Source organism: Triticum urartu, chromosome 3A (genome assembly GCF_056163025.1).
Source record: "Triticum urartu cultivar PI428250 chromosome 3A, HENAU_Tu73, whole genome shotgun sequence".
NCBI classification, from domain to species: Eukaryota; Viridiplantae; Streptophyta; class Magnoliopsida; order Poales; family Poaceae; genus Triticum; species Triticum urartu.
The window spans coordinates 700,583,524-700,655,612 of NC_141875.1; the positions used below are offsets into that span (position 1 = coordinate 700,583,524).

Consider the following 72,089-nt stretch of genomic DNA (forward strand, 5'->3'; position numbering starts at 1 on the left):
CCCCTTGTGCTTCCTCCTCCATGGCCTCCACCCTAGATGGGGAGAGGTTCTCCCTCTGGTCCTTGGCCTTCATGGTGATGATGGCTCCTCCGGGATCCTCCTCCATGCCCTCCGGTGGTGACGGCCCCCTCCGGTAGGGTGCCAGAGAGGGCCTAGATTGGTTTTCGGTGGCTACGGAGGCTTCTAGCGGCAGAACTCCCGATCTAGGTTAATTTTCCGAGGTTTCTGTATATATATGAATTTTTCGCGTCGGTCTAACGTCAAGGAGGTGCCCGAGGCGTCCAGGAGGCAGGACCACACGCCTGGGGGGGGGGGGCGCCCCCACCCTCGTGGACGCCCCGGGACTCTCCTGGCCCAACTCTTTTACTCCGGGGTCTTCTTTTGGTCCATAAAAAATCGTCAAAAATTGGCACGTCAATTGGACTCCGTTTGATATTCCTTTTCTGTTAAACTCAAAAACAAGGAAGAAACAGAAACTGGCACTGGGCACTAGGTTAATAGGTTAGTCCCAAAAATCATATAAAATAGCATATAAATGCATATAAAACATCCAAGTTTGCTAATATAATAGCATGAATACTCCATAAATTTTAGATACGTTGGAGACGTATCAGGAATCTTCTGGCCCAACTCTTTTACTCCGGGGGCTTCTTTTGGTCCATAAAAAATCATCAAAAATTGGCACGTCAATTGGACTCTGTTTGGTATTCCTTTTATGTAAAACTCAAAAACAAGGAAAAAACATAAACTGGCACTGGGCTCTAGGTTAATAGGTAGTCCCAAAAATCATATAAAATAGCATATAAATGCATATAAAACATCTAAGATAGATAATATAATAGCATGAATACTTCATAAATTATAGATACGTTGGAGACGTATCGGTGTGGTTGAATTGGCTACTCGGCTGCTAATACTTGAGAATATTCTTTGGCTCTCCTTGTGTCGAATCAATAAATTTGGGTTGAATGCTCTACCCTCAAAAACTATTGTGATCCCCTATACATGTGGGTTATGAGGGGGCACCTGAGCTCGTGGGTCCTATGCTGCACTTTTGATCTAATTCGACCTCCATAAATTCACAAATATTCCAAGCCAATAGAGAACCACCCGAAACACTTTTTCCGCTTGCCACAAGTTTCTGTTTTTCCGCGATCCCATCTAGAGGCCTTTTCCGATACACTGCTGGAGATGGAATCGATCACGGAGGGCATCTGCATCATCCTTGCTGCACCTCCAGTGATGTGCGAGTAGTATATTTACATGCGAGGGTTCACAATCAAAAAATATGTCCAAGGTATGTTCAAGATATTATATTTTCATGTGAAATTTCTCTTCCTTGTACTAATCATTCATTAATTGTTCAAATGACCAATGTTGTATTTGTTAAATTTCAATATATTTTACTTCCTAAACCCATTGTGAAGACATTAAATCCCATTAGATCAGCATATGAAATTGAATTGCAATGCTAGGATACACAAATAAAGATAAAACAAATAAAATACTCGTGCTATTCTTTATTATAGATACTCTTAGCATAGGACACAACGAAAACATGAAGGAACAATTGGGCACATTCAATCTATTTCATACTACAAATTTTACTAAACCACGATAATAGATAATAAGAATGACAAAGGTTGTGATACGATACTAGGGCATCTACCCAAAGCTTGAAACAATCCAAGGGTGGCGCCCATACCCAACTACTCAAGTTTCCTTCTATGGTGATGGCGGTGGTGATGGAACACGCTTGTCACCCTTCTTCCAAGGCATAGGTTCTCCATCAAGAAAATAGGAGGTGGACTCCGGGATCTTGAAATTTGCAGCCAAACCCATCATCTTGAACTTGGTTTCATACTCATAGTTTTGATAATGCGGATCATAAATTTGAGCTTGGAGATCTTCAACTTTGATGTGGAGGCGATCAATTGCCTCCCATGTCTTGGTACTCTCCTACTTCTGTTCAAGGAGCAATTATGTGATCATGGTGTGGTTTGCATCTAGTCAACCCTCCACCATCCTCTGGCATTTGAAGAGTTATTGCTCCACATCCCTGAGCCTAGCCTTCTTGTCTCCCTCCTTCTTGGGCCCTTCAAGATCCTTGATGTGCAACACCCCATCCCTATACTCCAAGGTTATGGGACCTAGGGAGATAAGGGTTGATGACCTTCTCAATGAAAAGATCCTTGGAGGAGCTTGACGATGACATAGCCATCTAGCTCTCAAAACCCTGACAGAAACAAGATTGTAATGAAAACAGGAGGAAAGCTTCTCATCCATATATCAAAACATCTGGGGGGATTTATAAGAATTTTTCTGTTCCATGCAAGCATACGGGAAAGAGACGAAGTCACGAAGGTGTACGGGGGCCCCACACGGCCAAACAGAGTGCCCTAGGGGTGCCACCAGGGCACGTCGGCCCCTGCTGCACCCTAGGCTCCTTATTTTCCCCAAAAAATATTAAATATTCCAGAATTGACAAATATATTATTATTTTATGAATTTTTATAATAAGTCTACTTACCGTACCACATACCTATTCCTTTTTCTGGGTTCTGGAGGCTTCTCGAACAGTTTCTTCTATGCAATTCCGGTCTAATTATTTGAAAAATGTCTGAATCTATGTTAATGGGATTACCTATAGTATATTGTATTAGTCTTTTCCCATTAACTACCTTTGGTTTATCTCCTTTTGCGCTATTGATCTTGATAGCTCTAGAAAGGGAAACTTCTTTGATGATATATGGACCTTCTCACTTGGAAATAAGTTTGCCTTCAAAATATCTGAAATGAGACTTGTACAAAAGAATTTAAAAGCAATGTTTAAATGCTATTTCTAAATTCTTTTATCATGCCATCTTTAATCTTTTTCTTTGAAACACTTGACATTTTCATAAGCTTATGTTCTCCACTCATCAAGAGAACTCATATTAAATAACCTCTTTTCTCAAGTAAGTTTGAAATCATAGTTAAGCTATTTAATTGCCCAATAGGATTTATGTTCTAGCTCAAACAGGTAAATGACATGCTTTTCCATAAACCTTTTTAAAAGGGGACATTCCTATATGATTTTTATAAGCAGTTCTATATGCCCATAGTGCATCATCTTGTTTCTTAGACCAATTCTTTCTAGATTTATTAACAACCTTTTGCAAAATCAATTTAATTTCTCTATTAATTAATGCAACTTTTGCAAGTTTAGCCCATAAACAAGCACAATCTTCTATTATATAAATAAAACAGAAGTCAAACGAGCCATCACGTTCGTCCACATATGCTAAAATTATTTCAGCCGGTTGATTAGGACAATGACGGTTGAGATTTAAAAGTTTTACGTAACATACTAACGAAAAAAGATGCCAAAGGTACGCAAGACTATTGTTACGTGTCATGACACATAAAAACATATGTGTAACAGAGAAAGACCGAACCAAATAGGAAAAAAGTAGTACTTGGAAAAATATGAGTTTTCTTCATAGTTGGACCATCATATTTGGCACACGTGTGGTGGATAGCAAAACTACCACAGCACCAATCCTTATAGATAACTGACGCATATAGAAGGCCTCATTCCGCTCGATCGAACGAGCGTTTGAACTCGGCTCGATCGTAGGAGGCTTCCATCGATTTTTTTCCTCCCGATTTTTATTTTCAAAGCATTTTTTTTCTCTCCCGGTTTTATGCTAGATAATTTAGGTGGGAGGAAAAAGAAATAATAAAGTGCTTAAAAGAGGACTTGAACTCAGGTCTAATGCGTGCCCACTATGACTAATAACCAACTCACCCATCTTAAGTTGTTGTCCATAGTATGCAAACAACGAAATTTGAACCCTTCTTCTTTCTACCATGTCAACAAAAAGCTTAATTTTAGGCTTGATAACTTTGGCCGAGCAGCATGATAACTATGACATGTGCATGCTGATAACTACAAACATTAACAGCCCTGGTTAAAAAATGACATGATAAAGCTGGTAACTATATCATGAGAAGGTCGGTAACTACAGCGTGAAAATCACAGTAACTTTAACATGTTCAACATCATAATTTTGCACAAAATTTAAAGTGCGCGCCGGGGGGGGGGGGGTATGTTTGAACAACACCCTTCCCCTTCGTGAAAGTTACCACGGTGTTTTGAGTGTACGTTATGGTTTTCAGAAGAAGCCTGATAGCATACAAAAAGAGGACAAAAAAATGAAGTTTTGACATACTACATCCCATGTTTCAAATTACCGCGATGTTTATATAGTAATCAAGTTTCACTATGTCTATTATCATGCAATTTTCACATAAGTTACTAGGGTAAATTTTCCAATAATTTTTTCTCATAGGTCAAAAATTAATGCGGTGTTTCCCCGAAAAAATTACCACGGTGTTTGTACATAAGTTATCAGTTCTTCGGTTTGTGTATTAACATGTTATTTGCACACAATTTACCAAGGGTATGTTTTTCAACCACCTTTCACCCTTTTGGTCAATGTTATCGTCGTGTTTATACCCAAGTTATCAAATCTGTAGTTCCTATATTATCATGGCACTTACACACAAAGTTATCGAGTGTATTTTTTTCAACAACTTTTGCCCTTCGCAAAAAAATGTTACCGCGGTGCTTATTCATATATCACCATGCTATTTTCACATAAGTTACCAAGGGTGTGTTTTTAAACAACTTTTTCCTGTTTGGTCAATGGAACCACGGTGTTCTGTACGTAAATTATCGGGTATGTGACACATATATTGCCGTAGTATTTACACATAAATTAGCGAGCATATGTTTTTCAACAAAAAGTTTTCCGAGTCAGAAAGTTATCATCATGTTTTGTATGTAAGTTATCAGTTAAGTGGTGCTTATATTACCACGTTATTTACATAGAGATTATCAGTGGCACATTTGTAATACACCCTTTGGGGGTCAAAGTTATTGTGGTGTTTGTATGTATGTTATCAAGTCCGCGGAGCGTAAATTATCATCTTATTTACACATAAGTTAACGTGGTTATGTTTTTCAACCTCTTTTTTCCTCGGGTCAAAATTACCATGATGTTTGCGGGTAAAATTATCAGGTCTGCGGGGTATGTTTCTAATAACTTTTTTCCCTGGTTCAAAATTACCGCGGTGTTTTTGCGCAAGTTATCATCTCTGCAGTGCGTATTATTACCGTGCTATTTGCATAGAGTTACCGGGGTTTGTTTTCAATAATAATTTTCTATGTCAAATTTATCATGGTGTTTGTACGTAAATTATCAGATCAATTGTATATAAATTATCATGATAGTTACCGGGGTTTGTTTTCAATAATAATTTTCTATGTCAAATTTATCATGGTGTTTGTACGTAAATTATCAGATCAATTGTATATAAATTATCATGATATTTACATAGAAGTTACCGAGGGTATATTTCTACATCAATCTTTCTTCAGTCAAAGTGAGCATGATATTTATACGTAAGTCGTTAGGTCTTAAAATGTAGTACAAATGATGCACCAGTGAAGCTAAAAAACCCACAGAACATGTTTTCTTTAGCCAACATTAAGTTTTCCTAACAGGGTCTCTACCCAGCATTGGGCCCAGCCCAACTCTTTTCTCTCTCTGAAGCCCACAGAAAATGTTGTCTTCAACCTTCAACCAACCAAACCTGTATCTAAAAACTGAAAACTGAAAACAGACACAAAGGATTTAGGCTACGAATCGCGTGGACTTCAACATGAAAGTTGTAGATCTCTTCATTGCGAATCCATTTTAGTTGAGCACACAACTTATTGTTCAAAGATGAAGGTGATCAATGCAAAGTGTCCTATCTTGAAGTCGGCGCTCGCCGGAGCCTATGGCGAGTGTTGGCCGTGGAAGGAGCAGTCGCTGGAGCAGCAGGCTATGGCGGCGACTTGAGGAGGCGCTGGTGCTCGAGGGCTGCGTGCTCGCGGCGCCATGCCTGGGCGCTCGGGCGAAGGAGTCGCGAACGGAGATGCAGATCGAGCGGTTGCCAGATCTGACGGTGCTGGATGCGGTAGATCGTTTTGCAATCTGCCACACGGTTGCCAAATACATATTTCACTGGTAGAAAAAGGGCCTATAGTCCCGGTTCGTAAGGGCCTTTAGTCCCGGTTCCTGAACCGGGACTAAAGTGTCGGTACTAATGCCCTGTACCTTTAGTCCTGGTTCAATCCAGAACCGGGACTGATGGGCCTCCATGTGGGCAGTGCGCAGAGCCCAGGCAGGAGACCCTTTGGTCCCGGTTGGTGGCACCAACCGGGACCAGTAGGCATCCACGCATCAGTATTTCTGTGGCTAGGGTTTTTGTTTTTTTTGAAGGGGGGGGGGTTTGGGTGTTTTGGGGGGTTAATTTAGGTGTTTCATATATTGTGTTAGCTAGCTATAATTAATAGAGAGAAGTGCCTGTTGGGGAACGTAGCATAAATTCAAAATTTTCCTACGTGTCACCAAGATCTATCTATGGAGAGACTAGCAACGAGGGGAAGGAGAGTGCATCTACATACCCTTGTAGATCGCTAAGCGGAAGCGTTCAAGTGAACGGGGTTGATGGAGTCGTACTCGTCGTGATTCAAATCACCGATGATCCTAGTGCCGAACGGACAGCACCTCCGCGTTCAACACACGTACGGAAGGGAGACGTCTCCCATGCCTTGATCCAGCAAGGAGGAGGGAGAGGTTGATGGAGATCCAGCAGCACGACGGCGTGGTGGAAGTAGCGGGATTCCAACAGGGCTTCGCTAAGCGCTGCGGGAGGAGGAATATGTGTCACGGGAGGGAGAGGGAGGCGCCAGGCCTTAGATTGGTTTGCTCCTCCTTTTTCCCCACTATATATAGGGCCAAGGGAGAGGGGGAGGCGCAGCCCTTGCCCCTTCCTCCAAGGAAGGGTGCGGCCAGGGGTGGGGAGGAGTCCATCCTCCCCAAGGCACCTCGGAGGTGCCTTCCCCTTTTAGGACTCTCCTCTTTTTCCCATCTCTTGGCGCATGGGCCTCTTGGGGCTGGTGCCCTTGGCCCATATAGGCCAAGGCAAACCCCCTACAGCCCATGTGGCCCCCCGGGGCAGGTGGCCCCACCCGGTGGGCCCCCGGGACCCTTCCGGTGGTCCCGGTACAATACCGATGACCCCGAAACTTGTCCCGATGGCCAAAATAGCACTTCCTATATATAATTCTTTACCTCCGGACCATTCCGGAACTCCTCGTGATGTCCGGGATCTCATCCGGGACTCCGAACAACATTCGGGTTACCGCATACTAATATCTTCATAACCCTAGCATCACCGAACCTTAAGTGTGTAGACCCTACGGGTTCGGGAGACATGCAGACATGACCGAGACGTTCTCCGGTCAATAACCAACAGCGGGATCTGGATACCCATGATGGCTCCCACATGTTCCACGATGATCTCATCGGATGAACCACGATGTCAAGGACTTAATCAATCCCGTATACAATTCCCTTTGTCTAGCGGTATGTTACTTGCCCGAGATTCGATTGTCGGTATCCTTATACCTTGTTCAATCTCGTTACCGGCAAGTCTCTTTACTCGTTCCGTAACACATCATCCCGTGATCAACTCCTTGGTCACATTGCGCATATGATGATGTCCTACTGAGTGGGCCCAGAGATACCTCTCCGTTTACACGGAGTGACAAATCCCAGTCTCGATTCGTGCCAACCCAACAGACACTTTCGGAGATACCTGTAATGCACCTTTATAGTCACCCAGTTACGTTGTGACGTTTGATACACCCAAAGCACTCCTACGGTATCCGGGAGTTGCACAATCTCATGGTCTAAGGAAATGATACTTGACATTAGAAAAGCTTTAGCATACGAACTGTACGATCTTTGTGCTAGGCTTAGGATTGGGTCTTGTCCATCACATCATTCTCCTAATGATGTGATCCCGTTATCAACGACATCCAATGTCCATGGTTAGGAAACCGTAACCACCTATTGATCAACGAGCTAGTCAACTAGAGGCTTACTAGGGACATATTATGGTCTATGTATTCACACGTGTATTACGATTTCCGGATAATACAGTTATAGCATGAATAAAGACAATTATCATGAACAAGGAAATATAATAATAACTAATTTATTATTGCCTCTAGGGCATATTTCCAACAGTCTCCCACTTGCACTAGAGTCAATAATCTAGTTCACATCGCCATGTGATTAACACTCACAGGTCACATCGCCATGTGACTAACACCCAAGAGTTTACTAGAGTTAGTAGTCTAGTTCACATCACTATGTGATTAACACTCGATGAGTTTTAGGTTTGATCATGTTGCTTGTGAGAGAGGTTTTATTCAACGGGTCCGAACCTTTCAGATCCGTGTGTGCTTTACAAATCCCTATGTCATCTCCTAGATGCAGCTACCACGTTCTATTTGTAGCTATTCCAAATAACTGTTCTACTTGGAGCTATTCTAAATTGTTGCTCCATTATATGCATCCGGTATCTCTACTCAGAGCTATCCGGATAGGTGTTAAGCTTGCATCAACGTAACTCTTTACGACGGACTCTTTTACCACCTCCATAATCGAGAAAATTCCTTAGTCCACCAGTTACTAAGGATAACTTTGACCGCTGTTCCGTGATCCATTCTTGGATCACTCTTGTACCCCTTGACTGACTCATGGCAAGGCACACTTCAGGTGCGGTACACAGCATAGCATACTGTAGAGCCTATGTCTTAAGCATAGGGGACGACCTTCGTCCTTTCTCTCTATTCTGCCGCGGTCGAGCTTTAAGTCTTAACTTCATACCTTACAACTCAGGCAAGAACTCCTTCTTTGACTGATCCATCTTGAACACCTTCAAGATCACGTCAAGGCATGTGCTCATTTGAAAGTACTATTAAGCGTTTTGATCTATCCTTATAGATCTTGATGCTCAATGCTCAAGTAGCTTAATCCAGGCTTTCCATTGAAAAACACTTTCCAAATAACCCTATATGCTTTCCAGAAATTCTATGTCATTTCTGATCAACAATATGTCAACAACATATACTAATCAGAAATTCTACAGTGCTCCCACTCACTTCTTTGGAAATACAAATTTCTCATAAACTTTGTATACACCCAAAATCTTTGATCATCTCATCAAAGCATACATTCCAACTCCGAGATGCTTACTCCAGTCCTCAGAAGGATTGTTGGGGCTTTGCATACTTATTAGCAACTTTCAGGATTGACAAAACCTTTCGGTTGTATCACATACAACCTTTCCTCAAGAAAATCGTAGAGGAAACAGTGTTTTTTGACAACCTATCTGCAAGATTTCATAAATAATGTAGTAATCGCTAATATAATTCCAACAGACTCTTAGCATCGCTACGAGTGAGAAAATCTCACCGTAGTCAACTCCTTGAACTTGTCAGAAAACATCTTAACGACAAGTCGAGCTTTCTTAATGGTGACATTTACCATCATTGTCCGTCTTCCTTTTAAAATCCATCTACACTCAACAGCCTTACGACCATCAAGTAGTTCTTCCAAAGTCTACACTTTGTTTTCATATATGGATCCTCTCTCGGATTATATGGCCTCGAGCCATTTATCGGAATCTGGGCCCACCATCGCTTCTCCATAGCTCATAGGTTCATTGTTGCCTAGCAACATGACTTCCAAGACAGGGTTACGTACCACTCTGAAGTAGTACGCATCCTTGTTATCCTACGAGGTTTGGGAGTGACTTCATCCGAAGTCTCATGATCAATATCATAAGCTTCCACTTCAATTGGTGTAGGTGCCACAGGAACAACTCTTTGTGCCCTGCTATACACTAGTTGAAGTAAAGGTTAATAACCTCATCAAGTCTCCACCATCCTCCCACTCAATTCTTTCGAGAGAAACTTTTCCTCGAGAAAGGACCCGATTCTAGAAACAATCCTTTATTGCTTTCGGATCTGAGATAGGAGGTATACCCAACTGTTTTGGGTTGTCCTATGAAGATGCATTTATCCGCTTTGGGTTCGAGCTTATCGGCCTGAAACTTTTTCACATAAGCGTCGCAGTCCCAAACTTTTAAGAAATGACAGCTTAGGTTTCTCTAAACCATAGTTCATACGGTGTCATCTCATCGGAATTACATGGTGCCCCCTTTTAAAGTGAATGTGGTTGTCTCTAATGCCTAACCCATAAACTATTGTGGTAATTTGATAAGAGACATCATGGTATGCATCATATCCAATAGGGTGCAGTTATGATGTTCGGACACACCATCACACTATGGTGTTCCAGGCTGTATCAGTTGTGAAACAATTTCCACAATGTCTTAATTCTGTGCCAAACTCGTAATTCAGATATTCATCTCTATGATCATATCATAGATATTTTATCCTCTTGTCACGACGATCTTTCAACTTCACCCTGAACTTACTTGAACCTTTCAATAATTCAGACTCGTGATTCATCAAGTAAATATACTCAACATCTACTCAAGTCATCTGTGAAGTAAGAACATAACGATATCCGCTACATGCCTCAGCACTCATTGGACTGCACACATCAAAATGTATTACTTCCAGCAAGTTGCTTTCTAGTTCCATTTTACTGAAAAACGAGGCTTTCAGTCATCTTGCCCATGTGGTATGATTTGCATGTCTCAAGTGATTTAAAATCAAGTGAGTCCAAACGGTCCATTTGCATGGAGTTTATTCATGCATATACACCAATAGACATGGTTCGCATGTCTCAAACTTTTCAAAAATGAGTGAGTCCAAAGATCCATCAACATGGAGCTTCTTCATGCGTTTTATACCGATATGACTTAAGTGGCAGTGCCACAAGTAGGTGGTACTATCATTACTATCTTTTGGCATGAACATGTGTATCACTACGATCGAGATTCAATAAACCATTCATTTTAGGTGTAAGACCATTGAAGGTATTATTCAAATAAACAGAGTAACCATTATTCTCCTTAAATGAATAACCGTATTGCGATAGACATAATCCAATCATGTCTATGCTCAACGCAAACACCAAATAACAATTATTTAGGTTTAACACCAATATCGATGGTAGAGGGAGCGTGCGTTTGATCATATCAACATTGGAAACACTTCCAACACATATCGTCAGCTCACCTTTAGCTAGTCTCCGTTTATTTCGTAGCTTTTATTTCGAGTTACTAACACTTAGCAACCGAACCGGTATCTAATACCCTGGTGCTACTAGGAGTACTAGTAAAGTACACATCAACACAATGTATATCCAATATACTTCTATCGACCTTGCCAGCCTTCTAATCTACCAAGTATCTAGGGTAATTCTGCTCCAGTGGTTGTTCCCCTTATTACAGAAGCACTTAGTCTCGGGTTTGGGTTCAACCTTGGGTTTCTTCACTAGAGCAGCAGCTGAATTGCCGTTTCATGAAGTATCCCTTCTTGCCCTTACCCTTCTTGAAACTAGCGGTTTCACTAACCATCAACAATTGATGCTCCTTCTTGATTTCTACTTTCGCGGTGTCATACATCACGAACAACTCAAGGATCATCATATATGTCCCTGATATATTATAGTTCATCACAAAGCTCTAGCAGCTTGGTGGTAATGACTTCGGAGAAACATCACTATCTTATCTGGAAGATCAACTCCCACTTGATTCAAATGATTGTTGTACTCAGACAATCCGAGCACAAGCTCAACAATTGAGCTTTTCTCCTTAGTTTGCAGGTTAAGAAAATCGTCGGAGGTCTTATACCTCTTGACGTGGGCACGAGCCTGAAATTCCAATTTCAGCCCTCAAAACATCTCATATGTTTCGTGACATTTCAAAACGTCTTTGGTGCCTCAACCCTAAACCGTTTAACTGAACTATCACGTAGTTATCAAAATGTGTATGTCAGATGTTCGCAACATCCACAGACAACGTTCGAGGTTCAACACACCAAGCGGTGCATTAAGGACATAAGCCTTCTAAGAAGCAATGAGGACAATCCTCAGTTTACGGACCTAGTCTGCATAATTGCTACTATCAACTTTCAACTAATTTTTCTCTAGGAACATATCTAAACAGTAGAACTGAAACGCGAGCTACGACATAATTTGCAAAAATCTTTTGACTATGTTCAGGATAATTAAGTTCATCTTATGAACTCCCACTCAGATAGACATCCCTCTAGTCATCTAAGTGATTACATGATCCGAGTGAACTAGGCCGTGTCCGATCAACACGTGAGACGGACTAGTCTATGTCGGTGAACATCTTCATGTTGATCGTATCTTCTATACGACTCATGCTCGACCTTTCGGTCTCTGTGTTCCGAGGCCATGTCTTCACATGCTAGGCTCGTCAAGTTAACCCTAAGTGTTTTTGCATGTGTAAAACTTCTTACACCCGTTGTATGTGAACGAAAGAATCTATCACACCCGATTAACACGTGATGCTTCGAAACGACGAACTGTAGCAATGGTGCACAGTTAGGGGAGAACACTTCTTGAAATTTTAATGAGGGATCATCTTATTTACTACCGTCGTTCTAAGCAAATAAGATGTATAAACATGATAAACATCACATGCAATCAAATAGTGACATGATATGGCCAATATCATATAGCTCCTTTGATCTTCATCTTGGGGCTCCATGATCATCTTGTCACCGGCATACTCATCGACATGTAAGTTGTGATTCCTTTGACAAGAACATGATCAATCTCATACATCACATATATCATTCATCACATCCTTTTGGCCATATCACATCACATAGCATACCCTGCAAAAACAAGTTAGACGTCCTCTAATTGTTGTTTGCATGTTTTACGTGGCTGCTATGGGTTTCTAGCAAGAATGTTTCTTACCTACGCAAACCACAACATGATATGCCAATTGCTATTTACCCTTCATAAGGACCCTTTTCATCGAATCCGATCCGACTAAAGTAGGAGAGACAGACACCCGCTAGCCACCTTATGCAACTAGTGCATGTTTGTCGGTGGAACCGGTCTCACGTAAGAGTACGTGTAAGGTTGGTCCGGGCCGCTTCATCCCACGATGCCGCTGAATCAAGGTAAGACTAGTAACGGCAAGCATATTGAACAAAATCAACGCCCACAACTACTTTGTGTTCTACTCGTGCATAGAAACTACGCATAGACCTAGCTCATCATGCCACTGTTGGGGAACGTAGCATAAATTCAAAATTTTCCTACGTGTCACCAAGATCTATCTATGGAGAGACTAGCAAGGAGGGCAAGGAGAGTGCATCTATATACCCTTGTAGATCGCTAAGCGGAAGCGTTCAAGTGAACGGGGTTGATGGAGTCGTACTCGTCGTGATTCAAATCACCGATGATCCTAGTGCCGAACGGACAGCACCTCCGCGTTCAACACACGTACGGAAGGGAGACGTCTCCCATGCCTTGATCCAGCAAGGAGGAGGGAGAGGTTGATGGAGATCCAGCAGCACGACGGCGTGGTGGAAGTAGCGGGATTCCAACAGGGCTTCGCTAAGCGCTGCGGGAGGAGGAATATGTGTCACGGGAGGGAGAGGGAGGCACCAGGCCTTAGATTGGTTTGCTCCTCCTTTTTCCCCACTATATATAGGGCCAAGGGAGAGGGGGAGGCGCAGCCCTTGCCCCTTCCTCCAAGGAAGGGTGCGGCCAGGGGTGGGGAGGAGTCCATCCTCCCCATGGCACCTCGGAGGTGCCTTCCCCTTTTAGGACTCTCCTCTTTTTCCCATCTCTTGGCGCATGGGCCTCTTGGGGCTAGTGCCCTTGGCCCATATAGGCCAAGGCAAACCCCCTACAGCCCATGTGGCCCCCCGGGGCAGGTAGCCCCACCCGGTGGGCCCCCGGGACCCTTCCGGTGGTCCCGGTACAATACCGATGACCCCGAAACTTGTCCCAATGGCCAAAATAGCACTTCCTATATATAATTCTTTACCTCCGTACCATTCTGGAACTCCTCGTGACGTCCGGGATCTCAGCCGGGACTCCGAACAACATTCGGGTTACCGCATACTAATATCTTCATAACCCTAGCGTCACCGAACCTTAAGTGTGTAGACCCTACGGGTTCGGGAGACATGCAGACATGACCGAGACGTTCTCCGGTCAATAACCAACAGTGGGATCTGGATACCCATGATGGCTCCCACATGTTCCACGATGATCTCATTGGATGAACCACGATGTCAAGGACTTAATCAATCCCGTATACAATTCCCTTTGTCTAGCGGTATGTTACTTGCCCGAGATTCGATCGTCGGTATCCTTATACCTTGTTCAATCTCGTTACCGGCAAGTCTCTTTACTCGTTCCGTAACACATCATCCCGTGATCAACTCCTTGGTCACATTGCGCATATGATGATGTCCTACCGAGTGGGCCCAGAGATACCTCTCCGTTTACACGGAGTGACAAGTCCCAGTCTCGATTCATGCCAACCCAACAGACACTTTCGGAGATACCTGTAATGCACCTTTATAGTCACCCAGTTACGTTGTGACGTTTGATACACCCAAAGCACTCCTACGGTATCCGGGAGTTGCACAATCTCATGGTCTAAGGAAATGATACTTGACATTAGAAAAGCTTTAGCATACGAACTGTACGATCTTTGTGCTAGGCTTAGGATTGGGTCTTGTCCATCACATCATTCTCCTAATGATGTGATCCCATTATCAACGACATCCAATGTCCATGGTTAGGAAACCGTAACCATCTATTGATCAACGAGCTAGTCAACTAGAGGCTTACTAGGGACATATTATGGTCTATGTATTCACACGTGTATTACGATTTCCGGATAATACAGTTATAGCATGAATAAAGACAATTATCATGAACAAGGAAATATAATAATAACTAATTTATTATTGCCTCTAGGGCATATTTCCAACAGTGCCCTCTCTTACGTCCGTGCTTGGTCGACGCTACGTACTATACATACGTATAGAGAGGACTAGACACGCTAGTTAGCTAGTAAGCAAACGAAGGAAACAGAAGATCGTCATGAATATATATGCATATAGAGAGAAGTGATATCGACCACCTCTCCTTCTCTGAGAGATTGGTCGAACAACAAGTTCTCGTATATCTATCCGACACTACCGGCTACATATATACAATAATTATCTCTTACAAATATAATCATACGGACTCATGGTCCGCATAGTATTCTCCGTCTTCAGCGATCACTTGGTCAAGAAAGAATGCCGCCAATTCCTCTTGAATTGCTCGCATGCGAGCTGGTGCTAGGAGTTCATCCCGCTTCCGAAACATCTAATTTGAAGAAGGGGGTCAATACATATATATATGAATGAATGAAACTCAATACAAATGATGGTAATAAAATAAAATTATGAATGTTCTTATTTACGTACTTCATATTGTTCGTCAGAGTACCCGCCCCGCTCACAGGTCGTGTGGCGGATGGACTCGCAGACGTAGTATCCACAGAAATCATTCCCTTTTTCCTGCCACAACCACTTTACAAGAAATAGAGGTCAATCAAATTGATAAGCAAGAATGCTAAATGGTATTGATGAAACTAGCGCTTGAATCACTAGGAGATGCGCGGAACATGCTACTATAGTACTTACTTTCGGGTGTCTAAATTCCAGCTCCTTCGGCAGTCCCGGAACTGTTCTGGTGAATTTTCTCCAAACCCTGCCGGACAAAGAAAACAATTACTTGATACCAGGAAATGAGCAAAGTTGTTGATATGCTGGATAATGATCGATTTAACTTACTTCTTGAGGATTTCAGTCATGTCCGCATGCTCCTGGGGATCTTTTCGTTTAGAGTCCAAGACGGTTACTACTCCCTGCTCAAGCCTAATCTCTAGGAGAATATAGTGGAAACTGCACACGCATGCATAACTCATCAATTACATTACTATAACCTGGACTAATATATAAGGGAAACCGAATATGCACAAGACAGTAACACTCACTTGAAGTTGTAAGGAAAGAGTATTATATCTTTGTTTTCATTTTTTTTGAATGTTGAACCTCAGTTGCATCTATGAGATATGTGTTAACAAACCCAATATCACCGATTTGTCTTTTCTTCAATTCGGCGATCTTCATTCTGCATAATATAGTGAGGATAATTATAAATACATGCAATGAAAGAGATGAGCTATATAGAGAGACTTAATGACAGAAGTAGTAGTACTTACAGACAGTAGTAGGTGATCGTTGTTTTATTGAGGGCCAATTGATTGAAAAACTGATAGAACTCCTCAAATGGAATAGGCAACAGTTCAATTCCAACGAGGTCATGCTCCGGTTTAACTCTCGCATACGAAGTACTCCTCCCCCAGACTCTCTGCAGATTTTCAAGTACCAATCATGTAATCTTCGCATCATCGTTGTTAAAGATTTTTCATCTTTGACGAGAGGCTTCCCGTACTCGTATCTGTGTATCTGCACCTCCATGGTATCACAATGTACATCGTCGAGCAAGTAATCGTCAACATTGCCATAACCGGGCACCATCCTCGGATCGACGATGTCGCTAGGCACCTTGAGGGGGGGCACGATTGCTTCGCTTGTTCGCCGAGCTGGGCAATTTGTTTCCCGGCTGCTCCTCGTTCTTTCAGCCTTTGATCACTGACTGTACTTCCCGACCGCTCCGCTTCGGCCCATGTCTTTGCAATAATGCGCTCATAGTTGCCTTTCGGCGGAGACTTGGGTGGTTTTGTCAGGGCAGCCAGAGTGCGCTTCACTTTCACCGGATCTACCTTCTCCTCCGGAGGTGGATGTCTCTTTGCTCTCAACCCTTGAAACCAGTCATCCACTCTATTCTTTCTTCTCCTCTTTTTTTTTCTTCTTCCTCTTCTTTTTTATCCTCTTCATTAGGTCGCCGAGGGGTCGGGAGGTTGCCTAGTTTCAAAGGATTCAACAAAACCATGTCTTCATCATTAGGCGAAAGTAACATGTGCATGATGGTACGAAGCTCTCCAAAGTTATTTTGGAACGGAGTCCTAGATAGGATAATTCGCTTTTTGGTACAAAGTTCAGCAAGAACCTTCCAAATATCGTTATTTGGAAGGCCTTTGCTGAAATTCATACAAAAAGGCAAATTATCCTATCCGGGACACCATTCCAAAATAATTTTGGAGGACTTCGTCATGCCCTGGTTACTTCCGGCTAATGATGAAGCCATGGATTTCTTCAATACTTTGACACTAGGAAACCTCTCTCGACCCCTTGACGATCCTCGACCCCTCGAACCCTCGACGACCCTGGAACCCTCGACCCCTAGACGACCCTGGAACCCTCGACCCTCGACCCTATAGAACCCTCGACCCTGAAACCCTCGACCCTTGACCCCTTAACGACCCTCGACCCCTCGGTGATCCTCGACACCCTCGTTCCCGATAAAAATTAAGAAGAAGAAGAAGAAGAAGAAGAAGAAGAAGAAGAAGAAGAAGAAGAAGAAAGAGGAGAAGAAGAAAGGAATAGCTAGAGGAGAAGATCGAAGAAAAAAAGAAGAAAAAAAGAGGAGAACAAGAAAGGAATAGTGGAGAAGAAGAAAAAATAGAATATATTCTATTTTCTCTTCTCCACTATTCCTTTCTTCTTCTCCTCTTCTTTTTCTTCTTTTTTCTTCTTCTTATTTATTTCTCCTCTTCTTCCTCTCCTCTTCTTCTTCTTATTTAGTTCTCTCGACCCCTCGTCCCTCTCTCGACCCCTCGACGACCATCGTCCCTGATAACATTTTTTTTCTCCCCTCGCCACCTCTCGACCTCTCGTCCCACTCTCGACCCCTCATCATCATCTATCACCCCCCTCATTTTCTTTAGCATATATCCATGAACAAAATAATAATTCATATATAGAAAAAATGCTATATGAACATACATACATATGAGCATATACAAAGAGCATATACATAGCCAAATCCATATACAGAGAGCATATACATACATACATACATACATACATACATACATATGAGCATATACATACATACATAGCCATACATACATACATACATGCATACATACATACATAGCCATACATACATACATACATGCATACATACATACATAGCCATACATATGAGCCTCTCGGCGGCGATGGTCAGAGCGACAGGGATCGATGGGAAGGGGGGATCTCACTGGGGGCGCGACGGGGAGGAGGCCGGGGACGGGGAGGAGGCCGGCGATGGCGCGGGGGAGGCCGGCGACGCAGCGCGGGGCGACGGGGAGGGGGGCGGAGATGGCGCATGCAGCGACGAGGAGGAGGCCGGCGACGGCGCAAGCAGCGACGGGGACAAGGCCTGCGGCGGCGCGGGGCGACGGCGACGGGGAGTGGGCGATGACGACGACGAATGGCCTGGGGGCGTCGGGGGCGAATGGGAGCGGTTGGCGAAATTTTCACAAGTGCTACCTTATATACCCAGAGCAATGGTCCCGGTTGGTGGCACCAACCGGGACTAAATGCCAATTTTCAGCAGCCCAAAGGGCGGGAAGCGGCGGCCTTTGGTCCCGGTTGGTGGCACCAACCGGGACTAAAGGGAGGCACTGGTCACGGTTCGTGCCACGAACCGGACCAATTCCCCCTTTAGTCCCGGTTGGTGCCACCAACCGGGACCAATGGCCTTGTGCTGCCCCGCGCCCAAAAGTTTAGTCCCACCTCGCTAGTTGAGAGTGCTCGGGAGTGGTTTATAAGCGCTGTTGCGCCCACCCTCCCGAGCTCCTCTCAACTGCAGGCTTTTGGGCCTAATCTCTCACTGCAATGCCTGTGGGCCTACTGGGCCCCCTGCGGGCTTGAATCCTGGCCCATGGTAGGGTTTCTAGTTGTATTCAGGCTGTGGTGGGCCAGTAGGTGGCATTTTTTTTGTTTTTTTGTTGCTTTATTTATTTCTTTTGTTTTTTGGTTTATTTTTTAATTCTTTATGCTTTTAGTTTTAGAGAAAATTATAAACTTTTTATTAATGCCATTAGTTTTCAAATTTGAAAATAATTTTTTAGTTTTTTTGTTTTCTTTGTTGCTTTATTTATTTTATTTTGTGATTAACTTTACTATAAAAATAGTTTTTTCCTGTTTTTTTGATTTGTTTTTTGCATTATTTATTTTATTTTGTTTTTTGCTTTAATTTTTAATTCTGTTTGCTTTTAGGTTAGCAAAATTATAAACTTTTTGTTAGTGCCATTAGTTTTACAAAAATTATAAACTTTCTGTTAGTGCCATTAGTTTTCAAATTTGAAAACACTTTTTTAGTTTTTTTGTTTTCTTTGTTGCTTTATTTATTTTATTTTGTGATTAACTTTACTATAAAAATAGTTTTTTCCTGTGTTTTGATTTGTTTTTTGCATTATTTATTTTCTTTTGTTTTTTGCTTCAATTTTTAATTCTGTTTGCTTTTAGGTTAGCAAAATTATAAACTTTCTGTTAGTGCCATTAGTTTTAGAAAAATTATAAACTTTCTGTTACTGCCATTAGTTTTCAAATTTGAAAGCACTTTTTTAGTTTTTTTTGTTTTCTTTGTTGCTTTATTTATTTTATTTTGTGATTAACTTTACTATAAAAATAGTTTTTTCCTGTTTTTTTGATTTGTTTTTTGCATTATTTATTTTCTTTTGTTTTTTGCTTTAATTTTTAATTCTGTTTGCTTTTAGGTTAGCAAAATTATAAACTTTCTGTTAGTGCCATTAGTTTTAGAAAAATTATAAACTTTCTGTTAGTGCCATTAGTTTTCAAATTTGAATAGTTAAAATTTGAATTCTTTGAAAATTGTTTGAATCACAAGTTTGTGATTAACTTACTAAAAATGAGAATAGATGAAAGTTGAAAGTTTCTGTTAGTGCCATTAGTTTTAGAAAGTTGAAAGTTGAAAGTTGGCATGGGCCAGGCACTAATGGTCACGGTATTACGAGGGTCGAACCATAAGACATGAAAGCATTTCAAATGAACTCTGAAAAAGTTGAAAGTTGGGATGGTATCATTATTTCACCCACATAGCATGTGCATGTACAAAACGGACAATGGTAGCATGTTCGTGTGTTACAAAGTTGCGGGAGAAAGTCTTCACTTTTTCTTCGCTTGTGTCATTTGCTTATTGCGCCATAACCATGGATAATCTTCATTGTTTATCAGGATGCTTGGGTCAGCCTTAACATTGAAGGGAGGAATTTCATGAAACATTTCATAATCTTCAGACATGTCTGTCTTGCCGTCCACTCCCAGGATGTCCCTTTTTCCTGAAAGAACTATGTGGCGCTTTGGCTCATCGTATGATGTATTCGCTTCCTTATCTTTTCTTTTTCTCGGTTTGGTAGACATGTCCTTCACATAGATAACCTGTGCCACATCATTGGCTAGGACGAACGGTTCGTCAGTGTACCCAAGATTTTTCAGATCCACTGTTGTCATTCCGTACTATGGGTCTACCTGTACCCCGCCGCCTAACAGATTGACCCATTTGCACTTAAACAAAGGGACCTTAAAATCAGGTCCGTAGTCAAGTTCCCATATGTCCACTATGTAACCATAATATGTATCCTTTCCGCTCTCGGTTGCTGCATCAAAGCGGACACCGCTGTTTTGGTTGGTGCTCTTTTGATCTTGGGCAATCGTGTAAAATGTATTCCCATTTATCTCGTATCCTTTGTAATTCAATACAGTCAAAGATGGTCCCCTGGACAACAAGTACAACTCATCACAAACAGTGTTGTCACCTCTGAGACGTGTTTCCAGCCAACTGCTGAAAGTCCTGATGTGTTCACATGTAATCCAGTCGTCGCACTGCTCCGGGTGTTTGGAGCGCAGACTGTTCTTGTGTTCATCGACATACGGGGTCACCAAGGTAGAGTTCTGTAGAACTGTGTAGTGTGCTTGAGACCAAGAATATCCATCCCTGCATATTATTGAGTCTCTTCCAAGAGTGCCTTTTCCAGTCAGTCTCCCCTTATACCGCGATTTAGGAAGACCTATCTTGTTAAGGCCAGGAATGAAGTCAACACAAAACCCGATAACATCCTCTGTTTGATGGCCCATGGAGATGCTTCCTTCTGGCCTAGCGCGATTACGGACATATTTCTTTAGGACTCCCATGAACCTCTCAAAGGGGAACATATTGTGTAGAAATACGGGCCCCAGGATGACAATCTCGTCGACTAGATGAACTAGGACGTGCGTCATGATATTGAAGAAGGATGGTGGGAACACCAGCTCGAAACTGACAAGACATTGCGCCACATCACTCCTTAGCCTTGGTACGATTTCTGGAATGATCACCTTCTGAGAGATTGCATTGAAGCATGCACATAGCTTCACAATGGCTAATCAGACGTTTTCCGGTAGAAGCCCCCTCAATGCAACCGGAAGCAGTTGCGTCATAATCACGTGGCAGTCATGAGACTTTAGGTTCTGAAACTTTTTCTCTGGCATATTTATTATTCCCTTTATATTCGACGAGAAGCCAGTCGTGACCTTCATACTGAGCAGGCATTCAAAGAAGATTTCTTTCTCTTCTTTCGTAAGAGCGTAGCTGGTAGGACCTTTATACTGCTTCGGAGGCATGCCGTCTTTTTCGTGCAAACATTGCAGGTCCTCCCGTGCCTCAGGTGTATCTTTTGTCTTCCCATACACGCCCAAGAAGCCTAGCAGGTTCACGCAAAGGTTCTTCGTCACGTGCATCACGTCGATTGAGGAGCGGACCTCTAGGTCTTTCCAGTAGGGTAGGTCCCAAAATATAGATTTCTTCTTCCACATGGGTGCGTGTCCCTCAGCGTCATTCGGAATAGCTAGTCCACCGGGACCCTTTCCAAAGATTACGTAGTGTAAATCATTGACCATAGCAAGCACATGATCACCGGTGCGCATGGCGGGCTTCTTCCGGTGATCTGCCTCGCCTTTGAAATGCTTGCCTTTCTTTCGACATTGATGGTTGGTCGGAAGAAATCGACGATGGCCCAGGTACACATTCTTCCTGCATTTGTCCAGGTATATACTTTCAGTGTCATCTAAACAGTGCGTGCATGCGTGGTATCCTTTGTTTGTCTGTCCTGAAAGGTTACTAAGAGCGGGCCAATCGTTGATGGTCACGAACAGCAACGCCTTAAGGTTAGATTCCTCCTGTCTGTGCTCATCCCACGTACGTACACCGTTTTCATTCCACAGCTGTAAAAGTTCTTCAACTAATGGCCTTAGGTACACATCAATTTCGTTGCCGGGTTGCTTAGGGCCTTGGATGAGAACTGGCATCATAATGAACTTCCGCCTCATGCACATCCAAGGAGGAAGGTTATACATACATAGAGTCACGGGCCAGGTGCTGTGATTGCTGCTCTGCTCCGCGAAAGGATTAATGCCATCCGCGCTTAAAGCAAACCATACATTCCTTGGGTCCTTTGCAAACTCATCCCAGTACTTTCTCTTGATTTTTCTCCACTGCGACCCGTCAGCGGGTGCTCTCAACTTCCCATCTTTCTTTCGGTTCTCACTGTGCCATCGCATCAACTTGGCATGCTCTTCGTTTTTGAACAGACGTTTCAACCGTGGTATTATAGGAGCATACCACATCACCTTCGTAGGAACCCTCTTCCTGGGGGGCTCGCCGTCAACATCACCAGGGTCATCTCGTCTGATCTTATACCGCAATGCACCGCATACCGGGCATGCGTTCAGATCCTTGTATGCACCGCGGTAGAGGATGCAGTCATTAGGGCATGCATGTATCTTCTCCACCTCCAATCCTAGAGGACATACGACCTTCTTTGCTGCGTATGTACTGTCGGGCAATTCGTTATCCTTTGGAAGCTTCTTCTTCAATATTTTCAGTAGCTTCTCAAATCCTTTGTCAGCCACAACATTCTCTGCCTTCCACTGGAGCAATTCCAGTACGGTACCGAGCTTTGTGTTGCCATCTTCGCAATTGGGGTATAACCCTTTTTTGTGATCCTCTAACATGCGATCGAACTTCAGCTTCTCCTTTTGACTAATGCATTGCGTCCTTGCATCGACAATGACCCGGCGGAGATCATCATCATCGGGCACATCGTCTGGTTCTTCTTGATCTTCAACAGCTTCACCCATTGCAGCATCATTGGGCACATCGTCTGGTTCCTCTTGATCTTCACCAGCTCCCCCCGTTGCAGCATCATCGTATTCAGGGGGCACATAGTTGTCATCGTAGTCTTCTTCTTCGCCGTCTTCCATCATAACCCCTATTTCTCCGTGCCTCGTCCAAACATTATAGTGTGGCATGAAACCCTTGTAAAGAAGGTGGGAGTGAAGGATTTTCCTGTTAGAGTAAGACCTCATATTCCCACATTCAGTGCATGGACAACACATAAAACCATTCTGCTTGTTTGCCTCAGCCGCATCGAGAAACTCATGCACGCCCTTAATGTACTCGCGGGTGTGTCTGTCACCGTACATCCATTGCCGTTCATCTGCGTGCATAATATATAATTAAGTGTCCAAATTAATAGAAGTTCATCATCACATTAAAACCAAAGTGCATACATAGTTCTCATCTAACAACATATAGCTCTCCAGAGCATCTAATTAATTAAACCATACATTGAAACTATGTAAAACATTTCAATGCGAAAACAAATGCGATCACAATCGCAACCAAGGTAACAATTGATCCAACGGCATAATGATACCAAGCCTCGGTATGAATGGCATATTTTCTAATCTTTCTAATCTTCAAGCGCATTGTATCCATCTTGATCTTGTGATCATCGACGACATCCGCAACATGCAACTCCAATATCATCTTCTCCTCCTCAATTTTTTTATTTTTTCCTTCAACAAATTGTTTTCTTCTTCAACTAAATTTAACCTCTCGACAATAGGGTCGGTTGGCATTTCCGATTCACATACATCCTAGATAAATAAAATCTATGTCATGTTGGTCGGCATAATTTTCATAAACAATAAATGAACCAATAGTTATAAAGATAATATACATACCACATCCGAATCATAGACAGGACGAGGGCCGACGGGGGCGGATACCAAAACCATCGCACTATATAAGATGCAATAATAAATGTAAGAAAATGATACAAGTATCTATCTAAACATACAAGTAAGAATATTTTTCCTTTCAGAAAGAAGATAAGAACAAGAGGCTCACCACGGTGGTGTCGGTGATGAGATCGGCGCGGGTGATCGACGGCGGTGAAGACGGGGATGGGGCGTGACGGACCGCTAAATCTAGACAAATCTCGAGAAAAATGGAGCTTGGAGGTCGAGCTTCGAGAGGAGAAAGCTTAAGTAGTGTGGCTCGGGCATTCCATCGAACACCTCATGTGCATAGGAGGTGAGCTAGAGCACCACAAAGCCCTCTCCCCCTCGGCTAGAAAAAACAGAGCACTGTGCTCTGCTCTTGCGCGAGGGGGTATATATAGGCACCTCATTGGTCCCGGTTGGTGACATGAGCCGGGACTAAAGGGGAGCCTTTGGTCCCGGTTCAAGCCATCAACCGGGACCAATGGTGGTGGGCCAGGAGCGAGGCCCATTGGTCCCGATTCATCCCACCAACCGGGACCAAAAGGTCCAGATGAACCGGGACCAATGGCCCACGTGGCCCGGCCGGCCCCCTGGGCTCACGAACCGGGACCAATGTGGGCACATTGGTCCCGGTTCTAGACTGAACCGGGACTAATGGGCTGACCCGGCCTGGACCAAAGCCCTGTTTTCTACTAGTGTTTCGTTCTTCATAACACATTAGGACAAGATGCTTTTGCCTTTAAAAGGGGAGTTTCCATTGTATCGTACATAAAAAATTACAGCCTCGCCTCCTGTAGCGCACCTGCGATCCCATTGGAATAGGCGGCGTTGCGGGCACCGGCGTCGCCGCGGAAGCTGTCCACCAGGTGGACTCCACCTCCATCAAACTGAGGAAGAACCTCATCGGTGTTCCGGACAAGATGCCGCTGAGCCGAAGAGAGCAACGAACGGACAATAAAGACCCCATGGTAATGCGGGGGAAGAAGGGGATCATCCTCACCGAGAAGTGGAAAATCTTTAATGAGGCCGACTATCCAGACGCACCACAACCTCCGCGACGACACGCTGCCAGAGGCTAACACCGACGTCATCGCCTCGAAGCTTGCAATGGGCCGCCACTTTCCATGATTCCTTCCGCCTCAATGCCGTCGCCGCCCAGCTAGCATGTCCCTCGACATTGGCGAGACTATGTCCAGCGAACTCCACACCCGTCACCATCGAGACAGAGAAGCTCCTGCTAAAGCATCGCTGGCTTTGATAGGATTGTGGGTGCACCGACTCGATAACAATCGTGGGCGCTCGCAGGCAGGGCAGAAGGAGCCTGATGATGGCAGAGAAAGACAAAGAGTCGGGTGGGAGCGTGGGTGCTCGCAGCAGGCAACTGACAATAGGTGAGCGAGGGGCCATTCATGGTGCAGCTGCAAAGCGAGCTGGCTACGGTGGCCGGCGTCCGGCCGTGAAACTCAGCTGATGTGGCAGTGCATACGCCGGTGCGCGGTGAAGCTGGAGGAGCAGCAGGTTGCAATGCATACGAGAAATGCGAGTAGCCGAGTACCAGCTGCGGCAGCTCGGCTGTGTCTCAACGCGGGCCAAGCAAGGATCGTATGCGCCGAGATGGGAAGCATCGGCGGCGACGTCGACATGTCCATCACCACCCGCTCCAACGGGATCCCGAGCAAAGGAGCCATTGCGTAGTACTGCAGCGCACCAGACGTTTCAAAACTTGCATTGGTCTTCTCTTCTCTTCTAGCTATCGTTTGCCTCCGTTTCAAAAAGTGCAAAAATGTCAAAAGTGGATAAGCTCCCAGGTAACACAGTAACAATAATATATTTTGAAATGTCAAAACTTCTGAAAACATTTAGTCACATTTCTCTTATGTGTGTGTGTAAATTTCCAGTAAAACTTACGAGATTTGTGCTAGGTTTTAAGCATGAGTTTTCATGACTACAAGTTTGTTTTCTACAAAGGATTAAAAATATCAATCATAAACATTGTTTTATGCAAATTTACACGTGCTTGAAGCATAAATATATGCACATTTCCAAACAATCTATTTGGTACTATATATCAAACTTTTTTGTTAAATCATAGGAACCTTCTACTTCCCTACTATATATCAAACTTTTTTGTTAATTTCCAAACAATCTATTTGGTACTATTATTAATCGGGTAAAGCTATATATTTGTGACAGGGTGGACGATACCGATGTGATAGTCCGACAACAATCGCGCAAGAAATAGGACGAAAAATTTGATGGGTAATAAGGAAAGGATATCCAACAAAAGTATAGTGAAATAGACGATATACATAGATACTTATGTAATGTAACTACGCCCAGGTATCCCTCAATGCATGCAATAATAGCAATAAATAATCGTTTTCTTTCCATATTATCAAATTTCATTAACAAGTTTGTATTAACATAACATATTCTATGACCCATTATTCCATAAGTAATTTTAGTACCAAGTAACTAATAAAAGTTTCATGATAATATGTTGGTTTCAGCACACATAAAAGAAAATTCTAAAAGGCCAACACATGGTTGTGGAAAGAATAAACAATATTCCCTGTATTTCAGAATATAATATTTATTGGTTTCTGTAAAAGTCATACTTATGCATGTTTGATCAAGATTATAAAATAAAATATCAACATTAATAACAATACAAAGCAAATAAAATATGAAAATACTCATCATGATGGATCTAATGATACAAATTTGGTATTGTAGATGTTCACACATTTTTTCTAAAAACATGGTCAAACAACCACACATTTGACTTTTGGAAAAACTAATACACCTTATATTTTTAAATGAAGGGAGTATATAATAAAATTCTAGCCACGCAGATGCGTGGGTAGACCCGCTAGTTAGATTCTATTTCAGTAGCTAAAGCTGATTTAAACATAGGAATTGGACTTTGCAAAAGAAAAAACATAGATATAAATGCCCAAAAGCTCTGTTGACGAGCGAAAAAGAGTATACCAAGTCACTATTGACAAGTATAAAGTCTCCACTCAATAGTGATCTACCATATCTGTTGATGAACGACGTGCCCATTTAGCCACCCATAAGTAAAAGGTGATTTTGTAGTCGTGGTACATGGCTCCAAAAGAGGTGTCACACACACCAAGAAATGATAGATAAGAACTTGGACTGTGAGAGGACTAGAATATGCGGAAATGGGTGAAAATTAGAGGAGGCAGGAATTGTCGGAAGGTCTACATAGAGGCGGTCAATGTCCAAACAATGGCACCGGGGGATCTATGTCATGGCATGGGTGGTAGTTGTATAACGATTATGGCTTTTGCTCTATCAGATATGCAATTTTGAATAAATAATAATAGCTTTGTGCACCAAGGTTTTAGGAGAGGAAGCAAAGGATACCTAGGTGACATGTGGTTTCTTCAGTGGCAGCATGGAAGCAGCAAGCGCACATGCAAGTATAGAAAACATACAATGCAAGTGAGAGATGTCTCACGTGATTTGGCGCAATAGTAAAAAAGATATTTCGTTGTTATTTGAAACAATGTGCACAAATCAGGGTGCTCGTAAATATGCAATGTGAAATAAAAATCTAGAAGTTATGTGCACTAACCGTTTAGGAAAGAAACCGAAGGATATTTAGAAAATGGCATACGGTTCCTTCCATAGCGACAAGCGACAAAGGAGCAACAATCTGAATTAGACGGTGGTATGTTGGGGGTGGGGTGGTGGGGGTATGTAAGCAGGTGGTCAATATCCAAATAGTGGAACCCAATGATCTATATCGTCACATGGTCGACCGATGTATAACGATTGTACTTTTTGATCGGTCTGATATGCAGTGTCAAATCACAATTAGGGAGTTTTGCACACCAAGGTTTTGTGGGGAGGAAGCGAATAATACTGAGATGGCAACCGAGGCAATGATGTCACATGATTTTCTAAAATAAGGAGGAACAAGCTTTTTTTCAGTCTCAGGCGGTTCTTTATTTCTTCTAAATTGTCTCAAGCACAAACAACTAAACTTCCTTCTATAGAACATATGACAAAGCACATGCAAGTATAGAAAATATACAATGCATTTGGGGTATGTATGTGGCTTGATCCAATAGTCAAAACATAAGAAGTAAAAAATCAAGGGTGTCGATAAACATGCAATGTGAAAATAAAATCTACTACTTTTGTGCACCAATGTTTTGAGAACGAAAGTAAAGGATATTTAGACAACGGCAAATGTTTCTTCCATGCCAGCAAGGGAGCAGCAAGCCTAATTAGGCATGTCTCCCTCTGTAGAGCGGAAAGCGTACGTGGCTCCAATGAGGTGTAATGCGCCAAAAAAGGACAAACAATAACGAGAACGATATATAGAGAGAGGATTAAAGTAAAGTTGAGATGGACTCAGGAGAATAAGAGGAGGACCATGGTTGGGGAAGGTGCATGTAGGTGCTCATGCCCAAATAACAGAATAGGGCAGTGGGGGGTGTTGGAATTATTATGTGATCAAATGGTCAAAAGGTTAATTACCACAAATTACTGTTGACCCATTAATTAATTTCAGGATTAATATCAATTAAATGGAAATTAACAAATCATGCCCGTGATTGGGGGACTGAATTAACGCTAATATGGTTCAGGTCCCACAGTCAAAGCCAATGCATTATATAAGGAGCGGATTTGCACGTACGAATCAGTCCATCGCATTAGCCATCGTCTACTCCGAAAATCACTCCTTTTCCAATCAGGAGAGCATGGCTCATTGACGTGAAGACTTTCCATTACTCCCACGAGGTGCTGGAGACGTTGTCGAGTTCTTCGTCCTCTCTAGACCCAAGATGGCATCACCAAACGAAGGTATAATCAATCTACTGCTCCTAATTTCCGCATCAGATCAAATTGTGTTCATGTATATTAAATACGATCCGATTAGCAGTTGCGTAATCCCAGCAATATTACTTACATTTGGTATCAGTAGCATGGTTGGATCTAATTACATGAATCGATTTGATAATCCACAGTAGACTAATCCTACTAGCAAAGAATTTGCAAATCTGATAGAACTTGCCTGCAAAATCACGCCATCGTACACAAGTTTTAGGGATCGGCGCCGCGCTCTTTAAGCAGCATCGGCAGAAAATCCCACCTTCTTTACACATGGGACCCCGGCATCCGCTCATCAGTTTCGAGCGACATCGTCTTTGATTGCGCATGAGCGATACTCGCATCGCGAGCATATCATGTCATGCGCCGCCGTGCTCCTCAGGGTCGTGCGCCCGCCGTGGCGCACATTACAGTCGTGCATTAGGGCCGCGCCTAAGGCAGCGCCTCGGCCTCCTCCTCTTGCCGCCCGCATCAGGGCGGTACTCCCAGCGCCGTGCGCATTATGGGGACGCAGTAGCCCGGACCGCGCGCATCAGCACCTTTCTCACACTTCGGGCTCACTACCATAACGGCCGCCGGCGCTCGATCGATCCTTTTTTTCCGCGAGTAGTGGCGGCGGAGCGAGAGCTGGCTAGGTTGATTCGGGATTTGGCTTTGCACTTTGCGTAACTGACTTGCGTATCACTAAGAGTGGGCATTTGACCGGCCTTGCTTATAACTGGGCCGCACGGAGGCATTTTGTGTTATCAGAGTTGGATAATGGCCTAGTACTAGGACGGGCAGCTTGTTTAATTTTTAATTCCATCGATGCCTAGTACCTTCAGGAAGAGCACATGCTGATTTATTTACTTTTTGGATTATGTTTGTTATTTTGAAACAATAGATGGCTGTTTAATTATTTGTGCGATGTATGATTCAGTATCTTATGAGTTCTCTCTCTCTCTCTCTCTCTCTCGGGTGTTGTTTCATACAGTTACGTCCTTAGCCTGTGCCCTGTTGTACTTTTGATAGGTTACACATGCATTTGTTTCGGTTAATACCGGTTATAAGTTAGCTGCTCGTTTAAGCGTCAGCCCGTGATGCCTAGGCTGCACTACTATCATCTCCTGGGATGCAAAAAAGTTAATCACGTGATGTACCTTATTATTTAATTCTGCTCATTAAATTACACGCTTGATTATTATTTTTATTATGTGCATTCCGGTCATTATTCATGAGCATTAAGTGTTGAATTAGAATGGAACCAACGAGAAATTTTGGTTTAACACTGCTATATATTCTCACAATAATTGTGATGATTACTTTTAGTATTGCATGGTTACATACAGACCAACGTTGTATGTGATCATGATTATTATGATTTTTTTGGACCTTTTATCTAAGGCCACTATATATCTTGGGATAATTACAATGATTAATTTTGTGATGCATGATTATATTCTGACCAAAGTTGATTATTATCATGATTACTATAATTAATTTTCCAATAAAGATATTACATTTTGTTCCTTTTTGTTACTGCCCAACGGTGTTGCGAATAAGGATTTAATTAAATTTGCCATGTTATTAATCAAACCAACGTAGGATTAATATCATGCATTAAGTTTCCTTATATATGGATATTTTCATAATGTTCAATATCCATGTTATTTATGTTTTATTCAGCTTTGGACCCATCAGTTATTTCCGGGCACATCAGTGGAATTGAACATCTCAATGAAACTAATTTTCCTTCCTGGAAGGAGCATATTCTGAATGCCCTTGTGATCATGGACCTTGACTGTGCACTTAGAGAAAAGGCTCCTATTCCTCCGCCTTCTGATGATGAAAGCCTTCTTGGGAAAAGTAAGAAGAAAAGTAAGGTTTATGAGGCTAATATGGAGAAATGGGAGCGCTCCAACCGCATGGCTATCAAGCTCATGAAAAGCACAATAAATCATGGGATCAGGGGAGCAATTCCTGACTTTGTGTGTGTTGAAACTTACCTGGCATTAGTGGAGGAGCAATTCAAAAACTCCTCAAAAGCACATGCTAGCACGCTGATCATGGAAATACTCACCACTAAGTATGATGGTGTAAGCGGAATTAGAAGGCATATCATAACTATGAACGATATGGCCGCGAAATTAGAGGGCATGTGCATTGAGATTTCTGAGGGCCTTTTGGTAGACTTCATTATGAATTCCCTTCCTATGGAGTATGGTCCATTTAGGATCAATTATAACACACGTATGGAGAAGTGGACCATGAGTGAGTTCATACATATGTGCGTTCAAGAAGAAGAACATCTCATGGGCATGTTATGAAACAGTTGGGATCAAAGGCTTGCTAATAAGGGTAATGAAAATTCCTTAAATTCCTGAATCATTGGTTTACTTATCTTCCCATAAATAATTGTGAGTTGACTCAGGTGCCACTTGCACACTTCGAACTCATTTCAGGGATTCCATTCTGTGAGGACACTCCAAAAGGATGGATCCAAGTCTTAGATTTTTCCAGTTGGGCTGATGTTCAAGCATTTGGATTTATGCTTAAGCATTGAAGATTTGTTCATCCTCCATCCTAATAATATTGTTATGTTCCTAGCATAAAGAGGGACCTAATTTTGTTTCTCTATTAGATGATGGATTTAAAAAATGTGTTATTAGGAGTTGTCATGATAGTTCTCGTTGTGATGTCTCTTGTGAATCCTTGAATGTGTATTACGAGTGCTCATCGAAATGATGATACTGTCATTTAAGACATATTTCGAAGGGGAGAAATGAACACTCTCATTAAGTAAGAGACACATTCCTTTCATCTACTTGGCTTACCTGATTTAGGTTAAACTATTAGTTACATTGAGGGAAATAAGCAAAGAAAACTGATACAGGAGTTTTCCATAGTACTCGGGATATGGAATTAGTATGCATAAAAAAATGCGGTCCAGTTCCTAGCACTTATAAGTGTTTTACTCTTTCATTACCTTCACACATAAGTATTCGCATTGACCCTTTTTCCAGAAGAACAATATATTTTTTTTGTTTGTTATTGTTGCCCAATATTCACCAGTGTTAAACACTCTAATTCTTTATAGAATGTTTTCATCAGTGGGAGCTATATACAAAAGGGCAATGGAAAATTAAAATTGATGGGTTCATATAGGAAATAAGAAGGGAAATTGCATGTACGCTAAGCTGAGTGGGAGCTAGTATATCACGTTCGTACTATATGGTACAATACATATAAAATTAGTTTTCCACTACTAAGCCTACTGTCTAAGGTGACAACAAAGCAACTTTGAATTTTAGCTATGTTGCGATACAACCAGGCAAGCCTTGTGGCTGAACAATTTTATCCGGACATAGATTGGTACACTACATAACTAATATTTTTTGTGCAATAAGAAATCCGCACATTAGTTCATGAGTAACAACAATTAAGTGAGTATCATGTTGTGAAAGATATTGTCCAAGAACAAATATTAAACTCAGCATATATGTACTAAGTGCATGATAGCTGATCCCCAAACTAAAGGCTTACCATTAATTTTGCTAGCATAAGTATAACTCAAGGCCTCTGATTGGTGGGATAATTGTATAAATGAGATCTCAAATTTTGATCTGGACAATAAGGAAGTTTTTTTCGCTAAATAAGTGCACATAATGATTAATAAAGAAACAAACTACTAGGACCATAAGTAGGGAGTATGCCTGCATGCACATAGAAACTCCCAACCATGAATAATTATCCGTGTTGAGACAGAGTATTATGCTATAGATAATGGGGTTCCAGTAATAACTCTTTGATTACTGTGAATACATTACCTTGGTATGATGCTTTTGTCGAAGTATGGACTGATGATGTTAACCATTCGATCAAGTGGGAGAATGTTGGGATTATTATGTGATCAAATGGTCAAAAAGGTTAATTACCATAAATTACTGTTGACCCATTAATTAATTTCAGGATTAATATCAATTAAATGGAAATTAACAAATCATGCCCGTGATTGGGGGGCTGAATTAACGCTAATATGGTTCAGGTCCCACAGTCAAAGCCAATGCATTATATATGGAGCGGATTTGCACGTACGAATCAGTCCATCGCATTAGGCATCGTCTACTCCAAAAATCACTCCTTTTCCAATCAGGAGAGCACGGCTCATTGACGTGAAGACTTTCCATTACTCCGACGATGTGCTGGAGATGTTGTCGAGTTCTTCGTCCTCTCTAGACCCAAGATGGCATCACCAAACGGAGGTATAATCAATCTACTGCTCCTAATTTCCGCATCAGATCAAATTGTGTTCATGTATATTAGATACGATCCGATTAGCAGTTGCGTAATCCTAGCAATATTACTTAAGGGGGGGGGGGGGGGGGAGGAGGAGGGATCTACGTTGCAACATGGGTGACCGTTGTGTAATAGTTAAAATTTTTGCTTGGTCCGACATGCCTAGTTTACTAATCAAAACCAAGAACTTTTGCCAAGGTTTTGGTGATGCGACACCGCAAAAAAAAGGTTTTGGTCATGCTAAGGAGCTAGGCAATGATGTGATCGCCTGTCAAGGTCTTGGTGACGCGAATGAGCTAGGCGATGATGTGATCAAACGGTTTCTTTGGTACAAAATTAAGAGCAACGGACTTTTTCTTCCAAGCACATCTTTATTTCCCTTAAACACAACATTTCTTATTTGAAGTATAGATGAAACAAGGATTATATGGATTCCTCGTACGCAAGAAGTCCATAATTGGTAGATCTGGCTAGCTAGCTAGCTAGCTAGCTTGAGCATAGACGAAACAAGGATTATATGGATTCCTCGATCAGGCAGTGGCCTTGGTTGGCCTGGGGACATACTTGCGGAGCCAGATCTGACGATGCCCGATGGAGATCTTGACGAGCCTCTTGCCATTGAGCACCAGCTTCACTATCGCCTCGGTCTTGAAGATGATCCGGCCATACACGGGCATGAGGCCTCCCTTCGTCTTCTCCATGAGCACCCTCACCACGCAGTTACCCCACTTCCTGCACCCATGCACCCATCATCAGACATGATCATCACGCATGCATGCATGCAGATCTTAGTAGATTCACGTATATAAACTTAATCATTCTCAGTGCACACTTACTCTCTGAAGTACTCAAAGATCTCCTCACGGTAGGGGGGCATGCCCTTGGAGAAGGTGATGAACATAGAACGGCAGTCCTCAGGCACGGCCACGGGTTGGGTGTAGGGTGCCATGAGCTCCGGTGGGTTGCCCACCAGCCCAGTCTCGGATTTACGAAGCAGGACGTGCAGGCGGTCATCGAAAACGAACTTGCCGGCACCGTCGAGGAAGTGGGCGATGCCGCGGACGACGATGTCCTGGTGGATGGTGAAGAAGCCCGGGTCGATGCGGACGCCGCCTTGCATGCAGAGCGCAGAGATGACCGGGAAGGCCGGAACCGCAGGCACCTGGCTGTGGAGCCACTCGAGGACGGCGTTGGCCTCCCACGCTACAACGGCGACGGCGTCGGGGCTGATGGCCGGGACGAAGTGGATGGCGGAGATGGTGCCCTGGTCCAGCCACACCAGCAGCGCCACCACGTTCTGGGCCTGCTCCGGGCTGCCGCACACGGACACGAACCGCTCGTACGCCTGCCGCACAACGCTGTACATGTACAGCACCTCGCGCACCGTCACGGCCGCCATGGTTGCTCTGGTTAATTGGTTGCTTCGACCGGCCGGCCGGAGAAGGTAGCTAGCTAGCTCTAGATAGGCGATGGATGGCCGGCCGGAGAGGAGCGAGAAAGAGATGATGGGTCGATGGGGAATGGGCTGTTATTTGTAGGTTCTCCTGCTCCTGGTCCGGCGACGCGGCCGTGCTCCGGCCGGTGGAAGGGTTGATGAGATGCCAAAAATGGGCTAGCGGGAAACAACTCTCTTTGAATCAGTTTCGAACGCCAGCGTGTAGATGTACATGTTCTTCGTTCCTTGGCCGGTTTTACATCCTTATTTGATTTTTTGGTTAGTTTACATCTTAAAACGTATACATCTGTCGTTTGTTAACCACTTTGGATGCGGCGCAACACTTGTATATCCTTCTCAATTTGCAGTACCTTTTTTTGGTACTGGTTAATGTTAAACTCACCAGAGTTCACATGTTATACTTTTCTTTTCGATTTCATTTACATATATAGAGCACATTGTGATTCCTTACTCTCTATATAAACTTTGTTGTCGCTCTAGCTACCACCCCCCATCATCAATGGTGCAAGCATCAAGTCAGGACACCACCGTGCCACCATTTGATTGTGAGCTAACTACAATGGCAGACCTTTGGCAGGGCCATCCTGGGCCACTGCCTCCTAGCCCAAGATTTTTCTTCTTCTGAATACCCCTTGTTAAATGGGACAAATCTTTACAAAAACCCGTGCAAAACTTCATTTGTTTAGCAAACTTCACATACTCAACTATCATATAGTCTTCTAATGATTGCTCGCACTCAGGAGCATATTTTTAGAACAAACAACTTCAATCAAACACGAAGGAATATAGAGGTTTAAGGATGCACAACCCAACTTACTTAGCACATAGATAATTGTCAATAGTAATAACTCATGATCATATATATTCAACTAGATATATGTGTCTCGATCTTTCCCTAACATAGTACAATGTTTGCCAAGTGGAGAATATTTGAGGTTGGAATAATAGAAGTTGACACGAACATAAAGATAAAGTTGATGGAAAAGGTAAAAAAGAAAGGCCCTTCGTAGAGGGAAGCGGAGGTTGTCATGCCCTTTTGAGTTGGATGTGTGAGTTTATAATGAAAATGAACATCACTTTAACATCTCCCCTTGTGAAAGTAAGCAATATTTTGCATTCTATCTCTTTTAATACTTTACCATCACAAGTTCATACAAAGCTTATTTCCCTTCCAATAAAAGATCATGCATACTTAAAGGAAATTTTTATTGCATGCACCGATGACAACTTACTTGAAGGATCTTACTCAATCCATAGGTAGTTATAGTGGACTTTTATGGAAGAAATTGGGTCTAGGGTTTTTGTATGCACAAGTGGTGTTCCCACTTAGTGCGGAAGTATTTGCCTAGCAAAGATTATAAAAAATACCATATGTTGGAGGATCAATGACAATATAAGTTCTATGGAAATATACATAAATATAACTCATTACGTTGTCTTTCTTGTCCAACATCAACTATTTGATCAAGTGTGAAAATATTCATTGAGGGTTTGTAATCACAAAATATGTCCAAGAGAGTATATTTTCATGTGAAAATTTTCTTCGGTGTACTAATCTTTCATGAATTGTTCAAATGACCAATGTTGTGTTTGATAAATTTCAATAGATTTTACTTCCTAAACCCAATGTGAAGACACTACTTCCCATAAGATCAGCATATGAAATTGAATTGCAATGCGAGGATACACAATAAAGATAAAGCAAACAAGATACTCATGCTATTCTTTATTATAGATACTTTCACCAACGGATACAACGACAATACAAAGGAACAACACACATTGCAATCTATTTCATACTACAACCTTTACTGAACCACGATAATAGATATTAATAATGATACAGGTTGTGGTATGATACTAGGGCACCTCCCCCATGTTTGGAACAAGCCAAGGGTGGCGCCCATACCCAAGTACTCATGTTTCCTTCTTTGGTGATGGCGGTGGTGATGGAACACACTTGTCATCCTTCTTCCAAGTGGTCTCTGGGATCTTGGAATTTGCAGCCAAAACGATCATATTGAACTTGGTTTCATACTCATAGTTTTGATTATGCAAATAATAAATTAGAGCTTGAGGATCTTCAACTTTGACTTGGAGGCGAGCAATTGCCTCCCTAGTCTTGGCACTCTCCCACTTCTGTTCATGGAGCAATTTCGTGATCATGGTGTGATTTGCATCTAGTCCACGCTCCACCATCCTCTGGCACTTGAAGAGTTCTTGCTCCATGTCACTGAGCCTAGCCTTCTCATATCCCTCCTTCTTGGGCCCTTCAAGATCCTCGATGTGTAACACCCCATCCCCATGCTCCAAGGTTTTGACATGCATCATAACCCCAGGGAGATAAGGGTTGATGACCTTCTCAAAGAACCGATCCTTGTAGAGCTTGATGATGACATAGTGATCTAGATCTCGAAACCCTAAGAGAAACAAGATTGAAACGAAAATAGGAGGAAAACTTGTCATACGTATATCAAAACATCTCGGGGGAATTTATAGGAATTTTTTATATGCGAAACAAGCATACGGGAAAGGGACGGAGTCGGGAAGGTGTACAGGGCCCCACACAGCCCCACGACGTGCCCTAGGGGGGCGCCACCAAGGCGTGTGGGCCCCTAGTGCACCCTAGACTCCTTTTCCCCAAAATTTATTAAATATTCCAAATTGGACAGATATATTATTATTTTATGAATTTTAAAAATCTGTCTACTTACTGCACCATGTACCAATTCAATTTTCCGGGTTCTGTAGGCTTCCCGAATGGTTTCTTCTATGCATTCTTCTGGTCTAGTTAATTGAATAACGTCCGAATCTATGTGAATGGGATTACCTACAATATAATGTTTTAGTGTTTGCTCATTAACTACCTTCGGTTTATGTCCTTTAGCATTATTGATCTTGATAGCTTCGAAATGGTAAACTTCTTTGACGATATATGTTGCTTCCCACCTGGAAAGAAGTTTGCCTGCAAAATGTTTGAAATGAGACTTGTACAAAAGAAATTCAACATCAATGTTTAAATGTAATTTCTAAATCCTTTTATCATGCCATCTTTTTTCTTTTCTTTGAACAACTTGGCATTTTTCATAAGCTTATTTTCTCCACTCATCAAGATAACTGACATTAAATAACCTCTTTTCTTCATCAAGTTTGAAATCATAGTTAAGCTATTTAATTGCCCAATAGGATTTCCGTTCTAGCTCAATAGATAAATGACATGCTTTTTCATAAAAAACTAACTTTTTCTTTCAATCTCAAGCACATATTTCTTTCCCTTAAACACAACATTACAATTTTTATTTGAAGTTGTGCGCTACAAATCCATAATTGGTGTATCTGGCTAGCTAGCTAGCTAGCATGAACATAGACGCAACAAGGATTATATGGATTCCTTGATCAGGCAGTGGCGTTGGTTGGCCTAGGGACGTACTTGTGGAGCCAGATCTCACGCTGCACGATGGAGATCTTGACAAGCCTCTCGCCATTGAGCACCAGCTTCACGACCGGCTCGGTCTTGAAGATGATCCGGCCGTACATTGGCATCTGGCCTCCCTTTGTATTCTCCATCAGCACCCTCACCACGCGCTCACCCCATTTCCTGCACCCATGCACATCCAATCTCAGACATGATCATCATGCATGCATGCAAATCTTAGTATATAAACTTAATCAATAGTTTGAGACATCGAGTAGTGTATCTCATTCTCACTGCACACTTACTCTCTGAAGTACTCAAAAATCTCCTCGTGGTGGAGGGCATTTTCCTTGGAGAAGGTGATGAACATGGAGCGGCAGTCCTCGGGCACGGCCACTGGTTAAGAGGTATAGGGTGCCATGAGCTCCGGCGGGTTGACCACCAGCCCAGTCATGGACCTCCGGAGCAGGACGTGCAGGCGGTCGTCAAATAGGAACTTGCCGGCACCATCGAGGAAGTGGGCAACACCGCCGACGATGAGGTCCTGGTGGAATTGTTTTCCTGTGCTTGATTAACATTTTTCGAATACATGATCAAAATGTTTTCGATACATATTTTTAACATTTTTTAAATGCTAGATTAACATTTTTCAAGTATGAGAATAATATTGTTCTAGTACATGGTCAACATTTTTTCTATACCTGTTAACATTTCTCAAATACCTTCTTTTTCAAATGCTTAATTTAAATTTTCTGGAAAAAGGATGATTAAATGTTTTCACACACACATTGTATATTTTTTTTATACATGAGGAATATTTTCCTTATACACATTTAACATTTTTCAAATGCTTGGTTAACATTTTTTAATACATGGTCACATTTTTTCTACACATTTTTTATTTTTTAAAATGCTTGATTAACATTTTTCAAACATGGTCAATATTTTTCTATATACATTTTAGCATTTCAAATGGTTGATTAACATTTTTTAAATACAAGTTTCGCATTTCTTGAATACATGGTCAACATTTTTTCTATACACATTTAACATTTTTCAAATGCTTTGTTAGCAATTTTTCATATGTTTTCTGCAATTTTTTTGTATTATTTTAATTTAAAATATGTGGCATGATAACCTAAAGAAAATAAAGAAAGAAAACATGAAAAAAAAAGGTTCCTGATGCGAGAGCACGCTAGGTGTTGCTGTAAGCGAGATATAGCGCTGCCTCCTACTATTAGATTGCGACCTAGGTACAATGCAGAGCTTTGGCAAGACCATGCTGGCCCAAAGCCTCCTAGCCCAAGATTTTTGTTGTCTTCAGAATAACCTTGTTAAATGGGCTAAATCTTTACGAAAACCAGTTTAAAACTTGTTTTGCTTGCCCTCTCAGTCCATTTACCCACCAGTATTATGGCCCAAACTCCGCTACTGGCGAGCTAAGGCTGCCTGGGAGTCTATTGCTCGCTCAACAACCATGGTGTTCAAAAAACAAGGCCTAACAAAGCCGGAAACAACCTAGACTCCTAGAGTTCATCCCGTTGATTGGTTTAATTTCACGTCCTTGTGTGCACTAGTAAGTAATACAAGCATTGCACGTGAAAACTTAGATAATCAAAGTATGACCAAATGCCGATATATTTAATTGTAATAGGTGTATACTGTTTTTAGGCACATGGATGAACTATAAGATGCATATTTAGTTATTTTAGTCTATTCCACAAAAACTATCAAATTATAGCTAAAAAAACTTGAAAACGTCATGGTATATACTTAAAAAACCAGGGTAAAATATACCTAGCACATTTTTCTATAGGAAGTGTCTCTTTTAGGTACTTCGTATTAAATTTAATATAAAAACATGAATATGTAATGTCGCATCAAAAAGGTAAATAAGATTTATGATGTATGTCTATAGCCTTGAATACAAAGAAATATAATCGCAAAAGGAGAAAAGCAATTATATTTGTGACATATTCCTTTTTTCATGTTTAATTAACCACGCTCTTCAAGTTCTCTGAGTTAATTCGCTACAACTAATGTTTTAGGTGGAAAGAAAAAATAGTTTACGATAGTGAGACCACATTATTTCTTAAATACCAAAGTTATTGGTATGTGTGCACTATATTTTTATGTGGCCTACCAAATTTGTTAGAAGATATACAATACAATGCATACAAATCTCATCAGTGGTAGTTACCACCACTTGAGATTTGTATGTTGTATGTAGTATCTATCAAATCGGAGGGTATGTACTCGTAGTATGTAGTATATAAGAATGTTTAGGTAGTAAATATAGTACTTTTGAGGGAGTATACATTGTATTTTCAGTATGTTCCATTTTACATACAAATATATCTGTATTTCACAAATACAACAAAAACCATGGGCCAACTTGCAATTTTTTAATATTACCCACTTTGGATTATCTTATATATAATATATGAACAAACTTATAATTTAAAGTAGTGTCTATAATACCGTATGGTAGTATATGAGACATGTGGGGTAACTACCCCTAGATGGTAGGACGGATTTTCCCTATACCCTATATATATATATATAGGGTAACGCTATTCTAAGCATGAGTGTAGAATAACAATTACTCTACACCCCTAGTAACACTATGTACAAAATCTAGTAAAACACTATTTAAAATGTAGTAATTCTGAAATATTTTTTTACTACCCAAAATTTTGATTTACTACATCGTAAAAAAATTACTACATTTTATATGCTTTGTTACTATATTTTGTATAGAGTGTTACTAGGGGTGTAGAATAAGCTATTCTACACTCACGCTTAGTTTAGCGTTACTATTCATCATCCTAGGTTACTATTCGTCACCCTAGGTGAAGAATTCTTATTTCTCACCACACCTCCTCACGCATCTTATAGTCACCGTAAGGACCAAAATGCATGTGAGGTAATATTACGGTGTGTAGTTATGGTCTCCTTAACATCCACTGTGAGAAAGAAATGTGTCATGCATGTGAGGTAAGATTACCACATGCATGTGCGAGATGAGGTAATATTATAACACGCAGGTGAGAATTCAATGCATGTGAGGTAAGATTACAACATGCCGGTGAAGTAAGATTACGACATGCATGAGGTAAAATTACAACATCCAAAAGAAATCATACATTGAAAGATTTTACACGAGAGTGAAGAATTACTTACTCTTCACCCTGGATAAGGAATAGAGTTTAGAAATGGTGCGGCAAAGCACGGCTTTGCTTCTAGTATTAGTCCCGTATACCAGGGTGTCGGTATCTGAAAATGTCAACGATGATGGTGTTGGAGCCGAAGTGCTAATAACGTATTGTCAAACTGGTGTAAGTGGTTAGGACATTTCACTCCTCCATGTCTCACTTCTCACGGTTAACACACCCAACTTCAGGGAGGCTGTTTTTTGCATTACTTTTGAATAATAGATTTTAAAATGTATGTCTTCTCTTCAGCCGTATATTCGTTCCCTAATAGGAAACCATGTTCTTGTATAAAGCCCGTAAGAGTTCTTCACAAATATGTTTCATGGGAGTATAATCATGAATCCTGTTTTAAAGTCTGGGTGTTTCTCCCCATCTCATCACTCGTTTGTTTTCTCCCTTTTCTATCTCTACAACTCTTCTTCTGTCTCTCAAGTGACCATCTCCGGGAAAGTTAGTGTAAGAAATGGAGATGTTCTCTATGGTGCTTTCGATTGACGACTTGTTTTCAGAGTCGGCCGGGTCCACAGGTTCGGTATGATCTAGCTGCACCTTGATGACCCACAACTATATTGGATCAATCGTAGTCCTTTTGCTAAGTAAGAGTGTCAAATCCAACGAGGAGCAGAAGGAATTGATAGGAAGTTTTCATCCAGGTTTCAGTGCAAGTGTTGTAAGATAGTTTTGATAGATATTTGATAGCAAGAGCAACAGTAATAATAGTAACAAAGTGCAGGCAGGGGCTCAATCCTTAATTGTGCAAAGGACAAGCTGGTGGTGTTTCTTATAGTTACTAACCGCTCTTGAGGACACATTGCTAAGTTACTTTCACCATGATTCATTGAATTAACATTCATTGTCTTGATAAGTGTTATGTTGATGAACCACAGGTAAGGTGGTGTCCTAACATGAACAATAACCTACTTGTGATTATACTCTCCACGCAAGCATCCACAGCTACAAATAGAAGTAATTAAGATAAATCTAACCATAACTTTAAACAATTGGATCCAAAACAACCCCTTAGGGAATAATTCACAAACTAGGGTTTGAGTTTCTATCACTCCCGCAACCTATCATCTACAAACTAATTCATCAATGCCTTCCCCTAGGCCCAAAGAGGAGGAACAACAAAACGTAATATCGAAACATGAACGTGAATTAACTTCACATGATTACTAGTGACAAGACTTCCCCCGTGTCCTCAAGAACTAATGGAAGTACTCACAACTCATCAAATTGATCATGGTAAGTGGGTATAAATATATGCCCTAGTGTGACACACGCCTAGGACGTGGGGAGCCTTAGCGGGTCCCCTCTGGCCCATTTTTTCTCCGTAATTCATCATGTATTCTAAAATAATTCTCCAAAAATCCATGACGTATTTTGAGCCCCGGAGAATCAATTTTTTGTCTGTTGTATTTTTAGGTCAGATTTCCAGCAGTCCACCAATCACCCTCTCTTTGTATTCCTTACATTTTAAGAGAGATAAGGCATTAGAATTTTCTCATATTGTGAAATATATCAGTTAAATAGGACAATTATACTAGGAAATGGTGATGCAAAATGGACGTATCAGCTTCCATGAGCTTAGACTCCGCTTGTCCCCAATCGAATACCGAGCTCAGTAAACATGAACACAAGTTTATGGAGAGAGGTGTCAATAATAAAAAATATGGACACGACAACATCATATTTACTAACACCATTATATATCACAAACACCAACTCTTGCTCATAGAACCTCTCACGATCAAGTAGCAATCCATTCACATGTTAATGTGTAGAAAATTAATTCTCTTGAAACCCAACAAAATATGTTCTCGGCCATGAAACAATTACAATTCATCTTACTTTTTCAAAAGAGCCATATAAGAGCTTTTTTTTAGCAAACTTGACATGCTCATCTATCATATAGTCTTCTAATGATTGCTTGCACTAAGCAACATATTCTTAGAGCAAATAGTTTCAATCAAACAAAAAGGAAGATAGGGGTTTAAAGATGCACCACCCAACTTACTTGTCATAGGGATAATTGTCAACAGTAATAACTCTCGTGATCATATATATTCATCTGGATATATGTGCCTGGATCATCCCCAACATAGTACAATGTTGGCCAGGTGGAGAATATTTGAGGTTGGAATAAGAGAAGTTGAGTAAACATAAAAATAAAGTTGGTGGAAAAAGTAAAAAAGAAAGGCCCTTCTTAGAGGGAAGCAGATCGATGTTGCCATGCGCTTTTGAGTTGGATGTGTGAGTTTTTAATGAAAATGACATGACTTTAACATTACCCCTTGTGATAGTAAACATTATTTAGCATTATGCCGCTTCTATTACATTACCATCACAAGTTCATACAAAGCTTATTAGCCTTCCAATAAAAGGTCATGTATACTTAAAGGCAATTTTTATTGCTTGCACCGATGGCAATTTACTTGAAGGATCTTACTTAATCCATAGGTAGTTATAGTGGACTTTCAGGGAAGAAATTGGGTTTAGGGTTTTTGGATGCACAAGTGTAATCCCACTGAGTGCGAAAGTATTTGGCTAGCAAAGATTATAAACAAATACTATATGTTGGACAATCCATGACAATATAAGTTCTATGCAAATATACATAAGCATAACTCATTACGTTGTCTTTCTTGTCCAACATCAACTATTTGATCAAGTGTGACAATATTCATTGAGGGTTCACAATCACAAAATATGTCCAAGATAGCATATTTGCATGTGAAATTTCCCTTCCTTTACTAATCTTTCATGAATTGTTCAAATGACCAATGTTGTGTTTGTTATTTTTCAATAGATTTTACTTCCTAAAACGAATGTGAAGACACCACTTCCCATAACATTTGTATATGAAAGTTGAATTGCAATGCTATGATACACAATAAAGAAAAATAAAACAAGATACTCGTGTTATTCTTTATTATAGATACTCTCAGCAATGGATACAACAATAACATGAAGGACAATAGCACACATTGCCATCTATTTCATACTACAAACTTTACTAAACCACAATAATAGATAATAATAATAATGATAGCGGTTGTGATACGATACTAGGGCACCTCCCCCAAGCTTGGAGCAAGCCAAGGGTGGTGCCCATACCCAAGTACTCAAGTTTCCTTCTTTGGTGATGGCGGTGGTGATGGAACATGCTTGTCCTTCTTCAAAGGCATATGTTCTCCATCATGCAAAGAAAAGGTGGTCTTCGGGATCTTGAAATTTGTGGACAAACCCATCATCTTGAACTTGGTTTCATACTCATAGTTTTTATTATGCAGAGCAGAAATTTGAGCTTGGAGATCTTCAACTTTCCTGTGGAAGTGATCAGTTGCCTCCAAGTCCTGGCACTCTCCCACTTGTGTTCATGAAGCAATTATGTGATCATGGTGTGGTTTGCATCTAGTCCACACTCAACCATCCTCTGGCACTTGAAGAGTTCTTGCTCCACCACTACTAGGAAAAGGCCTACTAATGGCGCACCAGTTTTGCCTACTAATGACGCATCACTGGTGCTCCATTAGTATCACGCCACTAGTATTTATTACTAATGGCACACCACAGGTGCGCCATTAGGGCATCTCCAGCCGCGCCCCCAGGAAGGCCTCCCCAGGCCTTTTTTTTGTGCCGGCGGCGAAAAATCAGCCCAGTCCCGCCTACAGGAGCCCGATTTTCGCCGGCTTGGGCCGAAAACAGCGCCGGCGGACCCAGGCCTAACCCGGCGCGCTGGGGGGCACCCGGGGGCGCCGGGGCGAACTGTTTTGGCGCGAAACAGCCGCGGGACCGCCGCGTCAGCGACTCTACCCTCTTCTCGGCCCTTCGTCGTCCTCATCGCCTCGTTTCCCGCGGCGAATCAATGCCAAAGCTGCCGCGCCGGTCAGCCTGCGCCATTGATACCTCACGGGCGGCGCAGTGAAGACCGGATGACGCGCGTCCCTCGCCCTCCCTCGCCCGCCACACGTACTCACGGCGGCTCACGCACGGGCGGCGCCTCGGCCTATATAAGACGCGCCCCAGAGCACTCGGTGACTCGTACTCTCTCGCCGTCGTCGTTCCTCCCTCGCCTCTCTCTCGCTGTCGTCGTTCCTCCTTCTCCTCTCTCTCGCCGTCTCTAGCACCCATGGCCGAGCGCTTCCCAGGCGACGGTGCAGCGGCGAACGGATTCGGCCGCCGCCATCTTCACGAGAGCGAGGCTCGCCTCCTTTTCGAGGCCGAGTACCCGGTCCCGCCGGACATGCGGGTACCCGGGGCGTGGAGGATCAGCACCGGCGGCGTGCCGGTGCCCCCAATACCCACCGGCGCGGCGCGGCGTGCGGACATCGCACGCATCCGCTCGTCCCTACCGCGTGCGGCGAGGGAGGGGCACGGTACGTCCCCGACAGCCCGCTCTGGGAGCCCTACTTTCGCCGCCGTCACGCCGAGCAGCTCGAGGCCACCAACGGCGTCGAGCCCTCCGGCAGGCTCAACGCCGTCGGCCGGCGTCGGTGGTGGGGCGTGCCCGGGCGCATGTTGGAGGCCATCCTCGGGTACATCGAGGGCGGCAACACGCCGCGCCCCGAGTACCCCGCCCCCCTTCCTTCTCACGCCACCGGGGAAGCTCCTGGACCCCGAGGAGCATGGAAACCGGGGGGTCCTCCTCCTCGTCCGACGGCTCGCCCTGCCTCCGCCCTGTCAAGCTGGAGCCCTAGGGCACGCCGGTCAGCGCGCGCACCCGCAGCTCCGGCGTCCGCATCGGCGCCAACGCCTCCCCACCCACCGGCCGCTTCGTCCTCGTCAAGCCCAAGCCGGAACCCGGCCTCCCTGCGGAGTACGAGGAGATAGCCCGGTGCGGCTTGTCCGACGAGGACGCCCTGCGGTGGGCGCGGGATGACTACCTCCACGATGAGATGGTCCGGCAGCGCCGGGCCCTGGGGGAGATCGCCGCCCGCAAGCGTGGGCGCGAGGACGAGCATGGCGTCGTGGTCCTCGACAGCGACGACGATGACGACGACGCCCCCAGACCGTCCAACCCGCCGCGCCAACCGGGGGAGGGATGCAGCAGGGACGGCGGAGGCGTAGGCGGGGGCGGCGACGACGACGACGACGATGACGGCGGTGACTACACGCGGTTCTACAGCCTCCTCGGCATGTAGAACCGCGTGGGCGGGCGGCGAGGCGGGCGGCGAGGGAGACGGCGGGGGTAGCCCGCGGTAGTTTTTTCCTTTTTTGTAAAATATGTTTAAGTTTGAATGAACTCGCCAATGTTTGCGTTAAATTTGAGTCGTTTTTGCGCCGTATTTGACTTTTTTGACTAACCATGGGCGCCGCGACTGGGGGGCATCACGCCCCAGTGCGCGGTTTAGCGTCGGTGCGCCCCCAGGGGGCGATTTTTTGCCCCTCCTGGGGGCCAACGGCTGGAGATGCCCTTAGTATCTGGTATACTAATGGCGCACCACCCAGTCCGCCATTAGTATATAACACCATGCGCCATTAGTATGCCTCCCAGGGCCATATTTAACCATGTGCTTTGGCACACTAATGGCGCACTGCGGATGGATGCGCCATTAGTATACTTGGCATACTAATGGCGCACTCTGTAGTGATGCGCCATTAGTATGAACATTAGGTTTTTTTTTACTTTTCTGATTTTTGCACAGGTTACAAAATATATTATTTGACTGAACATAGACAGTAGCACACAGCAAGAGCAGATTCATCGAATAGAATAGAAGATTAGTCTCCGAATACAATTCATCATGTTAGTCTCCGAATTCAAAAGACCGAACAAAGATAAAACATTACAAGTCTCGAGACCGCGAGTATCGAGTTTTTCAGAAGTAATACTAATCCTAAGAAGTCCTACTAATCATCATCATACAACTTCTACTCGCTATTCATAACAAGTCATACGATCATCATCTTGATAGTCATCGAACCAACCCTACTTAATTGTTCTTAGCACGTGATCATCAGTATTAGGCAGGACCTAAATACCCTATTTAAGCTAAAATAGCATAAAACAATATAGACCCTGACTCTCCATTATGGAGAATGGAGAACATCCTATCTCCAATTCTCGCGCTTCGCTTCCTTTTGCTTCCAAGAAGCTCCTTACGACTGTCCATACATTTTTTCCATCCTTTGATTTTCATGTCTCCACTTCTTTTAGAAATCTCGTATGGACAGTTGAGATTCGTAGGACGACCTGGCTGTATGTTCAAAACATTAACACTACCTTTCTGATACATCATATGAGGCACACAATTCTCTAGGATTATCTGTTGAAAAACATAGTAATAACTTCATAGTTAGCAATGATGTACTAGTTTTAGAAGTATGCAAAAGATGCACGGATGTCGTAATAGTAAAAAATCTTACCAGGGTATCTCCATGGTAGTTACCGTAGTTGAACACATGCACTAGTGGCATGTATTTACCATAATGTTGAGGAGTTTGATTGTGGATAGTGTAATTCTCAATGTCAGTACAAAATCCGACCAGATGATTTTTCTCCTTGTAAGTTGTTAATTCGGAGCCATCGGTGTAGTGGGTTTTGTCTACCATATCCCTCACATTCTTTGAACAATAAAAATAAGCTGTCAATGGAAATAAGCTGTCAACTATTTTGAAATAAACAATATAAATTAGCTAATAATTATGTTTGAGAAACTCACATAGCGGTAGAACTGGAGGCGTATCAACAAGGACCCAAATGTCCATATTGTCTTGGTTGATGTCAGGATTACCAAGATCCATGGTGATAAGCATACCCTCATCAAAACCATACATCTTGCAAAATGCTTCCCAATTTTTGCAACCAAAATGGGTTACGCTCTCAGAATTATATAGATTTAATTCAAAGTCCACATCGTGATGAGTCCTTAGGTGAATTTTCTTTGTTTCAGAAATTTCATGGTCTTCAAAATCAATCCTCTCCAAGACATAGCGTCTTACATGGCATGGGATAAGCTATACTCGAATTGTAAAAGATGAAAATTACACGTTGAAATAGTTGAAGTCATGCTTAATTATGAAAATAACACTTGTCGTCGTTGTGTACCATTTCAACTTCGAAGGTCTCCTCGAGCTTAATGCCGAAGCGCCGATCATCGTCCAGGTGAGGCATGTCGCACAGACCTCGATTGTCGTGGCACCAGTCGCACTCCGCCGGGAGACTTTCATCGTCCGATGATGATGACGACATATCCTACGTTCATAATTCAAAACTACATCATTTAGGGTTTGTCGACACCGAGGCATCCTAAAAGCTAAGCTTTTATCATTTAGGGGTTGTCGATGTTGAGGCACCCTAAAAGCCTAAGCTTTCATCATTTAGGTTCTTATCGACACCGAGGCACCCTAAAAGCCAAGGTTTTATCATTTAGGGTTTGTCGACGTCGAGGCACCCTAAAAGCCTAATCTTTCATCATTTAGGTTTTGTCGACGCCGATGCATGCATTAGTCGCAAGTACCCCATATGTCCTATTTTTAGCAAAGTCATGCTAAAATTCACGGAAAATTTCGGCATGGCCTTTGCTAAAAATAGGACATATGGAGTACCCGAATTTGCCGGAACAGAAGTTAATCGACATTCCAGCAAACTCAAGGGCCTCTCGGGGTACCTGCAAATTCATCACGACACAATGGTCGGAGACAAAACCCAGCAAACTAGCAAGATGATCATCATCTTTAAAATTCATTACTTGTCAAATATAGAAGAAGGAACAATTTATTTGTGACATAGTTGGCCCATACAGAAGAAGCAACACCCTGCACTAGCCTAAAAACAAGTGAAGTTTCACCCATATAAGAACAACTTTATAAAAACAGAGAAGTTGCTATGTTTTTTCTACTGCTAGGAAAAACATCACTCATTGGAAATGAAAATCTCAGTACCAGCATTTTGAACTTTGAAATGAAATACAGTAGTAGTATTAGTACCATATGGAGTAGTATCTTGTCTAGTAGTAGTATTAGTTGTATATGGAGTAGCAAGTTTTGCCTCAGAGACCGCAAAAGCTATGTTTTTTCTCAATTCAGATAGCTAAGTGGAAAACCACGTCAAGTCCTATTTTAATACTCTATTTCTCAATGCATGCAATTGGTTTCATCTGGACTACATCATAGAACCACCAATAAAGGACACTGAAAATATATATAGAGATGCCTACGGTTCCTATCCTTGAGTAGCATGATTAGAGATGAGTAGATCTCCTAAAGGTGCCATAAGCACCTGCTGTTACTCTTGGAAGCAATGCAAACATGTAAAAGTTATTACTGTTGACAATACTACTCAAATATCCAACTATCAGGACACAAGGCTTGATAATCCATCTAATCTAATGAAATCTGAACTCAACTTGATCATGGTTCATGCCCTCAGACACATCAGCACCTCAAGAATACCATGACAAAAATGAAAAGGACCAAGACAATCACGACACAAGTGAAGAGAGAACTCGGGGCCTCTTTGACAAAAATGAAAAGGACCAATACAATGAAAAGGACCAGTGAGATGAAAAAACTAAGGTAAGGGGGGACATCAAAACGCAGAAGTGCATAACACAAGCTCACCGACATAGACACACATAACAGCCGCACAATAGCATAGACATTAAACATGTGCAGAGATCACAATCAACAGAGGCATAACAGTAGAAATTACAAGTGTAGATTGCTCTGTTCAACAAACTTCCTATCAGTCCAACAATGTTTCTGAATCTAAACTTTTTCAGTTAACAGAACCTAAACCTGACAATGTTCAGTTAACAGAAAGGCGGGGGGACCGGTGCAGCTCACTGAGAGGAAGACGATGGCGAGCTTGTGCGGGGATCGACGGTGAGGCCGCGGTGGCCGGAGGTGGAAGAAGGCGCAGACGCCCTAGACGGTGGAGGCGTCGGTGTCGTAGAGGTGCCGGAGACCTTGCCCTACGGGACAGAGAAGGGGCCGTCAGCCCCGGCGCAGGCGGGGGGCAAGGGGAGGAGGAGGAGGGGAAGGGGAGGAGGAGGGTCGAGGGGGCGTACGGTGCTGCGTCGCTGCTCGGCGCCGACGGCGAGGAGGAAGGCGAAGACGTTGAGGGTCGGGGCGGCGGGGGTGGGGGCACGGGGGCGCGGGCGCGGTGGGGGCGGCGGGGGTGGGGGCGGCGGGGGTGGGAGCGCGGGGGCGCGTGGGCGGCTGGGGTGGAGTCCGGCAGGGGTCGGGGCGGCGGCGTCGTGGGTCTGGCGAGGGAGAGAGGGACGAAAGGGGATCTCTGGCGAGGGAGAGGGAGGACTTAGCTATAGGGGGAAGCTTACTAATGGCGCACCACCCGTCGGTGCGCCATTAGAAATCTTTTTTTTAGATAGCAATGCGCACCCACCGCCGGTGCGCCATTAGAAATCTTTTTTTAGATAGGAATGGCGCACCACCAGGCCGGTGCGCCATTAGTATATTTATTATTATTATTTTTTAACAAATGAATATGAATATGAAATAGTAATATTTTTTATAAAAACAGTAATAATTGTTGTTTAACAACAATTGTAGTCTACAATTTTTTATAATTATTTTTTAGAAAATGAATATGAATATGAAATAGTAATAATTTTTTATAAAAACAGTAATAATTTTTTTAAAATATCATCAAATTTGTTATTTGAAAATATCATCGGCGGCGGCGGTGGAGCGGGGGAGGGTGCGGGCGTGGGTGCGGGGGGTCGTCGGCGGCGGTGGAGCGGGGGAGGGTGCGGTGGGTCATCGGCGGCGATGGAGCGGGGGAGGGTGCGGGGGGTCGTCGGCGGCGGTGGAGCGGGGGGAGGGTGCGGGGGAGGGGGTTGCTCGGCGTCGAGGGGGATCTGGCGAGGGGGATAGCTATCGAGAGGGAGGGGGATCGAGATCGAGTGTCCTCATGAATATTCAATATTTTTTCATATGGAATATGAAAAAAATATCATCAAATTTGAAAAAATATTCATGAATTCAAAAAGTGCCCATGAAATTTAAAAATATTCATGATATCAAAAAGTAAAAAAAAGTGCCCATTACTAGTTTAAACTAGTAATGGCGCACTATGCAACGGTGCGCCATTAGTAGTTCTGCAAAAAAGTAAAAAAAATTCAGTAGTGGCGCACTCTACGGCTGGTGCGCCATTAGTAGTTCTAACTACTAATGGCGCACTTTGCCCGGATGCGCCATTAGTATGTTTGAAAAAATGAATAAAAACATTTTGTTACTAGTGGCGCACCGTGTGCCTGGTGCGCCATTAGTGTCTTCCACACTAATCGCGCACCAACAGATGGTGCGCCATTAGTATATAGTAATGGCGCACCACATGTCTGGTGCGCCATTAGTGTCATTTCCATTTATAGCCCTTTTCCTAGTAGTGCACGTCCCTGAGCCTAGCCTTCTCGTCTCCCTCCTTCTTGGGCCTTTCAAGATCCTTGATGTGCAACACCACATCCCTATGCTCCAAGGTTTTCGGATGCATCATAACCCTAGGGGATAAGGGTTCATGACCTTTCAAAGAACTGATCCTTGGAGGAGCTTGATGACGACATCGCAGTCTAGCCCTTGAAACCTGATAAACCACAAGTATAGGGGATCGCAACAGCTTTCGAGGGTAGAGTATTCAACCCATATTTATTGATTCGACACAAGGGGAGCCAAAGAATATTCTTAAGTATTAGCAGTTGAGTTGTCAATTCAACCACACCTGGAAACTTAGTATCTGCAACAAAGTGTTTAGTAGCAAAGTAATATGATAGTGGTGGTAGCGGCAACAAAAGTAAAGACAGCAAAAGTAATGTTTTTGGTATTTTGTAGTGATTGTAACAGTAGCAGCGGGAAAGTAAATAAGCGAGAACCAGTATATGGAGAACTCGTAGGCACCGGATCAGTGATGGATAATTATGCTGGATGCGGTTCATCATGTAACAGTCATAACATAGGGTGACACACAACTAGCTCCAATTCATCAATGTAATGTAGGCATGTATTCCGCATATAGTCATACGTGCTTATGGAAAAGAACTTGCATGACATCTTTTGTCCTACCCTCCCGTGGCCGCGGGGTCCTATTGGAAACTAAGGGATATTAAGACCTCCTTTTAATAGAGAACCGGAACAAAGCATTAGCACATAGTGAATACATGAACTCCTCAAACTATGGTCATCACCGGGAGTGGTCCTGATTATTGTCACTTCGGGGTTGCCGGATCATAACACATAGTAGGTGACTATAGACTTGCAAGATAGGATCAAGAACTCACATATATTCATGAAAACATAATAGGTTGAGATCTGAAATCATGGCACTCGGGCCCTAGTGACAAGCATTAAGCATAGCAAAGTCATAGCAACATCAATGTCAGAACATAGTGGATACTAGGGATCAAACCCTAACAAAACAACTCGATTACATGATAAATCTCATCCAACCCATCACCGTCCAGCAAGCCTACGATGGAATTACTCATGCATGGCAGTGAGCATCATGAAATTGGTGATGGAGGATGGTTGATGATGACGACGGCGACGAATCCCCCTCTCCGGAGCCCCGAACGGACTCCAGATCAGCCCTCCCGAGAGGTTTTAGGGCTTGGCAGCGACTCTGTATCGTAAAACGCGATGATTTCTTCTCCCTTATTTTTTTCTCTCCAAAAGAAAATATATAGAGTTGGAGTTGGCGTCGGAGGGCATCCAGGGGGCCCACGAGGTAGGGGGCATGCCCTAGGGGGGGCGCCCCCCACCCTCATGAACAGGGTGTGGGCCCCTGGTCTTCATCTTTGGCGAGGATTTTTTTATTATTTTTTCTAAGATGTTCCGTGGAGTTTTAGGTCATTCCGAGAATATTTGTTTTCTGCACATAAAACAACATCATGGCAATTCTGCTGAAAACATCGTCAGTCCGGGTTAGTTCCATTCAAATCATACAAGTTAGAGTCCAAAACAAGGGCAAAAGTGTTTGGAAAAGTAGATACGACGGATACGTATCAACTCTCCCAAGCTTAAACCCTTGCTTGTCCTCAAGCAATTCAGTTGACAAACTAAAAGAAAGAAAGAAAAACTTTTACAAACTCGGTTTGCTCTTGTTGTTGTAACTATGTCAAGCCAGCATTCAAGTTTTCAGCATAGATCATAACTAAACACATTTGCAATAATTCTCAGGTCTCATAATTACTCATATCAATAGCATAATCAACTAGCAAGACATAATAATAAATCTCAGATGACAACACTTTCTCAAAACAATCATAATATGATATAACAAGATGGTATCTCGCTAGCCCTTTATGAGACCGCAAAACATAAATGCAGAGCACCTTTAAAGATCAAGGACTGACTAGACATTGTAATTCATGGTAAAAGAGATCCAATCATAGTCACACCCAACATAGATTAATAGTGATGAATGCAAATGACAGCTGTGCTCTCCAGCTAGTGCTTTTTAATAAGAGGGTGATGACTCAACATAAAAGTAAATGGATAGGCCCTTCGCAGAGGGAAGCAGGGATTTGTAGAGGTGTCAGAGCTCGGTTTTGAAATAGAGATAAATTGTATTTTGAGCGGTATACTTTCATTGTCAACGTAGCAACTAAGAGATGGCGATATCTTCCATGCTAGACACATTATAGGCGGTTCCCAAACAGAATGGTAAAGTTTATACTCCCCCTCCACCAACAAGCATCAATCAATGGCTTGCTCGAAACAACGAGTGCCCCCAACATACATCAGGTCCCAGGGGGAGTTTTGTTTGCAATTAATTTTGATTTAGTTTGCATAAAGCATGGGACTGGGCATCCCGGTGACCAGCCATTTTCTCGTGAGTGAGGAGCGGAGTCCACTCCTCTTGAGAATAACCCGCCTAACACGGAAGATAAGGACAGCCTTGGTTGATACATGAGTTATTCGAGCATACAAAATAGAATGTTTATTTGAAGGTTTAGAGTTTGGAACATACAAATTTACTTGGAACGGCAGGTAGATACCGCATATAGGAAGGTATAGTGGACTCATCTGGAATAACTTTGGGGTTTAAGGGATTGGATGCACAAGCAGTATTCCCGCTTAGTACAAGTGAAGGCTAGCAAAAGACTGGGAAGCGACCAACTAGAGAGCGACAACAGCCATGTACATGCATTAAAATTAATAAACATTGGATGCAAGCATGAGTAGGATATAATCCACCATGAACATAAATATCGTGAAGGCTATGTTGATTTGTTTCAACTACATGCGTGAACATGTGCCAAGTCAAGTCACTTAAATCATTCAAAGGAGGATACCACCCCATCGTACCACATCATAATCATCGTAATAGCATGTTGGTACACAAGGTAAATCATTATAACTCATAGCTAATCAAGCATGGCACAAGCAACTACGATCTCTAATTGTCATTGCAAACATGTTTATTCATAATAAGCTGAATCAAGAACGAGGGACTCATCATATTTACAAAAACAAAAGAGGTCGAGTTCATACCAGCTTTTCTCATCTCAGTCAGTCCATCATATATCATCATAATTTCCTTTCACTTGCACGACCGAACGGTGTGAATAATAATAAGAGTGTACGTGCATTGGACTAAGCTGGAATCTGCGAGCATTCAATAAACAGGAGAAGACAAGGCAATATGTGCTCTGGGTTAAATCAACAATAATGCATATAAGAGCCACTTCAACAATTTAATTATGGTCTTCTCCTACTGACCCCCAAAGAAAAGAAAAGAAATAAAACTATTTACACGGGAAAGCTCCTAACAAGTAAAAGAAGAATGAGAAATATTTTTGGGTTTTATTTTTAATTATTACTACTACAGCAGAAAAATAAACTACTACTATTTTTATTGTTTTTCTTAAGGTTTAACAAACACACAAGAAGAAAGCAGGAAAAAGAAAATAAACTAGCATGGATAATACAGTGAAAAAGTATGAGCACCGACATCTAGCAATGAGTGTGTGTGAACATGAATGTAATGTCGGTGAGAAATACGTACTCCCCCAAGCTTAGGCTTTTGGCCTAAGTTGGTCTATTGCTAGGGATAGCCTGGCGGATACCCATAGGTGTAGCTGGGGTCGTACTACGACGAAGAATAGTTGGGATCATACTGATGTGCAGCGGTTATCGCCCGCTGAGCTGCATCGTGGAGTCGAGCTGCCTCTGCTCTCCTCTCATACTTTTCTGCCTCCTCTCTGGTAATAACATATCTTCTTTTTGTCTGTGAATCAAATAAGGCAATAGCAGGGAGAGTAATACGGAAAACACGTCGTTTATCAAAAATTAAACGATATAAGAGAGGTGATTCAGGCCTCTCGACAAACTGGTGCGAAGCCATATAGTCATAATCTAAATATGCAGGAGGCAACTCCGTATCACCCTCACGAATGTCTATCTCAAGAAAATGAGCTAAGAGGGTTGCATAAATTCCTCCAAAGAAATCTCCATTATGTCTATTATGATGCAACCTACAAGCTACAATGGCTCCCATATGATAAGATTGGTCTCCTAACACAACACTCCTAAGAATGCTAAGATCAGGGACACACATGTGACATGCTTCATCCTTAGCATCTATGCATCTACCGATGAAGAGAGCAAAACAATGTATAGCAGGAAAGTGAATGCTCCCTATGGTAGCCTGCGTTATATCTCTAGATTCCCCCACAGTTATACTAGCAAGAAAGTTTCTAAATTCAGATTTAGGGGGATCCCTAACACTACCCCATGATGGAAGTTTGCAAGCAGAAGTGAAATCCTCTAAGTCCATGGTATAAGATTTGTCATAGAGATCAAACATGACTGAAGGAGAATTATGCGAAGATGAATACTCAAACCTCCTCACAAATGAACTTGTGAGATCATGATACTGGGGGCACTAGTTAGCCTCAAAATCCTCAAGACCCGCATTGCGCAAATATGCTTTGAATTCTTCTTTAATTCCCACACGGTCCATAAAATTTTCCGACGGCCATTCGCAAGGCCGTACTGGAGCGTCTCTTGGTGGATCCTCGTTAGCATCGCGCATAGCAATCCTGGGACCTTACTTCTTAGAGGAACCACCTTGGAACATCTTCCTAAGCAAATTGTTTTTCTCTGAAAAATTCTGAAATTTTTGTTAACTTCAAACAAAAGTGAACCAACTTCAATAAAACTGATAGCAACTACTCCTACAAGTGCCTAGAGCCTATATCAAGCATTAGAACTACTTGGAACCTTATAAATTTGACATGCAAGCTCAAGAACATGGTCACCTATGCAGCACAAATTTACAAAGAATAAAGCACTAGAACAAAAACTAATTGGACCAATGGAGGAGTCACATACCAAGGAACAATCTCCCCAAGCAGTTTTGCGAGAGGTGCTTTGAGCAAGGAGATCGAAAATCACAGCAAAAGTGGTTGGAACTCATGCTTGATTTGGTTTTTCGGGTTTGTGTGAGACAGAGGAAGAAGATGGGTGCTGGGATAAGTGGAGGAGGGCCACCGTGGACCCACGAGGCAGGGGGGCGCGCCCTAGAGGGGGGCGCGCCCACCACCCTCGTGGCCAGGTGGCAGCTCCTCCCGCGGTAATTTTTGCACAGTAAATCCTCAAATATTCCCGAAAAAATCATATTAAATTGGCATGTCATTCTGAGGACTTTTATTTTCGGGATATTTTTATATTGCACGGATAAGTCAGGAAACAAACAGAAAATACTATTTTTTACTTTATTTCTACTAATTAATAGAAAATAAAGAGAAGGTATAGAAGGTTGTGCTTCTAGTTTCATCCATCTCATGCTCATCAAAAAGAATCCACTAACAAGGTTGATCAAGTCTTGTTAACAAACTCATTCCGATAATCATGAAACCGGAGAAATTTCGAATAACACTAAGTTACCTCAATGGGGATATGCACATCCCCAATAATAAGTATATCATATTTCTTTTTGATAGTAGGAAGAGGAAATTCAAAACCTCCAATTATAATCGATGGAATTTTTCCAATGGAGTTGATACTATGAACTTGAGGTTGTTTCCTCGGAAAGTGTACCGTGTTCTCATTACCATTAACATGAAAAGTGACATTGCCTTTGGTGCAATCAATAACAGCCCCTGCAGTATTAAGAAAAGGTCTTCCAAGAATAATAGGCATACTATCATCCTCGGGAATATCAAGGATAATAAAGTCCGTTCAAATAGTAACGTTTGCAACCACAACAGGCACATCCTCACAGATACCGACAGGTATAGCAGTTGATTTATCAGCCATTTGCAAAGATATTTCAGTAGGTGTCAGCTTATTCAAGTCAAGTCTACGATATAAAGAGAGAGGCATAATACTAACACCGGCTCCAAGATCACATAAAGAAGTTTTAATATAATTTCTTTTAATGGAGCAAGGTATAGTAGGTACTCCGGGATCTCCAAGTTTCTTTGGTATTCCACCCTTAAAAGTATAATTAGCAAGCATGGTGGAAATTTCAGCTTCCGGTATCTTTCTTTTATTAGTAATGATATCCTTCATATATTTATCATAAGGATTTGTTTTGAGCACATCAGTTAATCGCATACGCAAAAAGATAGGCCTAATCATTTCAGCAAAGCGCTTAAAATCCTCATCATCCTTTATCTTGGATGGTTTCGGAGGAAAAGGCATGGGTTTCTGAACCCAAGGTTCCCTTTCTTTACCATGTTTCCTAGCAACAAAGTCTCTTTTATCATAACGTTGATTCTTTGATTGTGGGTTATCAAGATCAACAGCAGGTTCAATTTCTACATCATTATCATTACTAGGTTGAGCATCATCATGAACATCATTATTAATATTTTCATTAGGTTCATGTTCATTACCAGATTATGTTTCAGCATCAGACATAGAAATATCATTTGGATTATCATGTGGTTCAGCAATAGGTTCACTAGAAGTTTGCACAGTTCTATCATTTTTCTTTTTCTTCTTTTTAGAAGAACTAGGAACATCAATATTATTTCTTTGAGAATCTTGCTCGATTCTCTTTGGGTGGCCTTCAGGATACAAAGGTTCCTGAGTCATTCTACCAGTTCTAGTAGCCACTCTAACAACATAATCATTTTTCTTACTATTCATTTCATCAAGCACTTCTTTTTGAGCCTTAAGTACTTGTTCTACTTGAGTGGTAACCATAGAAGCATGTTTGCTAACAAGTTTAAGTTCACCTTTAATATTAGCCGTATAATCACCCAAGCATCTAATCATATAAGCATTTTCTTTTAATTGTATACCAAAATAAGTATTGAAGTCATCTTGCTTAAACATAAAGTTATCAAACTCATCCAAACACTGACTAGCAATTTTAGTAGGCGGGACTTCAGCTTTATCATATCTATAGAGAGAATTTACCTTTACTACTTGTGTCGGGATATCGGAATCAGGAGGTTCTTCAGTAAATAAAGAATTGAGATCATATGTTTCTTCAACAGGCGGTATATTAAGGCCATGTATTTCTTCAATAGGAGGTAAATTCTTAACATCTTCAGCTTTAATACCTTTCTCTTTCATAGATTTCTTTGCCTCTTGCATATCTTCGGGACTAAGGAATAGAACACCTCTCTTCTTCGGAGTTGGTTTAAGAATAGGCTCAGTATTTGGAGCAGGAGCTGGCTTAGGAGGTGCCCAATTATTTTCATCTGTCAACATATTATTCAATAGAATTTCAGCTTCATCCGGTATTCTTTCCCTGAAAAGAGAACCAGCACAACTATCCAGATAATATCTGGAAGCATCGGTTAGTCCATTATAAAATATATCAAGTATTTCAGGTTTCTTAAGAGGATGATCAGGCAAAGCATTAAGTAACTTGAGAAGCCTCCCCCAAGCTTGTGGGAGACTCTCTTCTTTAATTTGCACGAAGTTGTATATTTCCCTCAAAGCAGCTTGCTTCTTATGAGCAGGGAAATATTTAGCGGAGAAGTAATAAATCATATCCTGGGGACTACGCACACAACCAGGATCAAGAGAATTAAACCATATCTTAGCATCACCCTTTAATGAGAACGGAAATATTTTGAGTATATAAAAGTAACGTGATCTCTCATCATTAGTGAACAGGGCAGCTATATCATTTAACTTAGTAAGATGTGCCACAACAGTTTCAGATTCATAGCCATAAAACGGATCAGATTCAGCCAAAGTAATTATATCAGGATCAACAGAGAATTCATAATCCTTATCAGGAACACATATAGGTGAAGTAGCAAAAGCAGGGTCAGGTTTCATTTTATCTCTAAGTGATTCTTTGTTCCATTTAACTAATAACCTCTTAAGATCATATCTATCCTTGCAAGCTAAAATAGCGGCAGAAGATTCCATATCAAAAAGATAACCCTCGGGGATAACAGGCATATTTTCATCATCACTATCATCATCGTATTCAGATTCAATAATTTCTTTTTCTCTAGCCCTAGAAATTTGTTCATCAAGAAATTCACCAAGGGGCACAGTAGTATCAGGCATAGAAGCAGTTTTTTCATAAGTATCATGCATAGCAGAAGTGGCATCATCAATAACATGCGACATATTGGAACAAATAGCAGAAGCAGGTTTAGGTGTCGCTAGCTTACTCATAACAGAAGGTGAATCAAGTGCAGAGCTAGATGGCAGTTCCTTACCTCCCCTCGTCGTTGAGGGATATATCTTGGTTTTTGGATCTCTCAAGTTCTTCATAGTGTCAAGCAGATATAAATCCCAAGTGACTCAAAGAATAGAGCTATGCTCCCCGGCAACGGCGCCAGAAATTGGTCTTGATAACCCACAAGTATAGGGGATCGCAACAGCTTTCGAGGGTAGAGTATTCAACTCAAATTTATTGATTCGACACAAGGGGAGCCAAAGAATATTCTCAAGTATTAGCAGCTGAGTTGTCAATTCAACCACACCTGGAAACTTAGTATCTGCAGCAAAGTGTTTAGTAGCAAAGTAATATGATAGTGGTGGTAGCGGCAACAAAAGTAAAGACAGCAAAAGTAATGTTTTTGGTATTTTGTAGTGATTGTAACAGTAGCAGCGGGAAAGTAAATAAGCGAGAACCAGTATATGGAAAACTCGTAGGCACCGGATCAGTGATGGATAATTATGCCGGATGCGGTTCATCATGTAACAGTCATAACATAGGGTGACACAGAACTAGCTCCAATTCATCAATGTAATGTAGGCATGTATTCCGTATATAGTCATACGTGCTTATGGAAAAGAACTTGCATGGCATCTTTTGTCCTACCCTCCCGTGGCAGCGGGGTCCTATTGGAAACTAAGGGATATTAAGGCCTCCTTTTAATAGAGAACCGGAACAAAGCATTAGCACATAGTGAATACATGAACTCCTCAAACTATGGTCATCACCGGGAGTGGTCCTGATTATTGTCACTTCGGGGTTGCCAGATCATAACACATAGTAGGTGACTGTAGACTTGCAAGATAGGATCAAGAACTCACATATATTCATGAAAACATAATAGGTTCAGATCTAAAATCATGGCACTCGGGCCCTAGTGACAAGCATTAAGCATAGCAAAATCATAGCAACATCAATCTCAGAACATAGTGGATACTAGGGATCAAACCCTAACAAAACTAACTCGATTACATGATAAATCTCATCCAACCCATCACCGTCCAGCAAGCCTACGATGGAATTACTCACGCACGGCGGTGAGCATCATGAAATTAGTGATGGAGGATGGTTGATGATGACGACGGCAACGAATCCCCCTCTCCGGAGCCCCGAACGGACTCCAGATCAGCCCTCCCGAGAGGTTTTAGGGCTTGGCGGCGGCTCCGTAACATATAACGCGATGATTTCTTCTCCCTTATTTTTTTCTCTCCAAATGCAAATATATAGAGTTGGAGTTGGCGTCGGAGGGCATCCAGGGGGCCCACGAGGTAGAGGGCGCGCCATGGGGGGGGGGGGCAACCTCGTGAACAGGGTGTGGGCCTCCTGGTCTTCATCTTTCGCGAGGATTTTTTATTATTTTTTCTAAGATGTTCCGTGGAGTTTCAGGTCATTCCGAGAATATTTGTTTTCAGCAAATAAAACAACACCATGGCAATTCTGCTGAAAACAGCGTCAGTCCGGGTTAGTTCCATTCAAATCATACAAGTTAGAGTCCAAAACAAGGGCAAAAGTGTTTGTAAAAGTAGATATGACGGAGACGTATCAAAACCCTAGCAGAAACAAGTTCAAAACAAAAACGGGACGAAAACTTGTGAAACGTATATCAAAACTTCCGGGTGAATTTAAAGATTTTGTTCTGTGCAAAACAAGCGTCCAGGAAAGAGAAGGAGTCGGGAAGGTGTATGAGGGCCCCTCACGGCCACATGGCGTGCCCAATGGGGGTAGCCACTTGGGCTTGTGGGCCCCTGGTGCACCCTAGGCTCCTTCTTTTTTCCCAAAGATTATTAAATATTCCAAAACTGACAGATATATTATTATTTTATGAATTTTTAAAGATAGTTTACTTATCATACCACGTACCTATTCCTTTTACATGGTTCTGGTGGCATCACGTATGGTTTCTTCTACGCATTCTTCCGGTCTAATTACTTGAATAACTAATGGGATTACCTACAGTATAACTTTTTTAATATTTGCACATTAACTACCTTCGGTTTATCTCCATTGGCGTTATTGATCTTGATAGCTCCGGAATGGAAACCTTCTTCGATGATATGTGGAGCTTCCCACCTGGAAAGAAGTTTGCCTGCAAAATGTCTGAAATGAGACTTGTACATAAGAACTTTAACAACAATGTTAAAATATCATTTCTAAATCCTTTTATCATGCCATCTTTTATCTTTTTCTACGAAAAACTTGCAGTTTCATAAGCTTTTGTTCTCCACTCATCCAGAGAATTCATATGAAACAACTTATTTTCTCCGGCAAGTTTGAAATCATATAATTTCCCAATAAGATTTATGTTCTAGATCAATAGGTAAATGACATTGATACATCTCCAACGTATCTATATTTTCTGATTATTCCATGCTGTTATATTATCATTATTGGATCTTTTACAATCATTTCATAGCAACTTTATATGATTTTTTGGGACTAACCTATTGACACAGCGCCCAGTGCTAGTTGCTGTTTTTTACTTCGTAGAAAATCAATACCAAAGGAGTCCAAACGCAGCGAATATTTTTGGTGTTTTTTTCTTTACCAGAAGACACAACTTGGGCCAAAGAAGTACCAGAGGGGTGCCCCGAGGGGGGCACAACCCATTGGGCGCCCAGGCGTGCCCAGGTGGGTTGTGCTCGCCTCGATGGCCTGCCGCATTGCCTCTTGGCCCTATAAATACCCAGATATTCCATAAACCCTAGGGGAGTCGACAAAACACAATTCCAGCCGCCGCAAGTTACAGAACCACGAGATCCAATCTAGACACCATCACAGAGGGGTTCATCATCGTCATTGGTGCCTCTCCGATGATGCGTGAGTATTTCATTGTAGACCTACGGGTCCGTAGGCAGTAGCTAGATGGCTTCCTCTCTCTCTCTCTCTCTCTCCCTCTCTCTCTCTTTTGATTCTCAATACAATGGTCTCTTAGAGATCTATTTGATGTAACTTTTTTGCGGTGTATTTCTTGGGATCCGATGAACTTTGAGTTTATGATCAGATCTATTTATCCATGGAAGTTATTTGAGTTTTGATTTCTTATATGCATGCTTATTTATAGCCTCGTATTTCTTATTTGAATCTTTGTTTAGTTAGGCCGACTAGATCGATTTTTCTTGCCATGGAAGAGGTTCTTTGTGATGGGTTCGATCGTGCGGTGTTCTTTCCAGTGACAGAAGGGGCAAAAAGACACGTATTGATCGTTGCTATTAAGGTTATCAAGATGGGGTATATTCTTACATGAATAGATCTTGTCTACATCATGTCATCGTTCTTATTGCATTACTCTGTTTCTTCATGAACTTAATACACTAGATGCATGCTGGATAGTGGTCGATGTGTGGAGTAATAGTAGTAGATGCAGGTAGGAGTCGGTCTACTAATTTTGGATGTGATGCCTATATATTGATCACTACCTGGATAACATCATAATTATTTGAGGTTCTATCAATTGCCCAACAGTAATTCGTTTACCCACCGTGTGCTATTTTTTGACAGAAGCCACTAGTGAAATCTACGGCTCCCGGGTCTATTCTTTATCATATTTTCTTTGAGATCTATTTTTATTCGCTTTTGTTTTCAGATCTATTATACTAAAAACCCAAAAATACATTGCGAGATCTATTTGTCCAAAAACATACAAACCAATCTATGTTTTGCCCGAGGAGGGATTAACAACCCCTCTCATGCGTCGGGTTGCAAGTATTTGTTCTCTGTGTGCAGGTATCGTTTAGATAGTGTCCCTTGGTTCTCCTACTGGGTTGATACCTTGATTTTATAACTGAGGGAAATACCTACCGTAGCTGTGATGCATCATCTGAAGCCACATCAAAAGGAACTTTTGGTGTCGTTGCCGGGGAGACATCATCAACATCTATCAGGTTCCTAATAAAAAATATAATATCCTTCGCCTTTTTCCTTCGCCTTTTTCATCTCCCCCACTTCACAAAAATTGCCGTTTTATGGGCCCTCTTTTTCCTTCGCCTTTTTATCGTCAGATTTGTTTCTGTGTGTGTTCTTGCTTGCTTTGTCATTATGGCTAGCTCTTCCTCTATTGTGTGTACTCACGAGAATGAGGTTCTTAATTTTAAACAAAGGGGAGGGGCGAATCTAAAAGATGTTTGGTATAGAATTTGCGACGCTTATAATAGATCTATTCATAAGCAATCTAACATCGTTCTTCTTCATAGTTTTTATGTGGGCATTACCACTTGGTATAGATTCGTCCTTGATACGATTACCGGTGGGACTTTCTTGATGTGTCCATCTTTGGATGATTTTAATGCTAAGGGAAATCTAGTGGGTTCACCACCTAATATTAAAGGACGGAGCCTTTCATAGTTCTTCATAAGTCATCTGTTTATATCCGTTGATTTTGTATCAACTACAAACATTAATGGGTGGGATTTAAAAGAACATTTTTTTCTATACCCATTAGCCAAGGAAGAACACGTTGGAATCTTTTTGTTCTGACTCACCATGTTGGAATCCCTTTTCAATTCAAGATCGGCAATGCATATCCCAACGTGATCAAACCTAATAAACTTGACCCGAACGTACTTATACATATACAAATCCCCTGTTATACCCGGCCGATCCATCTTTGTCACAGCGGCAGCGCCTCAGCAAGAGGTGACGAGGCTCATCGGAAGCACGGGAGCACGCTAATAGTTTCATACTTGTTTCCGTTAAAGCAAACGTCAAGTGTGTGTAGAGTTGTATCGGTGGTCGATAAAACTTGAGAGAATATTTGTTCTACCTTTAGCTCCTCATTGGGTTGCACACTCTTATTTATCGAAGAAGGCTACAAACGATCCCTTATATTTGTGGGTTATCACATTACTCCATTTTCCATGAACGTAATACACTAGATGCATGCTGGATAGCGGTCGATTTGTGGAGTAATAAGAGTAAATGCAGAATCGTTTCACTCTACTAATCTTGAATGTGATGCCTATATACATGATCATTGCCTTGGATATCGTCATGATTATTTGTTTTTCTATCAATGCCTAGGATACCAAGCTGGAAAGCTAGGCAATGATCTCGCATGGTTTCTCCAGTAAGACAATAATACCATCAAATGTAAGGAGCACTAAGCTTTTTGTTCAGCATCACGCAACTCTTTATTTCTCTTAAATTGCCCCAAGAACAAATAACTAAACGACATTGTAAAAACAAACCCAAATGATAATTGCCACACGTGTGGCACGAAGGACTCCGGTCTTGATGTTTTTTATAACTGAAGTTGCATTTGAAAAGAAAAAACAAACCCCCCAGAAAAAAAGAAACTTGCCATCCGAAAATAAGTTGCCATGCTTGACAACTAAAGTTGACATCCTCCCGTCACTAAAATCGCCATAAAAAACGATCGGAGTTGCCATGTGTTCGTTCCATACGCGTGGCACTTATCAGGGTCAAAAACAAATTGGGCGCAACTTTTGGGAAAAGGTGTATGCGAGTATAGAGCGTAAGACAAAGCACATGCTAGTATAGAAATAAGACAATGCATGTGGGGTATGTCCTTATTTGGCTTAACACAACAATAAAAAATAAGATGTAAAATCAAGGCTGCGCGTATATATAACTATGAAATCAAAACCTACAACTTCCGTGCACCAACGATTTGGGAAGAAATGAAAGGATATTCAAAAAATGTCAGTGGTTTCTTCCATGCCACAATTGAGCATCAAGCATATAATTAGGCATGTTTCTCTCCATGGAGTGGTAATGGTACGTGGCTCTCTATGAGGTGTCACGCGTCGAGAAAAAGAAAGAAATAATAATAAATATATAGACAGAGGGTTAAAGTAAAGTTGAGATGGACGGGGAGAATCATAGGAGGGGGGGGGGGGGGCGTTTGGTGGATAGCGAATGTAGGTGCTCATCTCCGAAAAACAGAACGGGGCAGGAGGTGGAAGGATCTACGTTGCGACATGGTGACCGTTATGTAGCGGTTGAGATTTTTGTTTGGTCTGACATGTGTAGTTAAAAAACCGAAACAAAGAACATTTTTGTGCCAAGATTTTGGGAGGAGATGCGAAGTATGCCGAGCTAGATGATGATGTCGTCGAATTGTTACTTTACTACCAAATTAATTAAGAGGTAAAAAACTTTTCCTTCAAATCTCAAGCAATCCTTCTAGTTTCTTCCCCTTAATTTCGATACAAAATCCATTTTGAAATGGCAGATCTGGCTAGCTAGCACATGAGCATAGACAAGCATAGACGAGACCATGATGGATGGAATCATGGATCAGGCGGCAGCGTTGGTTGGCCTGGGGACGTACTTGCGGAGCCAAATCTCACGTTGTCCGATGGAGATCTTGACGAGCCTCTCGCCGTTGAGCACGAGCTTCACGATCGCCTCTGTCTTGAAGATGATCCGGCCATACATGGGCATGTGGCCTCCCTTGGTCTTCTCCATCAGCACCCTCACCACACAGTCACCCCACTTCCTGCACCCATGCATGAAAACCATGAGACATGATCCAGTTCCAATCATCATGGATCATGCATGCAGATCCTAGTTGATCCATGTGTATAAATAAACTTAATCAATAGATCGAGTTGTGTATGTCATCTCAGTGCACACTTACTCCCTAAAGTACTCGAAAATCTCCTCGCGGTGGAGGGCATTTCCCTTGGAGAAGGTGATGAACATGGAGCGGCAGTCCTCAGGCACGGCCACAGGCTGGGAGGTGTAGGGCGCCATGAGCTCCGGCGGGTTGACAATCAGCCCAGTCTCGGACCTCCGGAGCAGGGCGTGCAGGCGGTCGTCGAATACGAACTTGCCGGTACCGTCGAGGAAGTGGGCGACGCCGCGGACGACGAGGTCCTTGTGGAAGGCGAAGAAGCCCGGCTCGATGCGGACACCGCCTTGCATGCAGAGCGCAGAGATGAGCGGGATGGGCGGGAGCACGGGCTCCTGTTGGCTGAGGCACTCGAGGACGGCGTTTGCCTCTTCTGCGACGATGGCGACGGCGTCGGGCGCCATGGCTGGGACGTGGTGTATGGCGGAGATGGTGCCCTGGTCCAGTCACACCAGCAGCGCCACTGCGTTCTGGGCTTTCTCCGGGCTGCCGCACACGGACAAGAACCGGTCATATGCCTGCCGTGCGACGCTGTACATGTACAGCACCTCGCGCACCGTCATCGCCGCCATTGTTGCTCTGGTTATTTGGTTGCTCTTGCACCGGCCGGCCGGAGAAGAGGCGATGGATGACTGGCCTGAGAAGAGAAGCTAGCAAGAGAGGAGCGAGGAAGGGGTGATGGGTCGATGGGGAATGGACAGATATTTGTAGGTTCTCCTGATCCTGTTCCGGCGACGTGGCTGCGCTCGGGCCGGTGGAAGGTTTAACGAGGTGCCAAAAATGGGCTAGCGGGAATCAGCTCTCGTTGAATCAGTTTCTAACGCCAGCGTGTACATGTAGATGCTCTTCCTTCGTTGGCTGGTTTTACATCCTTTTTTGATTTTTAGTTCGTTTTACATCCTAAAATGTATACATATGTCGTTGCATAACAACTTTGGATGCGGCGCAGGACTTGTATATCCTTCTAAATTAGCACTACCTTTTTCTCGTACTGGTTAATTTTATACTCACCAGTGTTCACATGTTATACTTTTCTTTTCGATTTCATATACATATATAGAGCACATTGTGATTCCTTACTCTCTATATAAACTTTGTTATCGCTCTAGCTACCTTCCCCATATCCTCAACCGCAAGACATTCCGTCAATGGTGCAAGCGTCAAGTCGAGACACCACCGTTCCCCCATTAGATTGTAAGGTAGCTACAATGACAGAGCTTTGGCAGGGCCATCCCGGGCCACTGCCTCGTAGCTCAAGATTTTTCTTCTTCTGAATACCGCTTGTTAAATGGACTAAATCTTTACAAAAACATGTCCAATACTTGTTTTGCTTGCCCTCGTCCATTTATGGACCAAGATTATGGCCTAAGCTCCGTAAGTGGGGAGCTAAACCCGTCTGGCAGTCATTGCCCGTGCAACAACCATGGTGTGGTTTAGTTTCACGGCACCTTGTAGAAAACGCAAACTGGGCAGGCCCAGCAGCGAAAAGTGGATATCTGTATTCAAATAGTGAAAATTCTCAAATTTTGTGCATGTGGTGGGGACCAAACATGGAACCTTTCCGACGGTGTCCTGAACTAGGCGGTACTCACCACGTCGTCTCCCGATCAGGTGGGTCGGGCCGAGGACCCCATGGTGGTTCACTAATTGTCTTCTTCGGGCAGCCCATTATGTATACAAGGAAGACTTCATAAAACTTAGCGTACAAGACGAGGACTCTTGTTATCCCAAGCCTTCGGTACATTATATAAACATAGGCCATACCAGTCAATAGATGATTACATTACAACTTACATCAACAATCTCGTGGTAGATACATGTACTCTATACTATCACACATACCAATACAATCAAGAGCAGGACGTAGGGTATATCTCACTAGAGAGCCCGAACCTAGTTAAAATCCCATGTCCATGTTACCATCACTCCAAGACGTATAGCTTAGGACCCCAACCTCAAAATATGCCGGATTTAGCACTGACATTGGTGGCTCATATAGGTCCCTGTTGGCAGTCGCTGTGGTGCGATGGGAATTCAGATCGGCTCCAGTAGATCTACGCGTCGGAACCAAGCTTCATCATCGACATCAGCACCTTCCTTGCTGGCTCGACTGGTCACCTCAGCTTGACCGAGGATTGCATGCCGCGTCGGATCGTCAAGATTGGACAGGCGCTCTCGTCAACTTCAACTCCGATCTCCATCAAGATCATGGTTAAATCATCCATGAAGCTCAGGGGCTCGACGTCAACATTGCCCTCGGGCGACTGTGCAGATTTTTTTGGACAGCGGATTTGCGTTCGCCGTCCCCGTCTCCTTGAACGTTGCTTTGACGATTGCTTTGGTGGAATTGTGCAAAACTGAGTCTACAACAACCCTGTAAAATTTCTCGTATTCCGATGGAGGAATTTCCGGCAATCTGTGATACACCGGAGCCCTGTTGAACTGGACGGAAATCTGGACGAATTTGTGGTAAGGGGTACAGAGGCCAGCTCAAAAATATTTTGGAAGATCCAACTGTTCATAGGCAGCGGAATTCCTATGTCGGCCATCAATGACAATATAACTTCTATGCAAATATAGATAAACATAACTCATTACATGGTCTTTCTTGTCCAACATCAACTATTTGATCAAGTGTGAAAATATTCATTGAGGGTTCGCAATCACAAAATATGTCCAACATAGTATATTTGTATGTGGAATTTCTCTTCCTTGTACTAATCTTTCATGAATTGTTCAAATGATCACTGTTGTGTTTGTTAAATTGCAATAGATTCTACTTCCTAAACCCAATGTGAAGATGCTACTTCCTATTAGATCAGCATATGAAATTGAATTGCAATGCTAGGACACACAATAAAGAAAACGAAAACAGGATACTCATGCTATTCTTTATTATAGATACTCTCACAAAGGTATACAACGAAAACATGAAAGAGCAATAGGACACATTGCAATCTATTTCATACTACAACTTTTACTAAACCACAATAATAGATAATAATGATGATAAAGGTTGTGATATGATACTAGGGCACCTCCCCCAAGCTTGGAAAATGCCAAGGGTGGTGCCCATACCGAAGTACTAAAGTTTCCTTCTTTGGTGATGGTGGTGGTGACAAAACAAGCTTGTTATCCTTCTTCCAAGTCATATGTTATCCATCAAGAAAAGATAAGGTGGTCTCCGGGATCTTGAATTTGCAGCCAAACCCATCATCTTGAACTTGGTTTCATACTCATAGTTTTGATTATGCAGATCATAAATTTGAGGTTGGGGGTTTCCTACTTTCACGTGGAGGCAATCAATTGCCTCCCACGTCTTGGCACTCTCCCACTTTTTTTCACAGAGCAATTCCGTGCTCATGGTGTGGTTCGCATCTAGTCCACGCTCCACCATCCTCTGGCACTTGAAGAGTTCTTGCTCCACATCCCTGAGCCTAGCCTTTTCTTCTCCCTCCTTCTTGGGCCCTCCAAGATCCTTGATGTGCAACACCCCATCCCTATACTCCAAGGTTTTGGGATGCATCATAACCCCAGGGAGATAAGGGTTGATGACCTTCTCAAAGAACTAATCCTTTGGGAGCTTGGCGAAGACATAGTCATCTATCTCCGGAAACCCTGGCAGAAACAAGGTCGAAACAAAAACAAGAGGAAAACTTGAGATACGTATATTAAAACATCCGGGCGGAATTTATAGGAATTTTTTCTGTGCAAAACAAGCGTATAGGAAAGAGACGGAGTTGGGAAGGTGTACGAGGTCCCCACACGGCCACACCGCGCACCCTAGGGGGAGACACCAGGGTGTGTGGGCCCCTGGTGCACCCTAGGCTCCTTCTTTTCCTAAAAATTATTAAATATTCCGAAACTGACAGATATATTATTATTTTATGAATTTTGAAAGTCAGTCTACTTAACGTACCACGTACCTGGCTATTTCTTTTACGGAGTTCTCGAATCTTCATGGATAGTTTCTTCTATGCATTCTTCTGGTATAATTACTTGAATAAGGTCTGAATGTATGTTAATGGGATTACCTAGAGTATAATATTTTAATCTTTGCCCATTATCCACCTTCGGTTTATCTCCTTCGGCATTATTGATCTTGATAGCTCTGGAATGGTGAACTTTTTCGATGATATATGGACCTTCCCACCTGGAAAGAAGTTTGCCTGCAAAATGTCTAAAATGAGACTTGTACAAAAGAACTTTAACAAAAATGTTGAAATGCCTTTCTAATTCCTTTTATCATGCAATATTTTATCTTTTTCTTTGAACAATTTGGCATTTTGATAAGCTTCTGTTCTCCACTCATCAAGAGAACTCATATTAAATAACCTCTTTTTTCCAACAAGTTTGAAATCATAGTTAAGTTATTTAATTGCCCAGTAGGATTTATGTTCTAGCTTAATTGGTAAATGGCATGCTTTTCGATAAACCATTTTAAAAGGGGACATTCCCCTAGGATTTTTATAAGCAGTTCTATATGCCCAGACTGGATCATCTAGTTTCGTAGACCAATTCTTTCTAGATTTATTAACTGCCTTTTGTAAAATTAATTTAATTTCTCTATTAGTTAATTCAACTTTTGCAAGTTTAGCCCGTAAACAAGCACAATCTATCTATCTATCTATCTATCTATCTATCTATCTATCTGTCTGTCTGTCTGTCTGTCTGTCTGTCTATCTATTATATTATATACTTAAAACGATAGAAAACGAACGGCGAAGATTAACTCTATAGATAAAAAGATGTTTCAACGGTAGAGATTGATTAGCATATCAGATTGATTAGCATTGTCCACCACGTGACATATAGGGTATAAGCATTAAAAAAGTCTAATTCCCTACAAAAAGTACTCCAATTGTCACGTGTTTTCTAGCAGAAGATTGATTAGCATTGTCCAGTACGTGAAATATATGCTATAAGCATTAAGAAAGAGAGTCCAATTCCCTTAAAGATGAGAGTCCAATTGTTATGTGCCTCTCCCCACGGATCGGTTTTCCCACACGCTGTAAAGGAGCCCGGCGGCTAGGGTTTCCAATTGGCTGTGCTTTACAACCATCGAGCCGCCGGCTGCGGTGCGAGCGATGCCGGTGAAGATCTCGAAGAAGCAGGATGAGGTGGTGGTAACCATCAAATACCGCACAAAGGAGCACTACGTGGGGCGGTGCCTCAACACCCTGCTAAACGGTGACAACGCGGCCAACCAGACCAGGCAGATAATCTTCAGCACCAGAGGTCCATGTATGGTAGATCATCAACGACTGAGGCGATCTCGATTACTGGATTCATGGAGACGTGGATGAGTTGGACAAGAACGGGAGGCGGCACAAGCTGCAGCTCTACTCCGTCGCGGGCAGTAGTCTTCTGGCCTTCATGGACGCTAAGAACGGGCCACCAGCTTCAGATCTTCTATATGTGCGGCTGCCTTCTGCATATCAATCGGGTACGTCTCTCCAGCCTGAGCCTCACACGCGCCCTCGCACGCTACCACCTCCTCCAGTGGCAACACCACCATGGTCCATGGGTGTCACTCCCGACGACTATGACACGGGATGTCTGCCGTGCTCCAGCTCCCGATGCATCTCTCTCCTCCATACGGTCTAAGCTTTGATCATCCTATACATATGTACCTTAATTCCGTGTAGTCTTATTTGGATGATAGTATTTCACTGAAGTACCAAATGCTAGAACTATTTGATTCATCATCGGGATAGCTGGATTACGG

The 72,089-nt window shown here is 42.5% G+C and overlaps 2 protein-coding genes across 2 annotated transcripts; one reads left to right on the plus strand and one right to left on the minus strand.

Annotated features, from left to right (window-relative positions):
* The first annotated feature begins 28,761 nt into the window (after positions 1 to 28,761).
* LOC147981832 (uncharacterized) lies at positions 28,762 to 31,113 on the plus strand. The gene is made up of 2 exons (XM_087517223.1): positions 28,762 to 28,780; positions 30,473 to 31,113. Exons 1-2 carry the CDS (start codon positions 28,762 to 28,764, stop codon positions 31,111 to 31,113), a joined length of 660 nt encoding a protein of 219 aa, XP_087373349.1.
* Positions 31,114 to 33,612: 2,499 nt separating this feature from the next.
* On the minus strand, positions 33,613 to 34,481 carry LOC147981833 (uncharacterized). The gene is made up of 2 exons (XM_087516121.1): positions 33,919 to 34,481; positions 33,613 to 33,814 (listed from the first exon to the last, which is right to left on the minus strand). Exons 1-2 carry the CDS (start codon positions 34,479 to 34,481, stop codon positions 33,613 to 33,615), a joined length of 765 nt encoding a protein of 254 aa, XP_087372247.1.
* Between the last annotated feature and the right edge of the window lie 37,608 nt (positions 34,482 to 72,089).

Coding starts and splice junctions, on each gene's coding strand:
- LOC147981833 (XM_087516121.1), bottom strand. CDS start 34,481: ATGGCGGCCGTGACGGTGCGCGAGGTGCTGTACATGTACAGCGTTGTG. Junction 33,815..33,918: donor ATCTTTGAGTACTTCAGAGA/GTAAGTGTGCAC, acceptor GCATGGGTGCAG/GAAGTGGGGTAACTGCGTGG.